A 51,186-nucleotide genomic window follows, 5' to 3' on the forward strand; every position below is an offset into this window, starting at 1 on the left:
AAAAAAGAATAGAAAGAACTAGAGAAACCCTTATTACAGAAATAAAAGAACTAAAAATCTAATCAGGCCGAAGTTAAAAATACTATTATTGAGATGCAGTAAGAAATGGAGGCTCTAACAACTGGGATAAATGAGGCAGAAGAGAAAGTGATATAGAAGACAAAATGATGGAGAATAAGGAAAGTGAGAAACAGAGAGGAAAAACAACTACTGGATTATAAAGGGAGACTTCAAAATCAGTGATACCATAAAGCAAAATAAAATTCAAGTAATAGGGGTCCCAGAAGATGAACAGAGAGAGGGGGGCAGAAGATTTTTTGAACAAATTATAGCTGAGAACTCCCCTAATCTGGGGAAGGAAACAGGCATTCAAGTCCAGGAGAATCCCCCTCAAAATTAGTAAAAACAGGTCAATACCTCATCATATAATCGTGAAGCTTGCAAATTTCAGAGATAAAGAGAAAAATAAATGAATAAAATCTTTAAAAAAATTATTTCTCCCAATCTATGTCTGAACTTTTCATTCTTAAGTGTCTTTTATTTTATTTTATTTATTTTTAAAATGTTCTTTGTTTATTTGACAGAGGGAGAGATAGTGAGAGAGGGAATACAAGCAGGGGGACTGGGAGAGGAAGAAGCCAGCCCCCCGCTGAGCAGGGAGCCCAATGTGAGGCTCAATCCCAGGACCGTGGGATTATGACCTGAGCAGCAGGCAGATGCTTAACAACTGAGTCATCCAGGTGCCTCACCAGCAAATAAACTGAAGCAGTAATCAGAAATCTCCCAACAAGGGTGCCTGGGTGGCTCAGTTGGTTAGGTGTCTGTCTTTGGCTAGAGTCATGATTTCAGTGTCCTGGGACTGGACTGAATGTCAGTCTCCCTACTCAGCGAGGTGTCTGCTTCTATCTCTCCCCTGCTTGCTCTCTCTCTGCTTGTTCTCTCTCTCTCTCTCTTTCAAATAAATAAAAATCTTTTTAAAAAAATCTGCCAACAAACAAGGGTCCAGAGCCAAATGGCCTCCCAGTGGAATTTTACCAAACATTTAAAGAAGAATTAATACCTATTCTTCTGAAACTATTTTAAAAAATAGAAATGGGGGCGCCTGGGTGGCTCAGTGGGTTAAAGCCTCTGCCTTCGGCTCAGATCATGATCCCAGGGTTCTGGGATCGAGACCTGCATCTGACTCTCTGCTCAGTGGGGAGCCTGCTTCCTCCTCTCTCTCTCTTCCTGCCTCTCTGCCTACTTATGATTTCTGTCTGTCAAATAAATAAATAAAATCATTAAAAAATAGAAATGGAAAGAAAGCTTCCAAAATAATTTTATGAGGCCAGCATAACCTTGATCCCAAAACCAGAAAAAGACCCCACTAAAATAGAGAAATACAGACCAATATCCTTGATGAACATGAATGCAAAAATTCTCACCGAGATACTATCTGATGGGATCCAATAGTACATTAAAAAGATTGTTCACTGCGATCAAGTGGGGTTTATTCCTAGACTGCAAGTGTAGTTCAACATCTGCAAATCAATTAATGTGATATACCACATTAATAAAAGAAAGGACAAGAACCATATGATCTTCTCAATAGATGCAAGAAAAAAAATTTGAAAAAAACATAGCATCCTTTCTTGATAAAAACTCTCTGTGGTGTAGGGATAGAAGGAACATATCTGAATATCATAAAAGCCGTCTATGAAAAAACCACAGTGAATATCATCCTCAATGGTGAAAAACTGAGAGTTTTTCCTTTAAGGTTAGGAACATGACAGGGATGTCCACTCTCACCACTGTTGTTCAACATAGTACTGGAAGTCCTAGCTTCAGCAATCAGACAACAAAAATAAATAAAAGGCATACAAGTCGGCAAAGTAGTCAAACTTTCACTCTTCGCAGATGACATGATACTTTATGTAGAAAACCCAAAAGGCTCCACCCCCAAATTGCTAGAACTCATACATGAATTCAGCAAAGTGGCAGGATATGAAATCAATGCAGAGAAGTCAGTTGCATTTTTGTACACTAACAATGAGGCAGAAGAAAGAAAAATCAGGGAATTGATCCCACTGACAATTGCACCAAAATGCATAAGACACCCAGGAATAAATCTAACCAAAGACATAAAGCATCTGTACTCTGAAAAGTATAATACACTTATGAAAGGAATTGAAGAAGACACAAGGTAATGGACAAACATTTCATGCTCATGGATTGGAAAAACAAATATTGTTAAAATGTCTATGCTACCCAAAGTAATCTTCACATTCAATGCAATCCTTATCAAAATACCATCAGCATTTTTTCACAAAGCTGGAACAAACAATCCTAAAATTTTTATGGATCCACAAAAGATCCCAAAGAGTGAAAGTAAAGTTGAAAAAGAAAGCCAAAGCTGGAGGCATTACAGTTCTGGACTTCAAGCTGGATTACAGAACTGTAATCATCAAGACAGTATGATACTGGCACAAAAACAGACACATAGATAATTGGAATAGAATAGAGACCCCAGAAATGGACCCTCAACTCTACAGTCAACTAATCTTTGACAAAGCAAGAAAAAATATCCAACAGAAAAAAATACAGTCTCTTCCACAAATGGTCTTTGGAAAATTGGATGGCCACATGCAGAAGAATGAAACTGCACCACTTTCTTACACCAAACACAAAAATAAACTCAAAATGGATGAAAGACCTAAATGTGAGATACGAGTCCATCAAAATCCTAGAGGAGAATACAGGCAGCAATTTCTTTGACCTCAGCTGCAGCAACTTCTTGCTAGACACATCTCCAAAGGCAACAGAAACAAAAGCAAGCATGAACTATTAAGGACTTCATCAGGACAAAAAGTTTTTCCACGGCAAAGAAAAGAGTCAACAAAATGAAAAGGCAGCCTACAGAATAGGAGGAGGTATTTGCAGATGTCATATCAGATAAAGGACTGGTATTCAAAATCTTTAAAGAACTTATCAAACCCAACACCCCAAAAACAAAAGACCTAATCATAAAATGGGCAGAAGACACGAACAGACAGTTCTCAAGAAAGACACACAAATGGCCAACAGACACATGAAAAAATGCTCAACATCACTCATCATCAGGGAAATACAAATGAAAACCACAATGAGATACCACTTCACACTGGTCAGAATGGCTAAAATTAACAACTCAGGAAACAACAGAGTTGGCGAGGATGTGGGGAAAGGAGAACCCTCTTACACTATTTGTGGGATGCAAGCTGGTATAGCCACTCTGGAAAACAGCCTGGAGTTTCCTTAAAAAGTTAAAAATGGAGCTACTATACCACCCAGCCATTGTACTACTAGGTATTTATGCAATGGATACAAGTATAATGATTTGAAGGGACACATGCCCCTCCAATGTTTATAACAGCAATGTTCACAATAACAAAATTATGGAAAGAGCCCAGATGTCCCTTAACAGATTAATGGATAAAGAAGTTGTGTTATATATACACAAAGGAATATTACTCACCCATCCAAAAGAATGAAATCTTGCCATTTGCAAAGACATGGATGAAACTAGAGGATATTAGGCTAAGTGAAATAAGTCAGAGAAAGAGAAATATAAGATTTCATTCATAGGTGGAATTTGAGAAATAAAATAGATGAATATAGGGGAAGGGAAGGAAAAATAAAATGAGATGAAAACAGAGAGAGACAGATCATAAGAGACTCTTAACTATAGAAAAGAAACAGAGTTGCTGGAGGGGAGGTAGGTGAGGGGATAGGGTAACTGGGTGATGTGCATTAAGGAGGGCACTTGATGGAATGAACACTCGGTGATATATGCAACTGATGAATCACTGAACTCTACTTCTGAAACTAATAATACACTATATGTTAATTAAATTGAATTTAAATAAAAAAATTTAAAAAAAGAAACCAGGAGAATAATATCTCAATGAGTAGAGAGTGTCAACAATAAAGAGATAAAATTTATGAAAGGTTACCAAACAGATATCTGAAACAAAAAGAACAATAATTGAAATGAAATTTCACTACAAGGAATCTACTAAATTGGAGCAGTGGGGAGAATCAGTAGACTTGGATTTAGGACGATTGAAATTAGCTGGTCTGAGGAGCAGAAAAAAAGAATGAGGAAAAAGAATCAGAGTCTAAGTAAGTTGTGGAAAACTATTAAGTGTACCAACATATACAAGATGGAAGTCCTAGAAGAAGAAAAGAGAGTCAGAAGGAACCCATGAAGGAATGAATGGCAACTTCCTTCACCCCTGGCACCCACCAAATTTAATGGAAGTTAAGAATTTGTACATCCAAGAAGCTTAATGAACTCCAAGTAGAATAAACTCAAAAGACATACACATTCAGTCAACTGAAATCAAACTGTCAAAAGACAGAATTTTGAATGCATCAAGAATGAAGCAACTACAAAAAAAAAAAGGGGGCGCCTGGGTGGCTCAGTGGATTAAGCCGCTGCCTTCGGCTCGGGTCATGATCCCAGGGTCCTGGGATCGAGCCCCACATCGGGCTCTCTGCTCTGTGGGAAGCCTGCTTCCTCCTCTCTCTCTGCCTGCCTCTCGCCAACTTCTGATCTCTGTCTGTCAAATAAATAAATAAAATAAATCTTTAAAAAAAAAAAAAAGAATGAAGCAACTCATCATATCCATGTTTCCTCAATAAGATTAACCGCCAATTTCTCAGTACAAATTATGGAGGCCAGAAAGCAGTAGGATGTTATACTTAAAATACTGAAAGAAAAAATTTCGATGAACAATTCTTTTCCTGTTTTTAAAGATTTTATTTATTTATTTGACAGTGAGAGAGAGGGAGAAGGAACATAAGCAAGGAGAGTGTGAGAGGGAGAAGCAGGCTTCCCCTTGAGCAGGGAGCCCGATGAGGGGCTCAATTCCAGGACCCTGGGATCATGACCTGAGCTGAAGGTAGACACTTAATGACTGAGCCACCCAGGCGCCCCTCAATGAACAGTTCTATCTAGCAAAGCCATTCTTCAAAAATGGAGTAACTAAAACATTCACAGAAACAAAAGCTACGGCAGTTCAATGCCAGTATACTTCCTTGATAAAGGAAGTCCTTCAGGTTGAAATGAAAGGATATTAGACAGTAAGTTGGAAGTCATATGAAGAAATAAAGAACACCAGTAAAGGTACTTACTTAGGTTAATCTAAATGCCCATATTATTGTAATTTTGACTTGTGACTTCTTTTTCTTTTCTACCTCACTTAAAAGGCATGCATAAAATATTAAGTATAAGTCTATGTTACTAGGAATACATTTTGTAAAGATTTAATTTGTGAGAACTGCATAAAGGGGGAAGGACAGAGTTGTATAGTAGGAAAGCATTTGTGTACTATTGAGGATGAGTTGGGGTTATTAAAAAGAGAATGCTATAATTTTAAAATGTTAATTGTACTTTCAGAGATTATGAAGTTGGGCAGATACTGGCCAGGCTGAGGATATTGGATCTCACTGTCCTCTTAGCTCCTCCACCCTTCTTTGGAGCAGAAAAGGAAGGGATAATGGAGTAAAAATGGTATACTAGAAGAGATCAATCACAGAAGAAGGCTGGAATGGAGGAACTGAGGAGAAAAAGGTATGAGATATAGGAAAAAAGTAGCAAAATGGCAGAAGAATGTCCTTAAAATTATCTTTAAAGGATAAATTATCTTTATCCTTTAAAGGATATCCTTTAAAGAATAAAATTATCTTTAAAGGATAAATTATTCAATTTATGAATAATTGAATTTAATAATGATTGAACAATAATTTGAATAAAAATTACAAAAATCAGAACAATATCTCAATATCAGAAGAAAGTATCAACAATAAAGAGATAAAAATTACAATAAGTTAACAAAATAGATATCTGGAGCTGGAAAAACAGTAATTGAAATGAAAATTCACTGTAGTTGAATTGCTCCATTCTCACTTCCTTTTTGCATATATTAAGTTATTTTCTTAGTGGTTACTCTGGGGATTACAATTAACTTTTTATCAATCCATTTTATTGAAGGGCTTCTGGGGAAACATTAAATGACTAAATGACTAAATGAGATTTACGTCAGGAGTTCAAGAATGGTTCACTATAAATAAATCATGCAATGTTAATACAATGAAGGAAACATCTGATGTGATTATGTCAACTGACACAAAACAACGTTTGACAAAATTTAATAACTATTCACGATAGAAATGCTCAACAAACTACTGTGTTCGACTTTCTGAGTCAGGAAACAAACCAGATTGGGTCTCGGTTCTTGAGCTTACAGTTTGTCTTTTAAAAAGGGGACGCTTAAAGCGATCAAATCCGTATTATAAAGATTTAGGGAGACTGGGGCAGTTCTGATTTTCACTGTAGCCGCCTCCCACAGAAAAAGGGCTCGGGATTTAACCGCCTTCTTTTTTTTTTTTTTTTTTTTTTAAAGATTTTATTTATTTATTTGACAACGGAAAACACGTAGGCAGAGAAGCAGGCGGGGGGCGGGGGGAGCAGGCTCCCTGCTGAGCAGAGCGGCCGATAGGGGTGTTGGATCCCAGAAAGTTGGGATCATGACCTGAGCGGAAGGCAGAGACTTTAAACCACTGAGACCACGCAGGCGGCCCATGCCTTTTTTTTTTTTTTTTTTTTTTTAAGCCTTTTAAGAAATTTATTTATTTGACAGAGAGATCACAAGTAGGCAGAGAGGCAGGGGGAAACAGGCTCCCCGCCGAGCAGAGAGCCCGATGCGGGGCTCGATCCTAGGACCCCGAGATCCTGACCGAGCCGAAGGCAGATGCTTTAACCCACTAAACCGCCCAGGCGCCCCGACTTGACTGCATTTAAAGACCGCCACGGTTTCGCTCTCCAAAACCTCATCGCTTCAGAGAATGGTGTGCCTCGCAGAATCTGAAGCTCACCCTGGGCGGAGACTGGGCCGGAGGCGCACGCGCGGCAAAACTCGGCCCCGCCTCCTACAGACTTTTACAACGGCCTGGCAGGAAGCCCAGCCACTGGGTTGGCGAGTCAATTCATTGACAGTGCCTCGGCTGACGCCGGTCTGGCGGGCGTCTTGGCGCGCGGCTTCCCAGCGATCTGCTGTCGATTGTCAGTGCCTGCACAGTGCGCGCGGAGCTCGATTGGCGCTGTCTGCGGGGGCGGAGTCGCTATCGCTGCCTCCGCCGCCGCTACCGCGGGCTTGGTTTGTGAGGAAGGGCTTAGGCCCAGGCCTGCTGTGGTGGGCTAGCCCAGCGCCTGGGCTGTTGTCCTGCCGTCCTCTCAGCTCCAACTTCGCCCACTTCCCGACCCAAACGGGCTGGGCACGGGAACACTTGCGGGAACCATGGAGGATGAAGTGGTCCGCATTGCCAAGAAGATGGACAAGATGGTGCAGAAGAAGAACGCGGTGAGCGAGGCGGGTGGCGCGGGCCGGCCGGGGGGCCGGGCGGCTGGTCGGGGCCGGGCGCGTCAGGCTTCGGGCCGGGCTCTCGGGAGTTCCCGGCCCGCCCACGCAGGCCCTCTCTGCGCGGGAATCCGGCGTGGACCGTACCCGCGTCCTGGGGAGGGCGTCGGGGAGAAGGTAGCGCGGCCTGCGGCGGCCGGCGTTACCATCGGTTCTTGGTACTTCCAAGTCTCTCCTTGCTAGTACAGCGTAGTAAACCTAAGGGGGCATTCTCTTACTTTAAACTTGAGGAATTGATTGACTCGCTAATTACCTCTTCAATTTGGCTTAAGTATTGAAGAGTGTAGAAAGCCCTTCACAGTTTGAAAGAATTTGTTCTCTTTTCCGTGATCGCTGCCTAACAACTAGAAATAACATCACGTAGAGGTTTGTGATCTGTTTTAGACATCAAACTGGTAAGTTACGTTTTTTGGATTTTTTTCGAAGAGTAAACATTCACTTGATTTATCTCGTCTACGCTACAGGTTTGTTTAACAATTAAAAAGGTAGAGAGTCTACTAGTGCGCTTGGCAAGTCGCTAAACGTTTTTAAAAACTGGATATGGTCAGGTGCTAGGATGTAAACAGCTAAGATGCATTTGGCCAGATGTCATTGCTGGGTACTCTAAGTGGTTTACAGTTAATACCAGTGGCATTATCTTGTTATTGATAAAGTGTTTATGTAAACATGTTTTCTTTGTGGTTTATGTTCTGTATTTTTGTCTACCAGTGTGTGCTACTTTCAGTCCTCTGGTTCAGAGTCAGCTGTTTTCAGTTGCAGCTCCATGATTGTCTTCACCTGAATTTGTGCCACGCTGCTCAGTACGTTTTCAGTGTCAGCCTACCTGAAATAACGTACTCCTATCTGTGAAATAAATTCCGTATCAAACTAATGTGAAGGAGAAACGGGATGCTCTGATTTGTACAGCGCTTTAAAATGAAAAAGCATCTGTGCAAACTTCTTTTGAGACTCACAGCACAGCCATTATCGTGTAGCTATTTTGCAGAATAAGAAACTGAGCGAGATTAAGTAGTTCACCCACTTAAATTAAGTACTGTGCAATTTGGATTAAGCCACGACCCAGGTTTTCTACTGGACAGCATTTCAAAGCAGAAAATAGTGTTAAACAATGAACTTTTAAGATTTTTGTACGTAGTCTGTTCCTCTTTTAACAGGTGCATTGCTTAGCATGTAATTTCATACTCTGTTAATCAGCATTTGCAATTTTGGCCTTTTAAAGTATTTCCTGTTTGTTTTCTGTTCCAGACATTAATTACCTTTGCCATTTATTTTTCTCACTGATATAGCCCAGTGCAAGTGATGAGATCTGATTGTTTGATAAGCTGAACATTTCTGTTACCTTGTTTAAATTGGAAAGTTTTTTTCTTTACCTGGAGACATCCCTAGATTCACACAGTAGAACCTCAAAGGGGAAAAGGGCTTTTGTTGGGTAATTTTTTTCTCTAACTCAGGCTATAATGTGTATCCATTAATCATGTAATGCATTAGCTGTTTGTTTCCTTTCTTCGTAATAGGTGTTTCCTAAAAATGAGTAATTCCTTAGTGGATAAGTATGGAGAAGATCAGTTTGCATTTATTTGCAGTTCTCAAGGTATAAAGGAATAATGATGAGTATGGGAAGAATGAGGATAAACTCCACAGATACTCGTCAAATCTCATTTATCTGATAGTTCAAAACTTGACCAATATGGAAACTTGCCCCTCAAAAAGAAAGATAAAATTGACTGGCTTTTTTATGTTTTTTTCTTCTCCTTTTTCCTGTATATCTTACAGAAATTCAAATTGGCAAATGAAATAAAGAGAAGGGGAAGTGGTCTGAATGACTCTCCCTCTTTGCCCTCCAAAGCACATCAACCCACAAATAGCTTTTTAAGAGGTCAGTAATTTCACAGAGGTTGTTCTGGGGGTTGTAGGATCATGGTAGATTTGTTTTCCCTCTGTGTGTGTGTGTGTGTGTTTCCCAGATTTTCTCTGTGAGCTTTTAAAAATATTTTTATACTACGAAAAAGTAAACTTCCCTTGAAAAATTGTAGTTTTCCTCTTGAATTGAAAAATTGTAGTTTTCCTCTTGAATTGGCAAGTTTAGGTGCTGTTATTGCATATTTTGTTTCATAAAGCATAGGTGTCACATTTAAGTAATAATAAAAACAGCCACCATTCATTGAACTATTATTCTGAGCCAGGCATTCAGCTGAGTACTTATGCCTGGGACAGTTTTACATGATAAGTAATACCCCATTCTAAAAATAAGGAAATTATTTGGAAACTTAAGTGAATTGTCCTAAGCCAAATAGCTAGAAAGTGGGCAGATGAAGACGTGAATCTAAATCTGTTTTGCTCAAAGTACTACTCTTTTCAGGTGCAGTGTCTCTTTAGAAGACCCTTTTTTTTTGGAACCGTGTTTGGGTACAGTTAGGTGAATATAAGACCAGGAAGTAAGGGTATTTGCTGTTCTTGGGGAAGCAGCTTGCCCTAGATATCCAGTCAGTATCCTGACCCTAGAACTATCCAGAATGTTGCACTATGTGTATACTTGGTCTTAAACAGTATTAGCAGTTTTATAAGTGTATACTCTGAGGTTTTGATGAACCACATAACTTAGTTTCAAATTTTCAAGTATTAACTGCTTTTTAGGTCATTTTAACTTTTTTTTAAATTAATGTCATTTTGACTTGATGTCAGTAAGCAAGTCTGACTCCTAATTTGAGTTCAAATCTTGACTCTTCTGAACTTCAACAGTATGATCTTAGGCAAGTTCCTTAACATTTCTAAAACCACTTGAGGTGATTTTTTGTGTGTGTGTGTGTGGTTTTTTTGTTTGTTTGTTTGTTTTTGGTAGTAAACTGGAGATAATATAGTAAATTAGATGAATCTTAAGAGTCTTTAAGATATGGTAAGGGCTAAAAAACCTTGTATATTATCTTTGTAAAGGATTTATTACCTGATTTTAGAGGGAGTAAGGTAACTTAGAGTTTTCAGATTCATGGATTTTGTCAGTGGTGTTGAGCTTTGTTTTTTCTTCATTCAAGGCTCAGGGTTGAGTAGAATTAAATTGTTGGGAGAGAAATTGAACTTAGATGTTAGAAATACTAGGAACTGGGATATTTGGAATGTGTGAATTTCTAAGTATTATAACTGGGTTGAAGAAAAAAATTTTGGTTTTCATATCAGGGTTAGATTAATTAGTATATATTGAGATTTAGAATGACTAAACAATTTTTTTTAACAGCCTTATTGAAATACACAGTACTGTTCTCCCTTTTAAAGTGTACAATTCAGTGGTTTTCGTTTATTCACAGATTTCTACAGCTGTCACCACTGTGATAACACTCTGAGAACACCACTGTGTTCCTATCTAATTTAGGAACACTTTCATAACTCCAGAAAAGAAACCTGTACCCATTAAGTGGTCACCATATATCTGTGCTACCACCACCGTCCCCACCCCACCAAAATGTTTTCTGTCTCTATGGATTTACTGTTCTGGGCATTTCATATAAATGGAATCATACAATATGTATTCTTTTGTAACAGACTTCTTTCACTTAGTGTTTTCAGGATTTGTCTGTGTTACAGCAGGTATCAGTACTTCATTCCTTTGTATTACTGAACAGCACTACTGTACTGGTGGGGGTATCTTGCATTTTGTTTGTCATTTGATGGACATTTTGGGCTGTTTCCATTTTTTGGTTATTATGAATAATGCTGCTTAGAATATTCTTGTGCAGGTGTTTGTGTAGACATATTTTTTTTTCTCTTGGATATATACCTAGGAGTAGAATTGCTGGGTTGTATGATAACTGTGTTTAACTTTTTGAGGAATTGCCAAACTGTTTTCCAAAGTTGCCGCACCATTTTACATACTTAACAGCAATGGATGAGGGTTACCACGTCTTTATCAACACTTGTTATTTTGTCTTTTATGATTATAGCCATCACAGTGGATGTGAAGAGGTAGCTTACTGTGATTTTGATTTGCATTTCTCTGATGACTGATGATGGTGAACGTTTTTCACTTTTTGCTGGCTATTTTTGTATGTTTGGGGAAATGTTTGTTCAGATCCTTTGCCCATTTTTAAACTGAGTATTTGTATTATTGAATTGTAAGAATTCTTTATATTCTGAATACTAGGCTCTTATCAGAGACAGGATTTGTATATATTGTCTCCCATTCTGTGGGTTATCTTTTTACACTCTTTGATAGTGTCTTTTGAAGTTCAAAAGCTTTCATTTTTTATGAAGTCAAATTTATGTATTTTTCCTTTCATTGCTTGTCCTTTTGGTTGAGAATAACTACAAATTTGAGATGACATAGTAAAATTATAATTACTAGTTTATAGTGATGTTGCTGAGCCATAATAAAATATTTACAGTGTTTCCTTTTTTTTTTAGATTTTTTTTTAACAAGTTTATTTATTTATTTGACAGACAGAGATCACAAGTAGGCAGAGAGGCAGGCAGAGAGTGAGAGGGAAGCGGGCTCCCCGCTGAGCAGAGAGCCCGAAGTGGGGCTTGATCCCAGGACTCTTAGATCATGACCTGAGCCGAAGGCAGAGGCCTTAACCCACTGAGCTACCCAGGTGCCCTTTAAGATTTTCTTCATGAGAGAGAGAGTGGGCACAAGCAGGTGGAGTAGGAGGGAGAGCGAGAAGCTGGCTCCCTGCTGAGCAGAGAGCCCAACATGGGGCTTGATCCCTTGTCTCTGGGATCATGAATTGAGCCAAAGGTGACGCTTACCCGACTGAGCCACCCAGGTATCTCTGGAGCTTTTATTTTAAAAACACATTCATACAAACACAAATACCACCCAGGTACCCCTCCTTTTTTTTTTTTAAAGGTTTCATTTATTTGAGAGACAGCATGAGAAAGGGGGAGAATCAGAGGGGGAAGCAGACTTCCCGCTGAGTGGGGAACCTGATCTAAGATTTGATCCTGGGGTTTGATCCTGGGACTTTGGGTTCATGACCTGAGACGAAGGCAGTCTCGTAACCAGCTGAGCCACACAGGTGCCCAGTGTTTCCTTTTTAAATAGCACCTTAAGTTTTAAAATCTTGGAATCTCCTAATTCTGAGGTGTTTCAGTTGATTGAGCTTAAATAATGCTCACTTAAAATGCTGGCTTATGGCTCTTTGAGGATATTGTTATGATGGGGGTAGATAAATTTTTTATTTCTTTGTACATCTTATCAACCATCTCCTGTGTGTCAGGTACTCTATTTCAATACTTCATAGTGTTATGTTACTCCATTTGACCATTTTAACTGTTTTAGGTCAGTGTATTATGCTCTCATACATATAAAGAAGCTGAAGCTTGGAAAGGGTAAACAACATTCCCAGGATCTTATAATTAGGAAATGGCAGTGTGTGGATTTGAATTTAGATCTGGGGTGTGTGTGTGTGTATACATATATGTGTATATATATATCTCTCATGTTCTTCATTGTATATTCTGTGTTGCTTCCTCTTCCTTATGTCTCCTTGAGGAGAAGGATGTTTCTACCCCATATGAGCTTGTATATGCTGAATGCTCAGTACAAATTTGAATACCATATTTTGTAAAAGTACTTGTTTCTGATGATAGTACCAGCCATGTAATAAAGTCATGTTATAGCTGTTTATTATTCAGCTAGTCTTGTGAACTAAATTTGACTCTGGAAGATAAGGTAGAATCTTTCTTTCTCTTGCATCATTATCTGTAGGAGATGCTGCAATCTAATAGATTTGACCTTTAGAGGCAGGTGATGATTGGGGAAGGATAGAAAATAGTTTCTTGTTCGGCAGTGCTATTCACCCCAGCTCACGGATTAGAACTACTCCCAGTGGACCTATGAAATGGAGAGAACAGTGGTGTGAGGGTCAGGAGATTATAGTTCTTATTCTTTTATATTACCTATCAGTTGGCCAAGTTACTTTCCTTTTCTGAGTTTGCTTCTTTGTATAATTTAAGGTTTGAAGTAGATGCTCAAAGATTTATGTTTATTTTAAATTCCCTGTAGTCAGAAAGGATTTCTTTCTTGCTCATTATCATATCCTCAGAGTTTCGTATACAGTTAACAAGTATTTGTTGAGAAGTGGTAAGTGTAACTTGACAGAACTGGGTAGGTCTCACCCTTTTTAGTTAGTAATAATCATATGACTGTGGAAGTTTCTAAATTATCTGGGTTTTCAGTTCTCCTTCTGTAAAATGATTACCTGCTTCTATAGGGTTTATTGTGAACATGAAATAATACATATATAAAGTATTTAACAGTGCTTGGCACATAGTAATATTCAAAGAAGCTTTTGTCACTGAATTAATATATGATCATCTGCTTTTGCCTTTTTGCTCATTCAGATCATCATAGTTATTTATTTCTTAAAGAACTTTAATTGAGATATTCATCTTATTTGACTAGAGCATAGTGTAATTATGAGAAAGGTCATAGTTTCATCCTATGAATATTATTTAGCTTTTTCTTCTTCCATAGCTTGTATTTCTGACTCCAGTCTCACCAAAGACATCTGTGTAAAAAAGGAGAGTGTGGGGAAATTAATACAAATCTATCTATTGCTTCTACTTGGAAAACAGCTTAAAACTTACATCACATTGCTGATGTATTAAAAGAATCAACTTGGGGCGCCTGGGTGGCTCAGTGGGTTAAGCTGCTGCCTTCGGCTCAGGTCATGATCTCAGGGTCCTGGGATCGAGTCCCGCATCGGGCTCTCTGCTCAGCAGGGAGCCTGCTTCCCTCTCTCTCTCTCTGCCTGCCTCTCCATCTACTTGTAATTTCTCTCTGTCAAATAAATAAATAAAATCTTTAAAAAAAAAAAAAAAAAGAATCAACTTTATACATGATAGCATTTTGTAAGTCTAAGGACTCCTTGAAGTGTGATTCTTTATCTTCCTTTCTAATTAATCCTAGGTAATGGATCAGAAAGTCCATGGAGACATAGGTAGAAGAAAAATGTCTATGGTAGTTGTAAGATACAAGTCTACAATCTCCTAATCAAAACCTTTTAGAGTCTGATATATTTGAGAATTCCTCAATTTTCAGATTTTATTAAGATAATATGATACATATATCATATATCCTAAGCGGATCTGGGCTGTTTCCATTAATCAGACATTAACATTTCTATAGTGAAATGTAGTATTCTCTCATGAAGTGGGATATATAGAACATAAATGACTTTACATATGTTGAGATTAGGTGTTGCTGGCAAATGAGTTTATTGAAAATCTGTAAGAAATCTTGATTTTCTTTTTAAAGATTTTATTTAATTATTTGACAGAGAGAGAGAGAGGGCATGGACATGCACAGGCAAGAGAAGTGGGAGAGGGAGGAGCCTGATGTGGGGCTTGATCCCAGGACTTTGAGATCACGACCTGAGCTGAAGGTAGATGCTTAACTGACTGAGCCACCCAGGTGCCCTGTGAAATCTTGATTTTCAAAGGGTTTGATTTTTGGATTTGCAGATGGGGGATTGAAGATCCCATTTCCTCACTGAGATGTCATTCCTGTAGAAATTCCAGATTACTAGTAAATTTAGTCAATGTTCGTTTTCTTATCTAGCAACTATATTGTTTCACGGTTTTTGGTTACCTCTAAATGAAAAGAATTTGTAGAATTTTAAAATCAGAAGGAATCTTTGAGCAGTAAATCATTAAAGTCCTTCATAATAACCTGTTTCATAATTGCTATTGAACTTAAGTTTTTATTTATGATGTACTGAGTGAAATTAAAATGATAGATATGTTTATTACCAGAAGAAAAGTTAATACAGTTTTGTTCTCCACAACCAAGTCTGATGTCTCAATTTTAAATGGAAAAATTACATGACCCGGGGCGCCCGGGTGGCTCAGTGGGTTAAAGCCTCTGCCTTCAGCTCAGGTCTTGATCCCAGTGTCCTGGGATCGAGCCCCGCATCGGGCTCTCTGCTCAGCGGGGAGCCTGCTTCCTCCTCTCTCTCTGCCTGCCTCTCAGCCTACTTGTAATCTCTGCCTGTCAAATAAATAAATAAAATCCTTAAAGAAAAAAAAAATTTGGTACCATAGTTTCCATGCTTATTTCTTCCTTTGGGGTGCATAATGAGGGGCGTTCTCTGGGGCTTTCTATTTTACTGGGATATGCTGTGTTTCACTGATTCATAGGCTGCCTAGTTTTCATATTTTAACATTGGAGAAAGTGGAATGAATTACACATATATTGTCATCCAGATGGTTCTTGGAATGTAGTTTCACAGGCAGAATATCAAACCCAGCATCAGCATTTTCAGTGTGTCAGTGGCTTAGAAGAAACTCTGAAAAACATTAGTGGAGTGTTTGAACCTCAAGGAACCAAATGGTTGAAGAGCAGTGGGGTGAAAAACAACTAGCTCTACACACTTCAAAGCCTCAAGGAACCAAACGGTTGAAGAGCAGTGGGGTGAAAAACAACTAGCTCTACAGACTTCAAAGCCAGCTAAGAGCTAATTTAGCTCTTTGATGGATTCTTTTATGAAATGCTGCATTACTAGTGTTTTTGACACAACCTTTGGTGGGATAAAAACATATTATTGAATCTGAGTCAGTAAGTTATTCATAAGCATTAAGGACTCTAAACATGACATAGTTTTAGAAACAACTTAGCCAATTTATTTTGCTTATATTTTTCTTTCATATATGTAAAAGGTGATACATGATAAAAATTTCAACTCTAAAAGAGTTAAAAAACTAGAAAACAGTGATAATACTATGCCATAGTTTAATATTTTTTCTTTATTAGTGGCATATAGACTAATGATGTATCTAAATATATAGTACAGTGAGTATTTGACTAAATAAAATATGACTAAGTGACTTTTTTTTTAATTTTTAAAAAATATGTTTATTTATTTATTTGACAGACAGAGATCACAAGTAGGCAGAGAGGCAGGCAGAGAGAGAGGAGGAAGCAGGCTCCCTGCTGAGCAGGGAACCCGATGCAGGGCTCAATCCCAGGACCCTGAGACCATGACCTGAGCCGAAGGCAGAGCCTTTAACCCACTGAGCCACCCAGGCGTCCCTAAGTGACTGTATTGTATGAAATATGATAAATTGGAATATTTGGCCATAGGTATAGGTGATGCTGTTGCTTCTTATTTCATTCCTTTTTAAACTTTAGGTGGTTTATGTAATTCTTCTAGGAGCCTTATTTTGTTCCATCTTCTTCATCAACGTGCGAGCCTTTGATTCTAGATGGCAGTGGACGGGACTGTGAGCTTAACATCTTAATTCTGAGTTTTCTCTCAGAATTTGCTTTTTCCTACTTTGTAAGAATCAGGTAGACGGCAGTGTTTTTGTGACAGACCGGGAAGATACAGAGAGACCTCAAGAGAATTCTAGTACAGATAGGTCCTTTCCCACTCTCCTTGTGTGTGAGTGAATGCTAGAGGTGCTGCAACATCTTCTGACCTCCATTCCCACTTTCTCGGGGTTGGCTCCTTAATCAGATAGGTGTTCTCTATGGATACTTGGGATCTGTTGTGTCACCATAGTAGGAAACCCAATTCAGATTTCTAATTGGGACACATGAATACTGTATATAAAATGAACTTTAACAAAGCAGTACTTAATAAGTGCTGATCATAACCCAGTAAATGGATTTTATATTTCTTTAATGAGTTACAACCATTATTTGGAAAACACTACCTCTCTTTCCCTTTCTCCCTTTTATAAATACACTATTCCCACATGAATAAGTGAGCCATAGTGAGTTGTGGATAGGAAAACATAAATTTAAATCTCTAGTTAGTCTTTGCTTTGTCAGCTGGGAAGTTCAATATACAATTATTTTGTTTTATAGGCTGGAGCATTGGATCTACTGAAGGAGCTTAAGAATATTCCCATGACCCTGGAATTACTACAGGTAGGTGCTAATCTGTTTCATGATTTGAATAGATAATTGTCATACAATACCAAAACATTTTTATTTTTTTATTTTTTTATTTTTTTTAAAGATTTTATTTATTTATTTGACAGAGAGAAATCACAAGTAGGACAGGTAGGCAGAGAGGCAGGCAGAGAGAGGAAGGAAAGCAGGCCCCCTGCTGAGCAGAGAGCCTGATGTGGGACTCGATCCCAGGACCCTGAGATCATGACCTGAGCTGAAGGCAGCAGCTTAACTCACTGAGCCACCCAGGCACCCCAAAACCCCAAAACATTTTTAATACCATTAACTTTTTTGTATTTTCCTGTTACAGTGTTCTGGACTTTTTAAAAGATGGCAACATAAATCAATAATCTACTAAATTACCACTATAGAAAAATGTTGCCTTCCTCAAAAAGAATAAAATCTGAATCTCCCAAGTTCGAAATCTCATTGTGAAAGGAAATGAAGTTGGATTCTTGGCCCTGATTTGATCTCCCTAAATCTCACTTTCTTGGTCTGTTATTGATAGCTGCTGCCAGCATGAAGCTAGCCTCTGGGGTACCTTTTAGTTGTCAGTCTTTATTTCTCCCCAATTGTACCCCCTCTTCTACCCTAGGCAAGCACTAATCAGTCTGCCTGTTGTCGCTTTAGATTTACCTGTTCCAGAGATTTCATATAAATGAAGCCATACATTATCTGACCTTTTGGTTTTGGCTCCCCCCCCCTTTTTTTTTTAAGTTTTTAAAGTTTTTTATTTTAAATTTTAAGTGAGCTTAAATGTGGGCCTTGAACTCATGACTCCCAAGCTCAGGAGTCACATGCTCTATCACCTGAGTCAGTGAGGTGCCTGTCTGGCTGCTTTTACTTAGCATAATCCTCAAGTTTCATCTGTGTTGTAGCATGTATTGGTACTTTATTCCTTTTTCTGGCCGAATAATACTCCATTGTATGGATATACTACATTTTGTTTATCCATTTGTCAGTTGATGGGCATTTGGGTTATTTCTCTTATTTTGGTTGTTATGACTCTTGCTTTGCACATTCATATATAGGTTTGTGTGTTTCTCTTTCTCTTGGGTAGAGATCTGAAAGAGTGGAAACGATGAGTCATAAGGTAACTTTGTGTTGAATATTTTGAGGACCTGCCAGACTGCTTTCCCAAGTGACTGTACAATTTTGCATTTCCAACAGCAAGTAAATGAAGGTTCTAGTTTATCCACATTCTTGTCAACACTTGTTATTATCTTTGAGTATACCCATCTTAGTGGGTGTGAAGTGATATTTCATTGTGGTATTGATTTCCATTTTCCTAATGACTAATTATGTTGAACATCTTTTCGTATACTTCTTAACCATTCATATGTTTTTTTTGGAGAAATGTCCTTTCAGAGCTTTTGACCGTTTTTAAGTTGGAAATTTTTTTTTTTTTTAAGATTTTATTTACTTATTTGACAGACAGAGATCACAAGTAGGCAGAGAGGCAGGCAGAGAGAGAGGAGGAAACAGGCTCCCTGCTGAGCACAGAGCCCGATGCGGGGCGCTGAAGGCAGAGGCTTTAACCTGCTGAGCCACCCAGGCGCCCCGATAGTTTTATTTTTTATTAACTAATTTGTAATCGTTCTTTATACATTCTAGATACAAGTCCCTTAATCATATATAGGATTTGCAAATATTATCTCCTATTCTGTGGGTTATTTTTACTTTCTTAGTGATGTTCTTTGAAGCACAAAAGTTTAAAATTTTGTTGTAGTGTGATTTGTCTGTTTTCTTTGGTTGCTTGTGCTTTAGATGTCAAATCTCAAACAGTTACTTAACTCAAGGTTACAAAAATTTATTCCTTTTTTTAGGGGGGGCTCTTTCATTTAGTTCTCTGATTCATTTTGAGTTAATTTTCATGTGGTATAAAGAAGTCCAATTTCATTCTTTTACATATGGATATCTACTTGTTTACTTTTTAATATTCTTCTGTCTAATGAATTATCTTGACATCCTTATTGAAAATGACAAAAAATGGAGGAGTTTATTTCTGGATTCTTAAGTCTGTTCCATTAATTTGCATGTCTCTCTTTATATAGGACCACGTTGTCTTGATTATTGTAGTTTTGTAGTAAGTTTTGAATTTGGTAATTGTGAGTCCTTCAAGTTTATTCTTCAAGTTTGTTTTGGCTATTCTGCATCCCTTGTATTTCTGTATGAACTTTAGAATAAACTTACCAGTATCTAAGTCTTTTTTTTTCTTTTTTTTTTTAAGATTTTATTTATTTATTTGACAGAGAGAGAGATCAGAATAGGCCGAGAAGCAGGCAGAGAGAGGAGGGAAGCAGGCTCCCTGCTGAGCAGAGAGCCCGATGGAGGGCTCGGTCCCAGGACCCTGAGATCATAACCTGAATCGAAGGCAGATGCTTAACCCACTGAGCCATCCAGGCGCCCCCGCCTATCAGTTTCTACACAAAATGCAGCTGGGATTTTAGTAGGGGTTGCATTGAATCTATAGTTGGATTTTATTAGTATTGCAGTCCAAACATTTAAGCCTTATGATCCATGAATATGGGATACCTTTCTGTTTATTTTGGTCTTTAATTTCTTTCCACAGTGTTTTTAGTAGCTTTATATTTTTTTCCTTTAAGATTTAGTGGCTATTGGGGCACCTGGGTGGCTCAGTGGGTTAAAGGCTCTGCCTTCGGCTCAGGTCATGATCTCAGGGTTCTGGGATCGAGCACCGCATCAGACTCTCTGCTCAGCAGGGAGCCTGCTTCCCCTCTCTCTGCCTGCCTCTCTGCCTACTTGTGATCTCTGTCTGTCAAATAAATAAATAAAATCTTAAAAAAAAAAGATTTAGTGGCTATCTTAAATCATCTTGGGAAGAACTCATGAGTGATCATAAAGATGATTCTTCTTCTAGAACATACAAGTCTGCTTAGTTCCTGTGATGCTGAGAGTGTCTCTTAATCTCACTACTCATTTCTTTCTGACTTACCGCAAATGTGCAGCTGATTCCCTAAGTCTGCTTAATGCCTTCCCCATCTTTCCAAGGGAGTGTCTTTCTTTTTTCATATTTTTTTTTTATTTCTAAGATTTTGTTTATTTATTTGATAGAGAGCGAGTGTGCACAAGCAGGGAGAGTGGCAGGCAGATGCAGAGGGAGAGGGAGAACCAGGCTCCCTGCTCAACAGAGAGCCTGATGTGGGGCTCCATTCTAGGACCCTGGGATCAGAATCTTGGGATCATGACCTGAGCCCAAAGCAGACACTTAGCCTGGACCACCCAGGTACCCACCAAGGTAGCATCTTTCTAATTGCAGAATTGGTGTTCTATAAATCAGATGGCCAGACATGGGCAAAGCATACATTTTCTGTCTAGAATTTCACAATGTATAATTGATCTCAAAAACCTTCTTTAGTTTTGGAGCCGAGAAGCATTTTAATTCTATAGTTCTTTTTTGTTTGTATGCATTATTTATTTATTAATTTTAAAGTTTTTATTTATTTATTTGAGAGAAAGAGAGCTCATGCACAAGTAGGGGGAGCGGCAGAGAGAGAATGAGAAGCAGACTTTGCTGAGCAGGGAACCCGATGCAGGGCTCAATCCCTGGACCCGAGCCAGAGGCAGATGCCTAACCGACGACAGCCACCCAGGCGTCTCAGCTCTACAATCTTAATGTTACTTGAGCACATAACACGTTTTTTTATAGGCCACCTGTTAAATCCTATAAATTATAGTATACTGATTTTAGGAAAAATCCAGAATCCAGAGAATTCTTAGAGGTACATCTAGAATTGGTTATCAAAGTAATACAGCTTAATAATCCTTTCCTCTGTCTAGTTTCTTCTACTGTTCCCCAAGTACCCTTTTTAAAATGGAGGAAAACCTACTCAGATCTTTGTCAGTCTACCTTAGCAGTCTCATTTCTTACTATTTTTTGACTAGATGATCTCTTCCTTAAATAAGCATGTTTGTTACAGATGCTTAGTCTCCATGTGGGTTTTCATGGGGTTTAAGCAGGAAATTATTGACTCTTTAGCGATGAAAACATCCTGTGAAGATTAAAAAGCAATCACGCACAGCACACGATTTGTTCATGCTCTCCTTATATCTTTGCTTGCCTCTCCTTTCTAAAATCCCATTTTCTTTGCCAGTCTATATCAACTGCAAGCTTCAGAACTATGTTAGTAACTCAGATGATTTCCCTGACTCATTCCAAAAGTAGGTTTTTGTCTAGGTTGGTGGGGTGGGTTGTGGGGTGGTAGTGAGGAAGAGCTGTGAATGGGTGCTGGAGGAGTGCTGAAGGCATCAGGATAAGAAGCCAGACCTGACACTTGGTATGGTGGCTGTAAGTGCAAGCCTGGCTTCTAAGCAGTTAGCTGCATCCAGTAGGACAGCTCTGGGTCCACACAGTTGTAGGCTATGCCATGTAGCCCAGGCGCTTGCTTCTGGAAAATTTTCTGTATTGAAGTGTTAGAAAAGTTTTAAAAAGTTTTAAAGTTCTCAAAGTATTTTTTTCTCTAAAAAAAGTTCTGAGAGCATTTTGTTAAAGCAATAAACCTCTTTCTTTGGGGGAAAACCCTCCCAAAACATTAATCATAAAACATTTTTGGATTTGAGAATTGCAGAGTCCCCTTTATCTTTCTACTATGAAACCTTATCTGCATTGCGTAGCCTTCCATAGGTCTAACATAGGCCATTCCAGCCAAAGACATGCTCTAAATTCTTGAACCAATTTTTGTCTTGAATCTCTTTGTTGAGAAGACTGAATAATTTAGCAGGAAACCATAAGTACCCATTTATTATTCTGTCTTAAAGTTTATAGCAGGGATTCCCCCCCTTTTTTGCCACTAACAATTCCTTTTGTTGTTTTTTCTTCCATTGACTGTATGTTTTGAAAGATTGTCTACTAACGACTTGAACTTACTAAATAATTTACCATTTTTTATTTATCATCCTTAATTGGCCTGTCATAGCTTTTGTGTTCTTTGAGCACAATTTGAAAACCATTGATGTACAGGAAAGAGCATGGACTTAGGGGGTGGGCAGACCTACATTAAAATCCCAGCTTTACCAATTAGTAATATTGCTGGACAAGTAGGGATAATGATCTCAACTTCATAGGGTTGTTAGGAAGATTAATGAATATATGGATGCTCCCAGCATAATCCTGGGCATAAGAATAATAACAATAATATTACCGCATGATGTATTACTGTATTCTGTGAAGTCCATTTTAATTTCTTTGATTATTTGTGGGTTTGGGCAAAAAAATGCTTTTAAACCTCTATCGATGGTAATATTTGGGTATTCTCATTGAAGTCTCAACAGGTGATTTATGGAGTAATCTATGTTGAAGAATATATAGAAACAAAGAAGTGCATATATTAGTCATGATTGCTTCAGGATGGCCTACATATAAATACAAACATTTTATGTTTTATTCTTTGAGAGATATGGAAAGACTGATTTCATTTTACTGGTTAACCAGCCTTATTATAGTAGCAACTTATATGCTTACAGATCTCTATGGTAATAACCTCGATGAGTCCAGTATTTGATCTAAAGACACATGTATCTTAATTCTATCGTATACAAGAATATGTGTGTGTGTGTGTGTGTGTGTGTGTATAAAATATACAAGAATATATTAATACAGTTTCAAAGAATTTAAATAACTGAGGTTTTTTGTCACAGGAAAATGGGAAAGAAGAAAATGAAACACTAAAGTGTCCGAAATAAATGACTTATACAGATTTTTTTGTCATTGCCTTGCAGTCCACAAGAATTGGAATGTCAGTAAATGCTATTCGCAAGCAGAGTACAGATGAAGAAGTTACATCTTTAGCAAAGTCTCTCATCAAATCCTGGAAAAAGTTATTAGGTATAATTGATCTTCCCTTATATATATTTATGATCTGGCTTACTCAGACATTGGTATTTGCATTTTTTCTGTTTACAAATATAAATGTATTGAAATGGATGCCTTATATTAAGAGAGAGTGGCATTAGTCTGACATCCCTGAGGGTTTTACTTTTTTAAGTTAGTCAAAATTAGCTTTTTTTGTCTTTTAACACTTAGAACTGGACTTCTCTTTAAGAAGAAAATTTCTGCCCATTAGAAAGTTGTCATGCTTTTTAAAAAGGTTTTTGAAATAATTTTCTTTCTTTCTTTCTTTCATTTTTTTTTTTTTTAAAGATTTTATTTATTTGTTTGACAGAGAGTGACATAGTGAGAGAGGGAACATAGGCAGGGGGAGTGGGACAGGGAGAAGTAGGCTTCCTGCCAAACAAGGAGCCCGATGCACTGCTCCATCCCAGACTCTGGGATCATGACCTGAGATGAAGGCAGGTGCTTAACGACTGAGTCACCCAAGTGCTCCTTGAAATGATTTTCTAACCTACAGAAAGTTTACAAGAATAATAAAAATAACTCACATGTATCTTTTTCTAGATCATTAATTTTTAATATTTGCCATTTTTGTTTTGTCATATTTCTTCCCTTTCTCTGTATGTATATATTCAAACACACAAATTACTTTTGCTAAACCATTTGAGAATAGTTTCATCTATCGTGCTTTACCCTTCAGTACTTAAGTGTCTATATCCTTGGAACAAGTTTATTTTCTTATGTAATCATAATATAGGAAAGTCAAGAAATTGAACATCAGTATAGTACTGTAATCTGCAGGGCAGGTTCCCGTTTTGTCAGGTGTTCCACTGATGCCCTCTAACTTGTGTTTTCCCTTTCAGAACAAGTCTAGGATCACTAGTCTTCTGCTCTGGAATAGTTCTTAAGCCTTCTTATATTATTTATAACATTGACAATTTGAAGAATATAAGCACTCATCTTTGTTTTTATTTATTTATTTATTTATTTTTCATCGGTGTTTTTAATAGCAGCTTAAAATAATTCTGATTTGGACCTTTTCTGTTATTTTCTCATGATTAGATCAGATTGTGCATCTGTAGTTGGATATGAGGTTATCACATCCAGAGGCATTGATGTTGTTAATTTTGATAACCCAGTCAAGGCATACACTGTATAGTTTATCATTTTTCTTCTTATATCCGATAGGCATTTTATGAGAGACATTTAAGATCCTTAAACTATCTTGCTTCTCTTTGGTCTTCTCCCCACCCCTCATTTAGTATCAACCAATTCTTGCCCAGATTGCTCTTTATAGTGTTAGTTGCGCTTCAATATTTATTTATTTATTTATTTTTAATTTTTTTTTTTAAAGATTTTTATTTGTTTATTTGACAGACAGAGATCACAAGTAGGCAGAGAGGCAGGCAGAGAGAGAGAGAGAGAGGGAAGCAGGCTCCCTGTTGAGCAGAGAGCCCGATGCGGGACTCGATCCCAGGACCCTGAGATCACGACCTGAGCCGAAGGCAGCGGCTTAACCCACTGAGCCACCTAGGCGCCCTCTTCAATATTTATAAATCAACATTCTACTACTACAAGAAAGAACCCTCCTTTTACTTGCCTGTTATTTTCCTATTAGTGGATTCCTATTTTATAACATGGATTATAATTCATTACTGTTATTATTATTTTGATGTTTATATTATCCCGGATTTGACTGATGGGCACCCATTCAAACTGGCTCTTGTGTCTGTTTGACAAACCCCTTCAGTTTTATCTTTTTTTTATATTCTGGAACCAGAAAATGTGTTGGGTTCATCTGTCTTCCCTGCCCCAGCATGTAATCAAGCAGATACTAGCCTTACATGGATGAAAAATAGAAAAAGCTGAAACTTTTAAAATTTCAAGGGCAATAGTTGTAATAACAAAAAACCCATTACTTCTAAGAGCTTAGAAACTAAGAACTAAAAATTGTAAAGCCTCTAAAATTTAAAGAGTTTAGTCTTAAGAAAATTAAATACGATATATGTTCCTGTATTGGATTCTGGACCAGAAAGGAAAAATTGCTATAAAGACCTTTTTGTAAGGTATATAGGTAAGTAAACAGTATTGTATCATTGTTAAATTTACTTATTATTTACTGTAGTTATATAAATGAATTTTTTTCTTGAGGAATACATAGTGAAGTATTTTGGGATTAAGGAGCAGGGTATTTGCTACGGATTTTCAGATGGTTCAAAAGAAATATGTTTGCACACAATAGTGTGCAGGTTTGTGTACATATAGTACCCATGTATGTGTGTAGTAGGGTGCAGTGATGAATGAATAAGGAAGTGAGTATACCAAACATTAACACTTGGGGAATCTGAGTGAAGTTTTTTTCTTTTTTTTAGATTTATTTATTATTTATTTTAGAGAGAGAATGTGCAGTGGGGAGGGGCAGAGGAAGAAGAGAGAGAAACCCCAGCTGACTCCATGCTGAGCACAGAGCCCGACATAGGTCGCAGTCCCAGGGCTCAGAGATCACTATCTGAGCCAAAACCAAGAGTCTGGATGATTAACTGACTGTGCCACTCAGGTGTGCCTGAGTAAAGTTTTTCGCATATTTCTAAAACATTGGTGCAAGCTTCAGATTATTTCAAAATAAAAAACTTAAAAAAAAAACCTAGTCTTTAAAGACAAACTGAAACTTTATGTTTATAATTCATTTAAATTTTAAATCTTATTCCATATTCTAAAATAATTAGAATTTGCCATAGAAAGTTGACTGAGAACCATATACATGTTTTTTATTTCTGGAAAGATGGTTTACATTTTGTGGGACATTGTAGTTAGGTTCATTTAATCTTAAATTTAAAGAAGTTCTACTCTTTTATACTTATTGGAGGTATCTGATCCCATTACAGGTTTTACTTTAAAAACTTTTTTTTAATATTGAAAGATTTCCCTGTTCATTAAATATGGAGAATTGGAGGAGGAAAAGAAGTCATTAAGTCTGTCTTTAAATACAACCATCAGTTAATATCTTGTTGCATTTCTTGCCCTTTTTTTCTCCTTGTGTATGGATTTTGCTTCAACTATAATTATACTATATGTATATTTACTTATATTGCCTTTTTTAATGAAAAAAACCCTATATTTTTATATCATCATTTACTTACTTTTATTGGCTTCAGAATAATCCACTGGGTGATTATGCCTTAATCACTTGCCTTAATTTAATCACTTAGATGTGTTTTTCTTGATTTTATAGCTATTATAAATAATTTCTTGATGAACATCTTTCTGCCTAAAACTTTTTCTATAGATTGATAGATTTCCAGAAGATTTACTACTACTGCTACACTGCAGCATAGTTTGAATACTTAACATATGGATATATTTAACCCTCCCAGGAGCGCAGTGTACTAGGTGTCAATATATTTCCCATTTTCTAGAGGAATGGAGATACAGAGAGATTAAGCATCTTATGCACAGTTGGATTGGTGGTGAGGTGTAATCTGCAGGTAGTCTCAGTCCGGAGCTGGCTGCCTTGTCTCTGGGTCTGCTCTGTTGCTCATGACACTATATTCAGATTCTAGGAATGCTTTTAAGGCTGTTTACATCTCTTACTGCTCTGCTTCCTCCAAGGATTTCACCATTTCACACCATTAGAGCTGTGTGTGGGATCTGTATGATTGCATTGTTAGGTAGTATTGCGTTGTTACATCACCTTTCACATGCTTTCTACCCTTTTAGTTTTGGAGTATTTTCTAGTCCTTGTTACATTCTTTAATGTCATTAGTAATCTTTGTTTTCTACCAGCTTTAGGCTTTGGGAATGAATTGTAGAGAATAAAAAGGGGCAATAAAATGAGTAAGTGAAAACTTACACAATGTTATAGGGGACTTGAATTGTATTTTGGATTTGGTAACCCTAACATTTACAAGATGAGTTCCTAGAATTGTGATTTATACCATTCTCTATCAATTAGCCTCATCTAGATTAGCATATTAGAGTCATCTGGGGAACTTTTAAAGGTTTTGATGCTCATGCTTCACTGCCAGAAATTTGGATTGAATGGATCAGAATAGGAGTTTGAGCTTTAGGTTATGCTTAAAAGTTACCTAGGTGGTCCTGATAAACAGTGGAATATGTGTATGCTCTTTTATATGCTGTACAGAGGGATATGCAGAAGTTAAGTATTTATGTACCTCTTATTACTTATGTAGGGATCAAAATGTAGATAGATAAGTGGGATAATTTATGCAGTAGATCCAAACGTTTTCTGAACCCCACTTCAGAAGGCGGTTCTGGTTGATTTAAACATGTATATTTCTTTTCATTGTTAAACAGTTGCATTGGCCCAATCTGTTTTATACCTCCTTATCTCTTAAAGCTTGTGGACTCTATATTACTTTACAGATTATTTAAGATAGAGGAGGTGTTAGGTAGGCCTTACTACTCCTGAAGTCTTTTCTATGAAAATGTTCTTTGTTTACTATCCCAGAAATATTTATATACATTTTGGATACTACCTCAGATTTTTTGACTTCATGAAAAATTGTTAAAATTATATTGCTATATATGCTTTGCACTTTTTATTTTTAAAAAAATGACAGTACTGATATTATTTCTATATTCTTTCCTTTGTTCTTTATATTTTTCTCCATTTCATTGATTTATTTATTTACTAGTTTTTAAAAGATTTTACGTATATTTTTTGCCATTTTAGGTTCTCATCGGCATATGAATTTGTGCTTCCCACTAAATGAGGGAGTTTATTTGGGATTGCTAAGCATGCACTGTGAAAAATACCCAAGTACATATGCTAGTAGAATAGCTTGCATAAACTTTTGAAATTTTAGGATTTTTGTTGTTGTTGTTGTTGCATCAATAGCTTGATAATGTGAAGTAGTTCCATTTAAAAATTTTTTAAACAAATGCTAACAACTGAGGGATTTCCTAATTTTCAGATGGACCATCAACAGATAAAGACCCTGAAGAAAAGAAAAAAGATACTGCAATTACATCACAGAATAGCCCTGAAGCAAGAGAAGAAAGGTATGCACTTTATGGAAATTCATTTCTGTTTGAAGTCATAGTTGTATTTGACTGTCACTTCCTTCATGGTCTAATTTATGGTCTTATGTCTGTACTGCTTTTTCTATTTTCTAATCAAACAAAGTCAATTATCATATGGGTTCACTTACTTGTAGAGCATAAGGAATAACATGGAGGACATTAGGAGAAGGAAAGGAAAAGTCAGTTGGGGTAAATCAGAGGGGGAGATGCAGCATGAGAAACTGTGGACTCTGAGAAACAAACTGAGGGTTTTGAAGGGGAGGTGGGTAGGGGAATGGATGAGCCTGGTGATGGGTATTAAGAAGGGCATGTATTGCATGGAGCACTGGATGTGGTGCATAAATAATGAATCTTGGAACACTGAAAAAATAAAATTAAAAAAACAAACAAACAAACAGATTTAGTAAATGTGTATAGCCAGATAGAATATTCTAAGGTTTCTTACAAGATTTTCATGGAAATTTAAGAGACTTAGAAGATACTACATAGATAAGGAGAAATTACACTGTATTCAGTAAGCTTAATTGAATGGAATCCCTGGGATAGGACTAATAGAATTGATAATGAAGGTATTAAGGTATTAATTAAGGATTCAAGTGATTACTGCCTTTATTTTTTTTTTTTTTTTTTTTTCAAAAGATTTTATTTATTTACTTGACAGAGAGAAATCACAAGTAGATGGAGAGGCAGGCAGAGAGAGAGAGAGAGGGAAGCAGGCTCCCTGCTGAGCAGAGAGCCCGATGCGGGACTCGATCCCAGGACCCTGAGATCATGACCAGAGCCGAAGGCAGTGGCTTAACCCACTGAGCCACCCAGGCGCCCCTGATTACTGCCTTTATTTACCACATTTCTTTTTTTAGTTTAGTTTAGTTTTGTTCGTTTTTGGGGGGTGCTGCATCTGTTTCTCTTTTTATGCGAATTTCTTCCTTCTTAATTTAGCTGTCTGTCATAAGAACTTAAAATGTGAAGTTCAGTAATGAAGGGTTCAAATTGTTCCTCAGTTTTCATAAGGCCTTTGCATTTATTCTTTTCCTGTCACATGTAATGAATGAACTGTGTAGTATCTAGTATGTTGATGTTGTAGATAATATGCCTAATAGGTTAAATACAGTTTCTTTGTTCTTGGGAAGCTTGTGTTTTAGCACTTGACTCTGTTATAGAGCAGTAGTTCTTAAAGTGTAGTCCTAGGAACAGCTGGGAACCTGCAACTTGTTAGCAAAGCAAATTCTTGGGCTTCACCCTGGAACTTCTGAATATGGAATTGTGGTGGTGGGGCCCAGAAATGTTTTTAACAAGCTTTTCAAGTGATTCTGATGGATTCAAGTTTTAGGCTACCCATTTTAACTTAATTTATGTCTTAGTATTTTCCCCCAAAGTGATAATGTACCCCTCATTGGCTCAGTAACAGTAATTAATATTCCACACACTGTTGTCTTGTGCATTAGAACTAATTAAACTTAATAATAAAAGAGGTAAGCTAAAGGGTGAACATCCTTTGTTAATAAAATTTATTCAGTGTTTTCTGACTCGAGATAGTTTTAGACTTTTAGAAAATTGTAAGAACAGAACAAAGAACTCCCAGTTGCCACTGTGTGTATATCTGCATACACATATGTGTGTGTACATACTCAGTCACATGAATAATTTTATTTTGACTAAATGAGAGTCATTTATATCCCTAGATACATTATTGTGTATTTACTGAGAACAAGGACTCTTTCTCACATCTAGCACAATATAGATACCAAAATCCAGAAGTTAGGATTAATACAGTGCTTTATTCCTAATCTGTAGGGCATATTCATATGTTAGCAGTTTTCCCAATAAAGCATTTTATTGCAGAGAAAAAGATTTTTCCATAATATCATCCAGGATCACATTCTGCATTTAGCTGTCATGTCTGGTTTACTTTAATCTGGAGTAATTCTTCAGTCTGTCACTGTTTATCATGACCATAATATTTTTGAAAAGTATAGGCCATAATTTACAAAAATTTTAACAGATCTTTCAGTTGTATTATATTCAAAGTTGCTGACTTCATGTCTTGGATATAAAACGTAAAAGTGTAGGCAGCTATTTTAAATAGATATTGGAGAAGGCATGAGTTCCTAGTATATTTTTGTCTGTTTTATGTAATTGAAGTTTAGGGAGAGAGCCTATTGACAAACACATTGAAGTATCACATTGAAGTATCTGACAAAATGGTTGGTGTTTATCTATACACACGCACGCTTACTCACACTCTCTCTTTCTGGAGAAGACAGGGCTTCAGGAAGGAGGTGATTAAATGTAAAAGGTATACAGAAGGACTGTTCTGCCCACCGGGATCAGTTTGTGCATTTTGATAGTGGGTTATGTGGAGAAAGAGGAGGTGGGATCTCTTTAGAGGAATGCAGCAAGTTACTCTGTGTCTTTGGAAAGGTTTGTGGCAAATACCTTCAGTGTGATAAACATTAATTACAACCCCACAGAAAATATTTTAGTGAGACTCTTAAGAAGTTAGAAGCAATTGAAATGATTAGGTTGACTGGAAAACTGTTAAACTGTACTGATTGAGTTGATGTTTCTAGGGAGGAATTAAAGAGACATTTTCATATTCTTTTTAAAAAATTTTTAAAAATTTTTTATAAACATACAATGTATTATTAGCCCCAGGGGAGACATTTTCATATTCTTAAAATTCATTTTTTACTACACGTTTTTTAGTTTTAAATATAAACTTCATTGGTTATCTAATTGGAATAGGGTTTTTCAAGCATTGTTTTTTCCCTTCTAGTCTTGGTTGAGAGCTTCGTATTCTCTGGTATCATCCTCTCCCCTTTCTCAAAACCCAGATCCTTGTTTTCATTTATTGTATTGAGTTGTAATGTGTATTTTCTTTATTAAAAATATTGTTTAATGTTTAAAATAATAATCAAGGTATTTAATTGGTTAAAAAAAACATGAAACATGTCTCAGATTTCCTAAAACTTTAACTTTTTAGAAATCTATATGCACGCAATTTCTTTTTTCATGTAAGAATTGCTGAATACGATCTTATTTATGCCCCAAATTTTTGTTTTTAGAGAGCGATAGTAATGATGTTACTTTAAGAGAATTTTTCCTGTTTTCTTTTTGGTGTGTGTGCGCATGTGTATGTATTTTAGTAGCTCCAGTGGCAACGTAAGCAGCAGAAAGGATGAGACAAATGCTCGAGATACTTATGTTTCATCTTTTCCTCGGGCACCAAGCACTTCTGATTCTGTACGGTTAAAGTGTAGGGAGATGCTGGCCGCAGCTCTCCGAACGGGAGGTAAGTTTAGTGTACCCTGTTTCATTTCCTGGTCCTTTGTTCTTCACCACCACTAATGCCATGTTCACTTCCATGTTTCTGTTTCGCCAGTGGCTTCCTCGTGTAGCTGCTTGCACTGCTTAGTTCAGAAAGATGTGACTCATAGGGGTTAACGATGGAAGAGAGCACTAGGTATCCTGGGGCCTCTGCTTGCTACTGTATAGTTCCAAGAAGGAGATCCTTTCTAATATGTGGACGTTTCCCTTGATTCATAGTAACTTAAAGGTTTTTCACAAATCTTCTTTTCCCCCACTTTTAATCTGCAAACCCTAGTTGACCCTTGGATAATGAGTTTAAATTGCATGGGTTTACTTATAATGAAGTTTTTTTTTTTTCCCAACAAAACGAGTACAATACTGTAAATGTGTTTTCTCTTACGATTTTCTTAACATTCTTTTCTTTAGCGTACTCTATTGTAAGAATATGGTGTATAGTACATACATAAAATATGTGTTAATTCTTTACATCATTTGGTTAACAGTATGCTATTACTTCTTAAGTCTTTGGGGAGTCAAAGGTTGTATCTGGATTTTTGACTGCACAGGGAGTTGACATCCCTAATCCCTGTGTCACTCAAGGGTCAACTGTAATTACTCTGCTCCCAGATTGAGCATTAATGGTATTATATTTGGGTCCTATTTTTAAATGTTAGTATGACATATAGTATTTAAGTTTTATATTCATAATTCCATTTTTTACTTTCTTTTAAGTGGAAAAGAGATCTTGATTTATATATATATGGGAGCCTTAATTTAATTTGAAGTTATTCATTCTTATGTAAAAAAGTTTCATATATAGGAATATTTATCATCTTATACAAATTCATTCCTTTTCTTTTCTATTATACTGTATCATAGTTACTATGACCTGTTTTTCTCTTTACTCTGCCCTTTCTATTCTGATTCCCTTATTATTTCTTTATATATTTTTTCTTTTTTCTTTCTAGTTTCTTTTTATTTCCTTCTATCCATTTGAATATTGCATAGGAGTCTTCTGAGTGTGTCCATATATGTGATTGGCAGATGAAATGAATGGTTTCTTTGCATTGAAGCCTGAGTCACAGGATACAAGACAGTTCTTTCTATAACTTTCTCTACTCTCTGCTGGAGCAACCAGAATTTATGGAGTTGTGAATTGTGGAATTGCCTGCTAGATCAATTACTTCCCCACTCCTGAGGGATAAGGAGTCATCAATGCAGGAGCACTGTGGACATTAGGTGAATCCAGAGGAGGAGGCTAGTGGGTAGGAAAGAGATCAGATTCTAATGAAACTAAACAAAAAGGACTCTTTATTAGGGCAATGGGGTTGAAGAAATAGGAATGCAGTTTAATTTACTGTGTATTGAAATTTTTTTAAAATGTCATAATCGCTTATTTTTGACAATTCTTTGTGCCTGTGTTTAGATGACTACGTCGCTATTGGAGCTGATGAGGAAGAATTAGGATCTCAAATTGAGGAAGATATCCTTTGTGTGTATATTCATGACAGTTTAAATAATCTGCTAGATTAACTATTTTTCTTTCTGTATAGATTTTAGAGTTTGATTTTTCAGTTTCTGTCTTCATTGTATTATTTTGCAAGGACAAGATATAGGGCCATCCATGTTATTTTGTTCTTGTTTTCTTGTTACTCAAAATTAAAACAAATGTGTTGATAGTATTTTTATTTCTCTGCCTTGCAAATTGAGAATGTGGCATCTCAGATGAACTTGTGCAGAAGGAGGGCATGGAAGACACACACACTATACATGTGTAGTAGGGTTTCACATTTGGGGGATCTCAGTAAAGCATGTGGGGGTCCCCTGAGTTCATTACGTTTGTCCTGGGCGCCACGGAAGGGGATTTGAAAGAGGGGTCGTGCACATCTGGGTGACCATGTGACCATGGAACTGTCCTAGTTTTGGAAATAGCCTTGTTGGAAAGAAAGTATGCTGCTCTTTGGGCTCATCTGTTCTGTTGAGGAAAAAAAAAAAAACCCAAAACCCTGGTAAACTAGCTTCTTGCTGAGCTGGGGGAGGAAATGAACCTTTAGGGTACCGTGAATGATTTCTTCCCAGAGGGCCCCCAAAGGAACTGTGTAGTCATCTAGCCTTTTAGGATCCTTCATGGAATTCAGATTTGAGCAAGTGAAGTTTATATAAATGCAGGCTTCTTTTCACAAGTTTTCTTACTCAGACTGAGTACCTAAGTCACTTTTTGAAATGTCTCTAATTTTTGTGCTACTGACCTTAAACAAGAAAGCATTGCTCATTCATAGTGTAATAAAAGTAGAATCACTTTTATTTGCCAGTTACAGATCAAGAAATGAGGTAGAAACACAGCCTGTTAGCTTAATCTAAGTTGGAAACCGTTTTGGAGAACTGCTTAGAAATTTTAGGAATTCTTATTTTGGTGAAATTAAAAAAAAATATTTATACAATTTAACTTTTTTTCCTTAACGGCCTAGTACCTATTTATCAAGAAATAAGGAATACAGACATGAAATACAAAAATAGAGTACGAAGTAGAATATCAAATCTTAAAGATGCTAAGAATCCAAATTTAAGGAAAAATGTACTGTGTGGAAATATTCCTCCTGACTTATTCGCTAGAATGACAGCAGAGGTGAGTATTTATGAACATTTCCATGGTGTGGTTCCATGATGTTAGGTGAAAAGTATGTATAAATCATAAAGTACTTTATAAGTACTGTATTTATAATAAATTATCATTAGCTATTTTGCTATATTTATATGTATAATGTACTAGATACATAATTTGAGGTGATTAAATCTGTTGGTATCAATACTTTGTCTCTTCCACAACCATACCATGATCTTTGGTTGATTGCCTTAAATCATTGTCTAAAAATTAAACTGTTTTTACTTATTTTGGATTCACGTGGAATTGAAGATTTGAATATCTCATTGCAAACAGGCTTTTTCCTCCAAGTTCTTTTCATGGCTAAATCCCATAAAATTGGTCACATCGTATTGACTATTCCTTAAATTTTAGGGAATGGTTGAGAAAACGAAATTCAGATCTTGCTCTTTATAGACACAGCTGTTCGTAATCTGCAGTCTCATTATTTTATTACACATCCAAGAGAGTAAATTTGTCTTTCTGTATAGCTAATAAAATTATTATATTTTTAACATTTATTTTTTAAAACCTCATTAAAATAATGTAAAACACTAGAGACCATAATGTAATGAACTTTATATCCATCACCTAAGCTTCACGTATTTTCAAGAATTTGTCACCCTTGGGGCACCTGGGTGGTTTATTCGGTAAAGCGTCATGATCCCAAGGTCCTGGGATTGAGCCCCACATTGGGCTCCCTGCTCTGTGGGAAGTCCACTTCTCTCCTTTGCCTCCCCCCCTAATTTGTGCTCTCTCTCCAGCTAAACAAATAAATAAAATCTTTTAAAAAATAGAATTTGTGACCCTTTTTCTTTTTTTTTTTTTAAGATTTTATTTATTTGACACAGTGACACAGTGAGAGAGGGAACACAAGCAGAGGGAGAGGGAAAAGTAGGCTATCTGCTGAGATGGGAGCCCGATACGGGGCTTGATCCCAGAACCCCGGGATTAAAACCTGAGTTGAAGGCAGCTGCCTAGGTGCCTTATGACCCTTTTCATCTATCCCTTTTTTTTCCTTTTCCCCTGAGTTGTATTTAAATGAATCCCAGACATTATATCTTTTTACTTTATAAACCTAAGAGAGATACCTTTAAAAATAGAATTTTCAAAAAAATTTTCAAAAAAATTTTTTTCTTACATAATTACATTGTCATCACTACACCCAACAAAACTAACGGCAATTTCTAATTTATATATTAATATTTTCCTGATTGTACATTTCTTTGTATCAGGATTCCAGTCTGCACATACCTTTAGTTGGGTCTCTAAAGATTTTGTATATATGTGTTTAAATCTCTTGCAGTCTCTTCTGCCCCGACCCCCTTTTTCTTCATGACACTAACCTGTTTTTTTTTTTTTAAAGATTTTATTTATTTATTTGACAGAGAGAGATCACAAGTAGATGGTGAGGCAGGCAGAGAGAGAGAGGGAAGCAGGCTCCCTGCCGAGCAGAGAGCCCGATGCGGGACTCGATCCCAGGACCCTGAGATCACGACCTGAGCCGAAGGCAGCAGCTTAACCCACTGAGCCACCCAGGTGCCCGACACTGACCTGTTGAAGAAACCAGTTTACTCTGTATTCCACAGTATGAATTACCTCCACCTCATGATTTTTTTAAAATTAAGATTATTTATCTATTTATTTGACAGAGATCACAAGTAGGCAGAGGGGCAAGCAGAGAGAGAGAGAAGAGGAAGCAGGCTCCTCACTGAGTGGAGAGCCTGATGCAGGGCTTGATCCCAGAACCCTGGGATCATGACCTGAGCCGAAGGCAGAGGATTTAACCCATTGAACCACCCAGACGCCCCCTTATGATGTTATTTATTTAACTATTTTGTCCCATTTTCTGTGAACTGGAATCTAGTTCTGTAGGTTTGATAACATACAAATTCAGCTGTTTTCCCCACATAATACTTTGGAATTGGTGCTTTTTACTTTGTTTTGCATCAGGAGACACATAATGTCTTGTTGTTCTACTGTTAGCATGTTGAGCTCAGTTAGTGGGTTGGAATATTAACAGTCTGATTCCTCCATTGTAAAGTTCTCCTTTGACCTTTCATCTAATACATTCATCCACTGATTTCCTTACCTGAATTGGTTAAATTACCAGGAGTTACAAAATAGTGATTTCTAAAGTTCTGTCGTCCTTTCGCATATATTAGCTAGATTTCTTTGATAAAGAAGCATTTTCCATTGTAAACTCAGGCACTTAGTGACCTCTTGGTTTGGATACGAAAGGCAAGTAAATGTTGTCTGTTGTCTGAAACTCTTCCTTTAGTTAATAGTTACCAGAATGAGGAGTTGGTGCCCTAGTAACTGCCACTGGGGGCTTTTCTTGCCATTTTTGTATGGTTGTGCTCTTCTTTTCCAGTATCATCATGGGCTTGTGACATTTTTATTTATTCAGTGGGGATTGGTTCTTTATAGAAATTTATTTTGATAGCTGAAGAAATTGTCCTATCTTTGGCTAACGGGAGCTCCTTCATATTAGCCTCCAATCCATATGACTCAACCACAAAAGTCTTTGGTAGCTTTGGTAGCCATTCTTCTCTGGCACAAAAGGATGACCCTGGCTTATCCTGTGCATTTCTTTTTTTTCCTAATAGAGTGTGAGCAGGGGGCGGGGCAGAGGGAGAAGGAGAAGAGAATCCCAACCCAACTTCGCATTGAGCACAGTTTTTATGGGGTTGGATCTCACAACCCTGAGATCATGATCTGAGCCAAAACCAAGAGCTCAACTGACTGAGCCACCCGGGCGCCCCAAATCCCGTGCATTTCTTGGTTCAAAATGGGAACCAGATGCTTCTCCAAAGATCCCTCATTCCTTTTTGGGGAGGGCAATGTTACGGACAACAATCTGGGTATTAGAGGTGCTCATTGCTCTAGTATTATTACATTGTTTATAAACCTTTAAGCAGTAATTAAATATAATTTTCACATAGAAACTTAAAAGTATTTGATGAAATTTTAAAAGAAAGCAAACTCTGAGTTCTTGGAGGAAAAATAATTTTTCACCTTTAAAACTCTAAAAGTTGGTTTTTGTTCCATTTTTATTAAGCCAATAGAACATAAAAAACATTCAGGATATATATAGGAGTTGCCTATGACTGAGTGGTATTGCCATCTCTCTCACAGGAAATGGCTAGTGATGAACTCAAAGAGATGCGGAAAAATTTGACCAAAGAAGCCATCAGAGAGCATCAGATGGCCAAGACGGGTGGAACCCAGACTGACTTATTCACATGTGGCAAATGTAAAAAGAAGAATTGTACTTACACACAGGTTTGTGATTATTTATAGATTCTTATTTTCATGTAAGAATGCTTAAGGGTATTGTGCTAAGTCAAGTAAGTCAGAGGAAGACAAATACCACACACACACACACACACACACACACACACTTATTTATAGAATCTAAAAAGAAAAAAATTGAAATACTCAGATACAGAGAACAAACTGGTGGTGGGTGTGGTTGTTGGAGAAGAAGGGTGGGAGGGTTGCATGAACTAAGTAAAGGGGATTAAGAGGTACAAACATCCCAGTTATAAAATTTATAAGTCACAGGATGTAATATACAGTAAGGAAAATATAGTCTGTAATGTAGTAACTTTGTTTAGTGACAGAGGGTAACTAAACATATAAAGATAATCATTTTTTAATGTATAAAAATATCAAATCACTATGTTGTACACCTGAAACTAATACTGTATGTCAGTTATAATCCATTTAAAACTAAATACATAAATAGAATGCTTGCAACTCCTGTTTCAAAACAAGTAGTAAAGATAATTACCAGTACTTTGATAATGCTTGCTTTCTTGCTCTCTTCTTTCTTTCTCCCTCCTTCTTTCTTTCTGTCTTTCTTTCATTTTATTTATTTATTTGACAGAGAGAGACAGCCAGAGAGGGAACACAGGCAGGGGAGCAGCAGGCAGAGGGAAAAGCAGGTTCTCTGCTGAGCAGGGAGCCTGATGCAGGGCTTGATCCCAGGACTCTGGGATCATGACCTGAGCCAAAGGCTGACTCTTTAACAACTGAGCCACCCAACGCCCCTGATAATGCTTTCTTAATACTAACACATTCCAGTTAATTGAAAATAAGTTGATATATTTATACTTGCATGGAAATTGTTACTGTGAAAGCTGTATCATGTAAAATTTTATAAAAATGATTGTAGGATTTACTGAAATGGCCATATTCTTTCTCTAATAGTTGAGCAGTTGATTATTGGTTAGTATATAAACAGGTTATAATTCTTTTCATTAGGCAGGATCGTATAATTTAAGAAAAGTTCTTTACTCTTCCTCACTTGGAGCATGGGTACTTTCGCTTAGCTGCTTTCCAGATACTGATTGCCTTTCTGCAACGTATTGATGACTTTTGACATATGATGCAACTAACCTTCCTTTTTGTTCTTGGACAAAAAGATAGCTGAAAACAGCCACAAAATGGTTGTTTTTGTTGTATATGTGTGTGTGAAACTGGTTTATCACTGTCGTTAATTTCATTTGTCAAGTAGCTATTTTTGTGCTGTGTCTGTAATTTACTAAACTCAAAATTTTCTCCTTAAAGAACAACTTATAGTTAATATTGTAAGGTAATGGATTTAGGGAATTGAATTTTCTTATTGATAGAAAATTAAGCAGTTAAGGAAGTAGTACTACTAAACTCTATAAGTTGTAGAAAGGAACCTTTACTTTTTTTTTTTTTTAATTTTTAGAAGGTGTTACTCTCAAGATTAAAAATTCAAAAGGTACAAAAAATTGTGAGTGGAAAGTTCCCCTCCCACTTTTGCCTGCAGCAACTTGGTCCCACTTCCCTGGAGATGAACTAGGTTACTAGTTTGTTTTGTGACTTCCTATGTGTTTTATGCATATACATGCAAATATGTATGTATTTTTTATTTTCCCTTTTTTAATATTTATTTTTTATAATTTTTAGTAATCTCTGCACCCAGCGTGGGGTTTACATTCCCAGCCCTGAGATCAAGAATTGCATGCTCTTCTGACAAACCCAGCCAAACACCCCTGTTTCCCCATTTCCTAAACACATGTGGTAGCACATTATATATAAACTGCCTCTTTTAGTTTTTAAAGGTACATAACACCCGTTTTCAGATATGCTGTATTTAACCAATCCAAAGTCCTTTCTACCTTTTTGGAGTCTTTCATTTAATCATAGTTATAGATCTGATATTTCATTATTTTTTTGTGTGGAACTATTACTACTGATAGTCACTAAAATATATTAAAATATGAAAGTAACTTCAGAAATTTCTGAGTTTGGGGATACCTGGGTGGCTCAGTTGGTTAAGCAACTGCGTTTAGCTCTGGTCATGATTCCAAGGCCCTGGCATTGAGAGCTCCACATCAGGCTCCCTGCTTGGCTGGGGGGTGGAGCCTGCTTCTCCCTGTTGCTCAGCCACTCCCACTGCTTGTGCTCTCCTGTTCTCATTCTGTCAAATAAATACAAATCTTAAAAAAAAAAAAAAAAAATTCTGAGTTTGGATTGCTCGGTTTTCTTTTGATTAGGCAGAAACATCTCAGCAGTAAAAATTCTGTCCTGAAAATGCTACATAGCAGGAAGTATTAAGTATAAATAGAAAGGTATTTAAAGCCAAAGCTTCTTTAAAACATTGGAAGTCAGGGTGCCTGGGTGGCTGAGTCGGTTGAGCGTCCAATTCTTGATTTTGGTTCTTGTCATGATCTCAGGGTCCTGGGATCGAGCCCCATGTCAGGCTTGTGCTCAGTATGGAGTCTGCTTGAGGTTCTCTCTCCGTCTCCATCTACCACTCTCCCCTTGCACACGCTCTCTCTCTCTCTCTAAATAAATAGATAAAATCTTTTAAAAAACCCATATGAAGAAGTAATATATTTATACAATCAGCTATAAAAAAATGTTTCTTTTAATAGAAAGAACCTGGTACTAAAGATGAGGTATGATTTTCTTAGTATCAGTTCCTTCAATAGATAGAAAACTTGCAACGTTGGCAAAATAAGTGATATAATAGACATAAGTTTGACTCTTGGTTAACATGTACCTACCAGGAGATCAACATTTTTCCAAGAGAGCGTAAAGTTCCTCCTATCTGTGTACTTTTAGGGCCCTAGTTAGCAAGTATCTAGATATAAATACATGAGAATATTTCAGAAGGATTTTTCAAATGATTTTTATCTGAAGGCCTTAGCCAGAATGGTATTCTTTTAAGAGTGCCTTTTCTTTATCTTCCTTTGGGCTTTTGAGTTAAAAATCATGTTGATAGTTGACAAGTATGGTGTGCTTCTCATCTTCAAGTGGAAATATACTGGATTTCATCATCCAATACTAAATTTAAATTGACCTTATTCAGAATGCAATATTGTTGGTGTTCAGGTTCTTGCCTTCACCCAACTTCTCATCTCTCCCATAGCTTAAACCTTAAGAATAACTTACAACTTTAATATGTATAATGCATTGTCAGCTTCATTCCAGAATGTACAGTTGAAAGAAAACCTCCTGTTTTGGGGACCTTGTTTTCAGTAGTTCTCAGTGGAGAACTCCAGAAGTCTATTATGTATGATAAAGTTTAAAAAAATCATATTAGCTTATTTATTATTATTTTTTCCTGAGTTTTCTTTTGTTTCGAAAATTTTAGTTGTGGCAAAATACACATAACCTAAAATTTACCACCTTAACCATTTTTAAATATATAGTTGAGTAGTAGTACAAGTAATACATTGTAGTAATACAGGTAATGTATTTGCGGCAAATACATTTGCCACAAATTAATGTGGCAATCTCCAGGACTCTTTTTCTCTTGCAAGACTGAAACGCGATACCCATTAAACAGTAACTGTACATTTCCCTAGCTCCTGGCAACCACCAGTATCTGAATTTGACAACTCTAGTTAGTCAGAGGGATAAATGGAACCACATAACAGTATTTGCCCTTTTTTGTCCCTGGCTTAATTCTGATACCTGATCTATTCTAAGATAGTAATTAGAAGCACAAAGAAATGTGTACAGATCAGCATCACTAATCATCAGGGAAATGCAAATAAAAACTATATAGTGTTCACAAATAGTCCATATTATAGCATATATCAGAATTTCCTTTTTAAGGCTGAATTATCACTGTATGTATATATCACATTTTGTTTATCCATTCATCTGTTGATGGACACTTTACATTTTGGTCTTTTACGAACACTGCTGCTTTGAACTTTTCAAACTTATACAAATACCTCTTTGAGACCCTGCTTTCCATTCTTTTGGGTATTTTCTCAGGAGTGGGACTTCTTATTCATATAAGCTTTTTTTTTTTTTTTTCCCTAAAATAGAGGGATGGTGGGGAGATGCAGAGGGAAAGTGGGGGAGAGAATCTTAAGCGGGCTCCACGCCCAGGTCCCACAACCCAAGCCAGCATCGAGTCAGACGCTTAACCCACTGAGCCACCGAGGCATCCCTATATTAGCTGTTTTAAGGCAGTTAAAGTACCTATTTATAGAAAAATTGGAAAATGAAGAAAAATATGAACAAAAAATTGAAATCACCCGTTAATCTGCAGTTAGAAGGAATAGTGGTTGGTATTTTGGTGCCTGCAGTATTCTGTGAAGTTTTTCTAATCTAGTTGTAGCTAAATCCTATAAACCATTTTTTAAAAAGATTTTATTTATTACAGAGAGCATGAGCAGTGAGGAGAGGCAGAGCGAGAGGAAGAAACAGATTCTCTGCTGGGCAGGGAGCCTGGCATTGGGCTTGATCCCAAGACCCTGGGATCATGACCTAAGCTGAAGGCAGATGCTTAACCAACTGAGCCACCTAGGCACCCCTTTAAACCGTTTTATGTATAGTTGACCCTTGAACATCATGGGCTTGAAGTGCATAAGTCCACTTAACGTACAAATTTTTTTCAACATATTTATGTCCATTACTGTAAATATATTTTCCTTATGATTTTCTTATAATCTTTTCTGTAGCTGAATTTAAGAATTCAGTATGTAGTCGGTATGACATACAAAATATGTATTAATCAACAGTTTGTGTTGTTGGTAAGGCTTGTAGTTAACAGTAGACTATTAGCAGTTGTGTTTTGGGAGAGTTAGTTGTGGATGTTCAACTGTGTGAGGAGTTGGTGCCCTTCGCCTCCACATTGTTCAAGGCAGAACTGTACTTCTTTTCCACTTAACTACCATAATAATGTAAGCATTTTCCTTTAATTATTAAAAAAAAACAAACTCAAATCTTTGTAAACATCTTAATAGCTGTATAATATTCCATCAGATGGGTATGCTCTTACTTCATTATTTCCCTGTTGAATATTTAAGTTGTTTCCAGTGTTACTACTGTAAAATTACACCTCAAACATCCCTGTACACATGTAGCCAACCCCCAGCTTTATGAGGAATAGTTGACATACAATTGAATGTTTTTAAAGTGTACAGTGGGATGGATATGATATACATATACATTGTGGAATGATTACCAAGATCAAAATAGTTAACATAACCATTACCGTACATAGCTAACTCTTTTTGTGTGTGTGTGGTGAGCTTCCTTAAGATCTACTCTTAAGTGGGCGCCTGGGTGGCTCAGTGGGTTAAGCCTCTGCCTTCGGCTCAGGTCATGATCTCAGGGTCCTGAGATCGAGTCCCACATCGGGCTCTCTGCTCAGCAGGGGGCCTGCTTCCCTTCCTCTCTCTCTGCCTACTTCTCTGCCTACTTGTAATCTCTGTCTGTCAAATAAATAAATAAAATCTTTTTTTTTAAAAAAAAAAGATCTACTCTTAACTATCGTCACTATGCTGTATATTAGATCCTCAGAAATTATTCTCCTTTACTTGAAAGTTTATATCCTTTGACCTTCATCTCTCCATTTCCCCCTTCTCCCAGCCCCTGCAACTACTATCTGTTCTCTATTCCTATGAAATCTGCATTCATTCATTTTTACGATGCCATGTATAAGTGATACCATACAGTATTTGCCATTCTTTGTCATATTTTATTTAGCATGCCTTCCAGGTCCATCCATGTTGTCTCAAGTGGTAGGATTTTCTTCTTCTTCTTTTTTTTTTTAAAGATTTTATTTATTTAACAGAGAGAGAGATCACAAGTAGGCAGAGAAGCAGGCAGAGAGAGAGAGGAGGAAGCAGGCTCCCTGCAGAGCACAGAGCCCAACGCGGGGCTCCATCCCAGGACCCTGGGATCATGACCTGAGCTGAGGGCAGAGGCTTTAACCTACTGAGCCACCCAGGCGCCCCAGGATTTTCTTCTTTTTTGTGGCTGAATAACCTTTCTTTATCCATTCTTGCGCTGAAGGACATTTAGATTGTTTTCATATCTTGGCTATTGTGAGTAATGCAGTGAATGTGAGTGTGTAGATAACTCTCTGAGATATTGATTTCATTTTCTTCAGATGTATTTGTGGAATGGGATTGCTGGGTCATAAGATAGTTAAATTTTTTTTTTTTTTTTTACTTTTTATGCTCACTCTGCCTTTTTTTTTTTTTTTTTTAAGTCTACACTCCAATGTGGGGCTATGACCCCAAGATCAAGAGTTTCATGCTCTACCAACTGAGCCAGCCAGGCTTCCCGTGTGGTAGTATAATTTTTAATTTTTTGAGGATCTGCTGGCCTGTTTTTTACAATGGATTTGCCAGTTTATATTCATGTCAACAGTGTATAGGAGTTCCCTTCTCTCTACATCCTCAGCAGTTTTTGTTATTTCTTGCCTTTTTCATAGTAGCCATTCTAACAGGTGTGAGATGATAATTCCTTGTGGTTTTCATTTGCCTTTCTCGAATGATTAGTGATATTGATCTGTACTTTGTGATCAGATACTTAGCCGTCTTTGTGTTTCCAATTACCATCTTACAATAGATTAGATGTCAGGTTCCTAGGTCAGAAAGAATGGATATTTGAGGCTCTTACTTTGTTGCTGCCTAACTTTTAGAAAGATTGTGACAGTTTATATTTTTCAGAATGAAATACTCATAATTTTTACATCTCTGTTAATTTATAAGAGAAGATTGATGTATCTTTTAATTAACATTTTTGTGCTTCTTAGTGATGATGAAATTTTTAAATATTTATTAGCCATTTATAAAAAGTATGTGTGACTTTAGAAGGTTTTCCCACTTATCTGGGATAAATTAAACATGAAAAGACAAACAATGACTTAGAAAAATAAAGTTTTGAAATATGTGTCCTTTTGACATTACTTAGCTTATTTGAACTTGTTTCAGGCTCTTATACATTTTATTGTGGTACTGTTGTGGTTACTGTATCTCTTAATGTAGAATGTTTTTATTTAGGTTAGACTTTTTATAGTATTTTAAAAAATAATATTTTTCACTTGATTTTACTGTAGGTACAAACTCGTAGTGCTGATGAACCGATGACAACATTTGTTGTCTGCAATGAATGTGGAAATCGATGGAAGGTATATGACACTTTCTTATATTCATATTTTATCCATTTATAATAGATTTTTTTCACATCTTTTCATAAGACTACCTAGGTATCTAAATATATACATCTGCTCATGCTATCTAGTACTATTGAAGTCCATGACAAACCATTTGTAAAGGAATATACTATATTGTACTGTATTAGAAATTAATGTTAATTTAATTTTTCTATCTTCATATGGTTTTGGTGTGGGAGTAACAGGATTGAATCTTAGCTGCACTTACTGTATCATAGTCCTGTATACATTTATACTCATTTAATTGCTTTGACTCTTGTACTTCTGGAAACTCTGTCTTCAGAGATTTGGGGTATTACTTGTCTTCATAGATTTTGATTCTGGAAAGATTACTTTGTTGAAATCCAACAGGATGGTTTTAGTGTTTATTTTAGGAATTAACAGATGAGCACTTTCATGGTTTGGTAGGCTTTTCACTGAGACTTCATATAGCTTATATACTTTTGAATGAGCCCCACACAGGCAAGTGTGTGTTATTTAAATGATCCCTTTTTGAGTGATTTTTGTGAGCCACAGAAATATAATTTAAACTTGGGAGAAGAATCACTTCTGAGACCATTTTTATTGTTAATGGAGATGCGAGTGCTAGGGATATATATTTGGGGAGACTCACGTGGTAGGGATATAGTCTTTGGAGCCAAACAGGTTTTGAACTCTGCTTCTTATCATTAGTGAACTGTAATTTTCTCACATATTAAATGTAAATAATATCTACATCATAGGCTGTAGTGAAGAGTACAGATACTATATTTAAAAAGTGCTAATTGTTGGTATTTCAAAAATGGTTGCATTTATTGGTTTTGTGAAGCTTATGTGATTCTTTTTTTTTTTTTAAAGCTATACCTAGCTTTAGCCCTTTAATGCTCTTGAATTATTTAGCCCTTTTGAATTATTCACCTAAGTTAAAACATTTTCTGAAAGTCAGAAATGAATTAAAAGCTAGGCAATGGGGGAATATCCTCCACAAATATCGTATAGGTTTGGCCCTAGATATTATTTTAGAGGTTGAGACCATTACTCATTTTATTATATACAAAGATGTAGTTCTGAGTTGGGAAGGTTACTGGTATTGAGAGTGTTTAGTATTGAGAGTGTCGTCATGATTTGAAATAGTGTCTCCCATCCTGAGTAGTTTTTTACATTGGTTAAAGAGAGGGACATTCATTTTTTAAAATTATTTTTAGTTCTGTAGAGCAAGTCTGGCTTTTCTAGATAGCTCTTAGATTTATTTTGCATAATGGATGATAGTGATGATGATGATGATTTCTATTATTACGGGGCATATTGCAGTTGGTTTTGAATACAGGCAGATTGCAGCATAGTTTTGACATAGTACTTCTTGGATTTAAGAAAGGTCAATTTAATGTAGCAAGCTGATGCCCAAGGATGGCTTACTTTGGAAGTTCAAGGTTGGAATTCAGTTTTGTTTTGTTTTGTTTTGTTTTTTAACCTAAAAACATTAAGAAGAGGGGTACTTGATAAAAAAAATTGATAGTATTTCTTCAGTTATATATTCCTACTGATTGTAAATTGGAAAAAACAAACACGTAGGTAGGTGTCTGTTCATGTCTGAGAAGTACATCTTTTTAAAAAATGCCTCTTTTTTATCAGTATAAGGTATATACTATGTTAAATGGGGGGTGGGATACACCCCATTGTCTGTATTTAAAGATCTCATTAAATACTTTTTTTTTTTTTTGACAGTTCTGTTGAGTTGGAAGAAATGGCAAAATATCTGGACCATTAAAAAATGGATTTTGTAATTAGCTTTAAAACTAGGCCAAGCATCTAGTTTACGTGCAAATCAGATTTTTAAAGTAACATACATCCCTTGGGTTAGTCTTGGTTTTTGACATAGCATTCCTTCCTTAAATGCCTTCTGTAGTTTCAGATCAGTAGGGAGACCACATAATAATTGTATAGTTTCTGTTTCAAAACATTTTTTTCATTTTTATAGTAAGTTGATATTAAACTCTTACCAGTTAAACTTCTGGCAATTTATTTTTACTTTTTTTTCTTTTGAAAGGAAAATGAACCTTAACTTTTTAAAAGTCCAAACACACAAAGTAGGAATACTCTTCTTCTCAGTTACTACATAAAAATGGAAATTACATTTTTCCCCCATATTGGCACATATGTGCAAATAGTAAAGGAGGAGAAAAGGTAATATAAGTTTATCAGATGTGGTGTATATTCAGATAATACTTGACCAGCTTATCTAAATTGTACATAATATTTGAACTAGCCTATGAGATTATCTTAATTATTATGTTCACAAGTCTGGGATAATTAGATATTATTTTGCATTTGTAACTAACTGTGATAATCATTTCTTGTACATGTTTATGACTTTTTCTTACTAGATTTTACTTTTGGAAACATGACTTGACTTTGTTGAAATCAGTTTGGTTTTGTTGTTTATTTACCTGTTTGACTTTGTAGTTGTACTTTAGTTTTGCAGAACACTGTTGTAGTTTGGTAGGTTTTTCATAAATCCCAGCATAGGCAAAGAATGAAAGCTTCTGACCATTTTTCCCCTCATAGGAAGACAAACTTGGAAGGAAATATTAGCATTTTAGTACAGTATAGTTACTATAAACAGATATGACTTGATTTTTGATTTGGAAATCTGTACTGACCAAGGATTAAGTTTAAGGACTATATAGATATTAGAGCTGTGGTCTTTCCATATGGAGGTTGATAGAAAATATTTTTGTCCTGAGTTGAATTTGGTCTTTTTCTGTTACACCATGAATGAGGTTGTTCAACAAACCAAATATATGGGCTATAATGCAGTTGGTTTTACAGTACAGATCTTATACTTAAAATTTATTTTTCACATGTGTACCATTTGTTTTGTTAGGAATAAGAAAAAGTGATTTCCTTAGGGAATGTTCCTTAGGGTACACTTGTTCTAGTGTATCTTAAAGGCCATTTTTACAAAGGCCACATTTTATCATGCTAAATCTGTATTCTATCATACTCCTATAGGAAGACTTCAGTACATGCTTTGCACTCCCCTTTGCTCCCTTTTCCCATTTTTTTAAATGCAAATCAATTTGATGTAATACAGAAAGCAACATTAAAGGTTCATGTTAGGACCACATATATGAGCATTGGCCCACTGGTACCATCCTATCTCTACTTTGTTATTTCACAGATTAACTTTATCACTTAAATAATAAAGTGCATTTTTGGAAGAATGAGTTTTGGAAGAATAAAACTAAAATAGTCACACTTTTAAATTAAGTGATCCATTTTTAAATTTGTAATTCAATAAAGTTTCTTGTTATTAAACATGTATCACATTTTGTCATTTTATTTAGATATTGACAGCTGCTCTACCTTATGTTTCAAAGGTTTCCCCCCACAACTACTAAGATAGTTATTTATTTATTTATTTTAGAGAGAGAGTGTGGGCATCTGGGTGTGCAGGGAGGGCTGTGAGGGGGTAGAGAGAGAGAGAGAAAATCCCAAGCAGCCTCCATGCCGAGTGCAGAGCCCAAAGTAGGGCTCAATCCTGTGACTGAGATCATGACCTGAGCTGAAAACAGGAGTCAGATACTTAACTGAGCCACCCAAGTGTCCCCAACTACTAAGGTGTTTTTAGAGGATAGTTTTAATTAGGTGATGCCTTCCTAGTTTTAAGTAGAGACTAATACTGAGCAGTGCAGAGAACATGTTTTTCCCTTCTCTTTTCCTGGACTCCTGGTGAGGGAGAGGAGTGGTTCTCAGTAGAGCATCAAGCATATCCTGTGTGTGCACATACACAATATGAGACCACATAGTCTTAGTAGAGAAAAATACTAGCCAGTTGCAAAGTACTGGGAAGTAAAAGTAGCTGTGTAAAATGAATATACAGAAGAATTAAATGAGACATAGGCAGTGAGAATTAATGAAGGACCATCCTGGGAAAGCAGAAAATAACCATTTTGGTTTTCTAGCTCAGAGGTGATGAGCATTGGTTTACAACTTTTGGGAAGACATGGCAAAAGTGACGAAATACTTTTATAAAGATTTATTTATTAGAGAGAATGAGTTGGAGAAGGAGCAGAGGGAGAGAATCCTTAAATAGATTCTGAGTTGGGGCTTGTTGGGGCTTGATCCCACGACCCGTGAGATCGTGACCTGATCTGAAACCAAGAGTCAGACAGTTAACTGACTGAGCCACCCAGGCACCCTTGAAATATTTATATATACCCAAACATTGAAATTTGTATATAACAAATGGAGAATAATTTTATTAAAAAGATACTGAAAGAAATAAAATATACTTTGAATTTTTATAGGTACACAGTGATTGTTCTTAGAGGTCAAAGTGTAATTCAGTGATTGGAATTGAATTTACTTCTCAAAATAAAAACTGCAATTAGAATGTTATGGTTTAAAGAATTTTAATCTGTAATTGCTCTTCTTCCTCCAGCTCTTCTCACACACACACACATTTCTGCTATAGAAAATTAGCCATTTAAGAAGAGTTGAATATCCCACTGGGAAATGTGATGTGAATTAGTCACTGACATAAAAGCCACACATTTTTGTCAGTTTCCAAAATAAGAAAAGTACCAGGGTTGAAGATGATGCTTTATAGTAAGTAGAACAGTTACTGATTGACAAGTTCCTAGGTAGTAATGGAAGAATTATGTTGCAGAAAGGTTAACTGAAGTCAGTCAAAAGTAATAAAACATGTGTATGGGAAGTCATGTGGCTTTACTAGATAACCAATAGCTGTTAACTTAGTAAAGATGGAGTCAGTAAGTTTTTATGAGAAAATTGTTAACTGCTGTATCTTTAACACCTAGAAGTATACTTGTCACACAGTAGATGCTCAGGAAGTAGTTTTTCCTGGTTATCTTTGTGTTTGTGCATTACATTTATTCTTGACCATACAGGAGCTGTGATGTGAGGAGTATCCCATGTGTTGAGGACCTGTAGAAGTAGGATAAATAGCTACTGGTTGTCAATGTTTTAGACTCCCAGCCTTAAAGGAAGAAATGTAATGAATCCAGAGTCTTGGGAGATCTCTTTTGGTACTTGAATTCTGCAAAGTGATGTAACAGTTTTTATTATATTATTTGAAAAAAGTTTTTTTTCTTTTTTCAAGTGAACCTGGGTATTCCTATACTTGTTTACCCAACTAGTGGATAGAAAATGAAAGCACAGAGGACTACCTCAAATGACTTGTTCTGATTCCTCTCCCTGGGTGCTATAAAAAGATAGTTAGTTATTAATTTTTCCCCTTAATGCATGACATTATAGCAACAGCATTTCATATATGACCTGCCATATGACCAGCTCAAAACACTTAAAACACTCAAAACACCTCAGGATTTTTTAAACCCTTAAATATGGTTTACAGTATATATCCAAATTATTTTTATAATAATGCCAATTGAAAGTATAGCTGATGTAAAATAAAAAAGCACAAACCATAAAAGCAGTGGAATGGAGTGGCTTAGCTCTGCCTCTTGTCTTTTTGGCAGTAGTTCCTAGACATCTTGTCTGATTGATTTTGGGGATGCCTTCTCACTTCTGTTTGACCTTGGGGGTCTGTCATTCACCATCCTACTCTACCTCATGCCCCTTCTGTGGGGTTGCTCTCTGAAAGATGATAAATGCTATCCCTACTGGAATAGCTGAACTAGCAGGAACTGCATCTGGGGCTTGTTACACCATTTTGCCTACAATATACAGAGTCCTTTGTGTGTGGCAAAGGTGAAGGCAGTTGAGATGGAGAGAAGGTCTGGATAACACTGAATGTCTGGATCTGAACTTGCTGTAGCTAGAACCACTCTGGACTTCCTGCTTATGCAAGCCAGTCAATTTCCTTTGTGTTTAAGCTAGTTTCAGATAGATTTCTGTAACAAGCAACTGAAAAATTTTTTAAAAATCCTAAATTGTTTTGGATAAATATTTGAATTGGGTAAATATAAAATGATTCTAAATAAAAGTACTGCTATCAGAATACAAAAAGCTTTGAGAGTACTACTGAGATATCCAGGTAATTGCAGAAGAAGCATAGGTGATCTGGAAGGGCAATTAAAGTCACAAGTTATTTATCAGCCTGATTTACCTCAGGAGTTTTTCACTAATCTGTCCATTATTTCCCCTCTTAATGATTGCAGTCCTAATCCTGTTTTAAAATTCATTGGAACAAGTCCATAAGACCAAATGCTTAATCTTCTCCCTGTTAAAAACTTTATTTATTACTTATTTATTATTTTGTTGTTGGGGGGTGGGAGGGTCAGAGAGACTTGGAAAGGGAATTATCTTAAGCAGGCTCCACGCCCATTATGTAGCCTGATGTAGAGCTTGTTATCACAGCACTGAAATCATGACCTGAGCCAAAATCAAGAGTGAGACACCTTAACTGACTGAGCTGCCGAGGTACCCCACTTCCCATTTTAAAAAATTTTGAAATATAATGGACATATAATATGGTATTAATTTTAGGTGTACAATAATGATTCAGTATGTGTATATTTTGCAAAATGATGTCACAATAAGTAGTTAACATCACTTACCACACAAAATTACAATACTTTA

At 36.5% G+C, this 51,186-nt stretch overlaps 1 protein-coding gene across 2 annotated transcripts; it reads left to right on the forward strand.

Moving 5' to 3' along the window:
- The first annotated feature begins 7,119 nt into the window (after positions 1–7,119).
- Positions 7,120–47,943, forward strand: TCEA1 (transcription elongation factor A1). 2 transcript variants are annotated; one of them, XM_044245594.1, is made up of 10 exons: positions 7,120–7,382; positions 17,242–17,304; positions 23,068–23,173; positions 28,114–28,201; positions 31,372–31,514; positions 32,958–33,014; positions 34,003–34,157; positions 37,311–37,457; positions 44,524–44,595; positions 46,345–47,943. In XM_044245594.1, the coding sequence occupies exons 1-10, from the start codon at positions 7,320–7,322 to the stop codon at positions 46,351–46,353; spliced, it is 903 nt and encodes a 300-aa protein (XP_044101529.1). In that variant the 5' UTR covers positions 7,120–7,319; the 3' UTR covers positions 46,354–47,943. The 2 variants fall into 2 exon arrangements, with proteins under 2 accessions (XP_044101529.1, XP_044101528.1); XM_044245593.1 differs by having other exon boundaries at positions 7,122–7,382; positions 31,369–31,514.
- The last annotated feature ends 3,243 nt before the right edge of the window (positions 47,944–51,186 follow it).

The sequence above is a fragment of the Neovison vison genome, chromosome 4 (genome assembly GCF_020171115.1).
Source record: "Neovison vison isolate M4711 chromosome 4, ASM_NN_V1, whole genome shotgun sequence".
In the NCBI taxonomy this organism is placed as follows: Eukaryota; Metazoa; Chordata; class Mammalia; order Carnivora; family Mustelidae; genus Neogale; species Neogale vison.

What these genes read in the sequence shown, in the direction of transcription:
- TCEA1 (XM_044245593.1), top strand. Translation starts at nt 7,320, where the DNA reads ATGGAGGATGAAGTGGTCCGCATTGCCAAGAAGATGGACAAGATGGTG. An exon ending in CCTGAAGCAAGAGAAGAAAG is followed by an intron (nt 28,202 to 31,368) that starts GTATGCACTTTA and finishes TATGTATTTTAG; the next exon opens with TAGCTCCAGTGGCAACGTAA. An exon ending in CGCAGCTCTCCGAACGGGAG is followed by an intron (nt 31,515 to 32,957) that starts GTAAGTTTAGTG and finishes GCCTGTGTTTAG; the next exon opens with ATGACTACGTCGCTATTGGA.